The following is a 72,089-nucleotide window of genomic DNA, read 5'->3' as shown; positions in this document are numbered from 1 at the left end:
TCTCTTAAATGTTTCAAAAAAAATAATGATCTCTTAAAGCACATGCTCAAAAAATTAAGAATTTATCTTTCTTAAAATCAAAAAAAAAATTTCAAGTTCAATATTATTTGGTTCTTCGATATTACTATTCATTTCATGTTGTGGGGTGTATTATGAACATCTTCCATATTACTCCATTATTACTAATAATATGTAATTATAGGTCATAAATATCTTATTTTCATTTAAAAAAATGAATTAATGGTTCTTTTTTGTTCATGTTTTAATACTCTATGATTTTATCATTTACCCTAAGATTATAAGAAACTAATCATATTACATCATTTACAAATTATATTACGAAAGAAACTAACTACAAGTAAACTTAAGTGTGCAATAATTAATAAGAATTTAAATTTATTGTTATTGAAATTGATGTTTGTTATTTAAATTTATTTTCATTTGTGTTTGCCGATCAATATTATAAAAAAATTATGTTTGTGTGATTGCCAAAATTTTTCAAGCATTTGACAAATTAAACAATTGGACCATGGGGGTGGCAGATGGGCTAAATGATGAAAATCTATGGGTTTAAATGATGAAATTCAATGCTATGAAAAGTAACATTTTTTTTTGGATAATCAAATAAAAAATATTGGGGGAGGCAAAGCACCTGCTTGCCTCCCCACTGCCTCTGCCCTGTGACATTTAAACAAAACACACATAAGACAAACATGTATCGTGAGTTACATGGTGGTTCTGAATAAAAACATAATCATACATTTGATATAAATCTTTACTTTAATAAACTTCAACAAAACATTGACTATGTAATGCATGACCACACACAATGCATCTTATTATCGTTTTCTTTAGCTTACAATTACATAGTGAATCATGGTTCCAAGTAGGACCAAGTCGCCTTGCGCGGCCATTTACAATTTACGATATTAGGAGAAAAAATCATCTTATCATAGTGTCATGCTTATAGGCATTTATTTCGGATGGGATGTACCATCCCAGTAGAGTCTTGTTTTGAAATCGTGGGCTAGCCAATTATTCACTTAATTACATACAAATGTTATGCTCTAAATAGAATAAAAAATCAATTTGCTTACCATATCATAACATTAATAAGTTTAAAGTACTTAAACATAAGCTTATTTCATACTTTATATCTCTCTCTCTCTCTCTATATATATATATATATATATATATATATATATATATAATATTTACTTGTGTAAAGAGTCTATTTGATTAAAAGTGTTATTATCATTCAATGCAGTACAAATGGGGAAATTGCCATGTAATCATATTACTAGTTAGTGAAGACTAACTATTACTTTTTGTATTTCACTTGGTGCTTCTAGACCAATGTTTGTTCAACCATAATCAACAACATAATAAGCCCATAAGAATGTTTTCCATCCAATATAGCTTAATCCCATCCCATAATTCCATTTAAATATTAATATATCACATATGCTCATTACTTCACAATTTTAATGGATATAACTTGTTAAGCTTCATGGAAATTTATCTATGTGTCTTAATTCATCAAGATTCCTACTCAATTTCAAATATATAACAAGTTATCCAAACTAGGGTTATGGTCATCATCTTCAAGTTATGTCATGTTATGGATATAGAGAAGTAGTAAGAATAATTTTTTATACTCAAGAAGGTTACCATGATAGTTATTGAGTAATCAAAGAAGTTTACAAATATCCTTCGTTTCATAGTAGAATGAGTGTATGAGGGTTACCCACTATGCTAATGGACTTCCATGGGATTATGAACTGGAGGTAAAGTGTGTAATTAATCTGGATCAGGCAAACATAGCAGCACGAAATGTGGAAGATGTACATCAAAGGTGAGTATACGAAAGGAAAACTTTTATTGAAAACATAAGTTTAAAGGCATTATTGGTTCCAACAAAATGGGATGATTTTCATTTTCTCAAACACCATAGGTCAAGCAAAAAAGTGTTCCAAATTTTTCGGATGCGGGAAGAATCATGGGGGTATGTAAGGCGAGTGGTGTAGGTTGTTTCAAATGGGGAATGATGGACCATAAAGCTATAGATTTTTAATAGAAGCTAATTCGAGAAGTAGTATGCTTTCATTGTTACGAAAAGGGAATTTTAGTACCGATTACCCAAAGAAGAAGGATGATACTCTCATATCCACAACTAACAAGAAACAACTAGAACCATACAAAGTTAAGAGTCATGTGTTTCAGCTGACTTTATAAGAACTAAGAGAGAGAGAGAGAGAGAGAGAGATGAAGAGAGAGAGAGAGAGAGATGATGATGATGATGATGATGATGATGATGATGATGTAGTTTTAGGTACTCTAACACTCAATGTCATCGCTACGCGTATATTATTTGATTTTAGTGCAACTTACTCTTTTTATCAGGTACTCTAATCCTTAATGTCATCCTTGTTATCTGCTCCATCTCAACCGCACATTTATCACCTCGATGATATGGCTACCATATAAGTTAAAATGTTAAGGATGAGATAACCCCCCCTCTCCCAGCCAAAAGTAAACCTAATTGTCGAAAGAAAGTATTCACCATCCCCCTCCCCCACTCATTCGTCATTTGTTGCATTATACGAGTACCCAACTAGTATGTATGTGTGTGTATATATATATATATATATATATATATATATATATATATGTTAGCTTTCAGAATTTATATGTTATGTTAAGTTTGTACCGTACGCAACTATGTTTGCAGTTTGTTATGTCTAGTTATAAAGTCTTCACTTTCGTATGCGAGATTGTTTGTTTTTATTTCGCATATTTAGTTATGTTTAGGTTCGCAGATCTGCTATTGACTTAGGTGTATTCCTGTCTTTCTTTCCTACATGTAACATCCCAAAAATCACAATAAAACTTTCATTTTTCAATTTAGTAAAAATCATTGTTTTAATCAAAACCCAAGTCATAAGAACCAAATATCAAAATACAAATATCTGAAATTCAGAGTATCATAAAATCTCCAAAAACATATCATTGAAGGATGATACGAACATGCCTTCGCCTTGCTCTGATCATCAGAAGTACCTAAAACATAACACTTATACTGTAATCCAAAGCTTGGTGAGTTCCCCCAAAATACCACCACACAACATATCACATCATGCAAAATGGGTCCACATTCATCAGACCGGATTACCCCTGAGCCCACAACATGAGTCTAGTTTGCACATCTGGCCTATAGCTCATCTTTGGATTACTCCCGAGCCCACAACATAAGTTTGGCATGCCTTTCAATCCTACAACTTACGTCTGGCTTGCTCTCGGGTTTGTTGGCTTCCGTACATAGTAGTATTGCCTCGGCCTAACCGCACTATGTCGATATATGCAACAGATAAACATGAAGATCTTAACAGATCACTATAGCATAGCAATATCCTAAACCAGGTACATAATCTACTGGGTCGATGTTGGTGCCTTCGACCTACAACTATAATGAGGAAACTCACCTCATAATCTAAAATGATATTCGAACAAATCACTACTCAATATACTACTTCTACTAATCATCTATACAATAACAAGGACTCATTCTTCAATCTACTACACAAAATACCCAAAATGACCTAAAGCCAAACATGGTCAAAGTCAATAGTCAACGTCAAAATCAACTCAAGCTAGTCGTCACGCTGTGGCCATCCTTGGCCATGCCGTGGTCACTAAATGAAAAAATAGACAAGTCTTAGCCCAGTCACCATGCCATGGCAGCCTAGGCCACATCATGGGCACTGGGCTGTCAACAGCTTAATATATTAAGTTGTTTTCTTTGGTTTTATGGGATCCAAAGCTCAAATATGGTTCATTCTAAGGTCCAAGTGGATAAAGTTTCCAACTTTATCCCTTTAGACCCTCCAAGAGATAAATATCTCACTTCTAGGTCTAAAAATGGAAAACATAACTTGTCTTAACTCATTAAGCACTTAATTTTGAATACTTCTAGATTCATATTTCTAGAAATGTTTTTAGCATTATACAACAACATAAAAACCCTTACTTTCTAGACATGCATGTCCAATGCATCTCTTGGGCCCTTATTAGCTCAAAATGAGGGTTTTGACCTAAATATCCATGCATGATACCAAAACTCACCACTAACCCAGATCCAAAGCACCAATTACTCCCAAATGCATGGAGATTCATAAAGTTGCAAAGTTTATGATATCTCATCACTCAAACCCATCAAGACAAGCAGAAAAGAGATAGAATCCATAGATCTAGCAACTTAGCAAGGAAAAGGTTGGGTCTTTGACACTTACCAAGGTCCATAAGATGTGCTAGCTGAAGTAGAGGATGCTTGCAAGATAAATCACCACACCAAAGGCTTCCTTCTCCTTTAAAGATCACCAAAAACACCAAAATGAGTTCATAATTGCAATAGAGGCTAGGGTTAGGGTTTTTGAGCTTGAGAGGGAGATGGATGTTGACTGATCACAAAACCCTAGTCTTAATGTTCTTTAAATACGGCCAAAGCCCAAACATTAGGGTTTTTCTCTAAAAACACCTGCCATGCCATGGAGGGTCATTTAAATTCACGACCCAAATCAATACCATCACACCGTAGTTAAGCTCCACCATGTTGTGGCCACCTAAAGTAAAGATTTAATATTTAAAAAATGGCTCAAACCTGGAATGGATGTTCCAATTCTCCCCCCCCCCCCCCAACTTAAATTGGATTTCGTCCTTGAAATCTTGCCAGGTTAGAATTCCTGAAAAGTATAATAACACTATTTTACCTACTCCCTACCATCATTACAAGGCATTAATACATCCCACTTAGAAGCTCAGGGGACCATATAAAACCCAACAGATGCCATCAACAATCTAAAAACTTGAGAACAACCAAGTGTGACACTTATCTCTCTTTTTTCCCAACGATACAACCCCACTTCTAGTGAACTACTCAAACCAGTAAGATCTCAAAGTTGCGATTGCACCTACTTTTACTTTACAGAATCAAAAATCCACTACTCTAGAATTTTCAAAGACAACCACAATGGCTTCCGACCATTTATCCACCACACCTACCCCAACTTTCTAACCACAAATACTACTACACCGAGTGTAAGAATACTTAAAATATTCCTATCAAGAATTTCAACCCAAACTCAAAACTGCCAAAAAATCTCAGATATATGCTTGACTTTCTGCCAATCCTTACCATCCTACCACTTTCACGAGCGTATCAGTGGTCAAACCAGGAGAAAACTCGTGGGAAACATACATACTCCCATGCACTCATGGGTACCATTCAAATAACAATTCATCCAAGGTTCCTACAACTAACTCTACCACTGGAAATTCAACTTGCTTGAAATTGATCTTGCAATAATGAATAAGGATCCACTAAGAAACTCACGAGGAACTACCGGTAAACAATGGTGAATTTTCCAACAAGTTAAGATCCCACCAAAACCCTACCTATATCTACCGGCTACCGAGCTATCAACAGTATCCCCGTATAAGTGAAATATCAAATTATCAAAATACCTAATTATACCAAAAAAAACAAATTACATTATACGGATCTCCATAACATAACTACCATCCCAACATATAAGTGAAATCCACGAGGGTCCATGACCCATCATGACACCATCCAACGATTGGAATGAGAAGCTCATGGTTCCTCACCGTTCTTGACATCATCCAATCTCATCCATGAATATTCTCGATCAACGTCTGGTGGTCCTATAGACATACAGTCATCATCCCACCGACCTGTAGGAATTCAGTCAACGTCCCACCTACCAAAACCACATGATCCATACCATACTACAATATGCAACCCTTCCTCGATCTCATAAGCATTCCTGGAATGGCCTAACTCATCCTATAGAATGTTACGAGCCAATTCGTAGACTTGCCACACTTCCACCAATATTTACAAACCTAGTGAACGCTACAGCTACCCTGCAGTCTTAAAACACCTCCATAATTGCCATGGGCCTAGCCTATTGTCTTGCCAACCTCCCACAAGAATACTAAACCAAGTCAATATTAGTTGAACCCCTAGCGTGTTGAACCCTATCAGGAGTTTAGTTCGTGCTCTGAACCCCAAAGCCTTCATCGGATAAGAACAGGGAGAGAGGTTATAATACAACCCTTAACTTGAGCCTAGCCACGAAGCTAAAAGGCGCTCCTAACTCTGTTTCACATCCCCGATAGAGATAAACTGAATCCTTAACCTTTGAGTCCCTGATTACAACCAATAAACACTATTCCTTGTGTAATCCTTTTCTCATACCACAACCAGAAACCTGAAAGGTATTGTATGCACAAGAATCATATTAAAGTGATATTACTAATTAATATATGATACTAATGGGTCACACTAATAACAACTTGATATAACTAATTATTTATTAGAAATTGATTTTAATAAATGTTCAAAAAACTCTTATAATTAATTGGAAATTATTTATTTCATGAAAATATTAATTTTCATTAGCGAGTAACATAATATATATCATATGATATGATTTATTAAGTCATGTACACTATTTTGGACTAGAAAGACTCTTTTGTCTTTTAACTAAAAGTTAAAGTTTACATCTTTTGTTTTTAGGGTTTCGAAATGAGGTCAATAAGGAATGGAGGATGGAGTTAAGGAAGGGTACGGGGGCTATAATGATGCTGAATAGGGTCAAACCCTAAAAATTACGAAATTACAATAAGGGGCCAACTTTACAATACAATCACCAACCAAGGGTCAAAAAGAAAATACCTGGAAATAAAAATCTTACAGTGTATTTGTTGTAATCATCTTACACTTGTTGTAATATAAAGCTTTATGGTTGAATCCCAAAAGAATGGCATGCTCCAACATCTTTTGGTAAATTATTTATAAAGTTATATTTAATATGTTTAATTTTGATTATTTTAAAAATTTTAATTTTTTTTTGTAGACATTCTTTGATTTTCTAGTGATTTCAAATGATCATGCGGCTCCACTCTTATGATTGTCCCTAAATAATCAGATATGTACACATTATAAATGCCACAAATATAAAGCTCATGAACATTTTAAAGGTTTACAAGGGTATGCATGTGTGGAGAGAGCAAGCGTTCAAGCCCCCACAGGTATGGATACGTGGTATTGGAATGCTACTTTTGATTTTTTTTTTTTCTTAACATAGAAGCATCAAAATTGATCTAACGTAAATAAAAATTTCCAAAAGAAGCAAGTAATTAAGAATCATGGAGGGACGAGCACCTACAATAGTGCTTGTTTCAAGAAAGTAAGTTGCATATTTGTAATGTTTATTCAATTATCACATATTTTTAATGTTTATTCAAGTATAAAATATTTTGTAATGTTAAAAAAATTTGAACAGACATAAAGCATATCACTGAGCACATGTCAATAAAAAAGGGGGAATTTGATGATGTTTTATTCAAAGAGAAATATGTAAGATTTTATTACTTAAAGTGAAGTAAATTGTTGTTTTTTTTGCTTTAAATTTGAATTTATATTGATAATCTGTAAGAAATACAAAATGCTTTAGTTTGTGAAATTACTTTACAAACGCAACTCATAACCTATTTCGGTGGTGATGCAAGTTCGATTGATTGGAGAGGCATTCTTGAGAATGTGTTATGTGCCCGAAAAGGACACGTGAGAGGCATTGGACCTAAACCTTCTTCCCCAGCAGGTACTAATATTCCCTCTCAGTGTCACTCACAATCACAAGCACCACAACCAACTTGGATACTTATTAAACTCTTAAGGACTTTGGTGAACTTTGGTAACTTGGTGCTTTGAAACTTTGCTATATTGTTAAGGGCATAATGTTTTATTATTAAATTGGTACTTTGGAACATTGTTATATTGTTAAGGACTTGATGCATTTTATAGTGAATTTAGGTAGTTTGGAACTTTGTTATATTGTTAATGACTTAATGTATTTGTAACTTAATTGATTTGGTAGTTTGATAGTTTGTTAAATTGTTAATTTCTTATGTCACAACTAGCAATTTTGGGTTAGGAAATTTTGTCCAAGTGTAAGTAACTTTTAGCAAATCTCGTAACCTTAATATTGATACAGCACAAGTGGTTCATTCAAAATCGACAATTCGAATCAAAACTCATTTGTGTAAGCTCTAAATCTAATTTATTATGTTGCATTCACCCAACCTTGAGCTTGAAACCCTAACTTCCTGGTTCAAACCTCTTATTGGACCAGAAATTCTCTTATTGGGCCTAATGGGCCAGTAACCCATCAACTTGGTTCTTTTGGGCCAAAAACCCTTATTTGGCCCTAATTGGACCCTCATTCATTAACCAATAGTATTTTGGTCCATAAGACACTTCATATGCCTTATTGGGCCGAAAATCATTTATTAAATCTTATTGGGCCGAAAACCCATTCTTTTTGTCATTTTGGGCCGTAAACACATATGTAGGCCTAATGGGCCAAAAATTTACTTATTAGGCCATACATTTTCGAGTGCTATCCAATGTAAGCGTAATGTGTATATTATTAACTTAAGGCTTGACACATCACTATTATATAATGGTAATCCATGCAAAGTTTCCCATACATCTAGGATGAAGATCATTTAAACCACCATGTATTAACCAAACCTAATCACCCCTCTCTTCCTCTCTTCTTATTCTCGGCCTCCCCTCTCCATTCCAAACTTCATTCCACTACCAAAAATCCTCTCTAAACTCTCAAGAAGTCTCTCATTTTTTTCTCCAAGAAATCATGCGTTGGTGTGTGTGTGTGCGCGCGCGCACTCTCAAGAAGGTCCATCAAACTCACATACTAAGTAAGCTACTTCACACTTAAGTTGAATAAATCCATATCATGCTAATATTTTCTCTCAAAACGTCACCATTCTCGTGTTTATGCTCCTAGAATCAACTTGTTTTTTAAGATCTTCGCAAAGGATCTTGCTAGGCCGAAAACTCCTTCAAACTTCTTTTTAAAAACCAACTAGCTCTAAGCTGATTTCATACCCCCCCTTATTTTCAGTTTTTACTATGTTGTTGGGGGAGGATACAAGTTGCTTTTATGCTAGATCTATGTATTTATGTATGTATATGTGTGTTTTCATGTTATGTGTTGTGATTATGTTATGAAAACATGCTAAATCTTCATCAAATTCGAAATATCTACTAAACTTGGTGATGGTTGTAAACTAAACCATCTTATGTGACTTACTATGAAGTTGAAAGGATTAAATATGCTAAGGATGTTTGAAAACTAAATGAAAACCATATAAGGGGCCATTTTTGATAAATAAACAAAAAGTGAGGTTCTTATGTTAACTCACAGTTTTGGAGAGGACCAGAAGAGTCATTTTTATATGAAAATGGATCTTTAGGATATTCATGGTTTTAAAGGGGCCAAAAGTGTTAATTTTCACGAAATTGGCTTCTATTTGGGCCTTCATGGTTTTAATGGGCTAAATTTGTCAAGCTTCACAAAAATGGGTCTTAATTAGAAAAATCATGGTTTTCATGGGTCTAAAATGTAAATTTTGGCCCTTATGGACTTAAAATGCCATTTCCGTTGAATTTGGGCCGAAAATTGCATTCTCAATATATTTTGGCCGAAAATGTTGATTTTAACAATAGTGGGCTAAAAATGTCATTTTTATTCAAAATGGGTCCTTAAATGTATACTTTCGGCTTAATGGGCCAAGAATGTCATTTTTACTAAAAATGGGTCTTTTATGTTATTTTTGTAAATAATTGAGCCAAAACAAGCATTATAACAACAAACGAGCTAATTACGTCATTTTCACTTTAATTGAGCCTTGTATACACATTTTATGTTTATTAGGCCTTTTTGACCCATTTACACATTCGATGGGCCTTGTATATTCATTTCATGTTATTTGGGCCTTATAAGCCCATTGATTTTATTATTGGGCCTCACGACACATTTTATGTTAATTCGGGCCAATAATAAACAATACTTGACACTTGGATAAAAACAAATGGTATTTTTATCATCAATGTTTTGTAATCAAATACATACTCGAAACATTATTCTAAAAACGGTAAACAATGTGATACATTGTTCGCGTAAATTTAGTTAAGGTTCTTGTAAGACGTTCTTTCCTTCGTACCTACCTAGTGTACAACCTTAAGTCCTGTAGTTATAACCAGAGTCTCCTGGAGGGAGAGCGAGATTTTGTGTATAGATCTATACGGGGTTGACAACCCCACACCTGAGCTGTTCGCTACAGCTAGACTAGGCTAGTCTAGGGTGACAAATGTCTTACCTTAAACAAGTCGACGCCTGAAAAACGTCATGACAGGCAGACCAGTTATATCAAGCATGGTTACAACGACTCACATAGAAATTAACAAACACTGTAAATTTATGGAATACATATACTTCAATGCTAATACGAAACCATACAAACACCATTTTTCGGTCTTAGGGTTTTAAGACTACAACACTTTTACAAGCAGAAAATATCGGAGTTTCTGGGAAAATATATTATACATTACACCTTACTTACAATAGAAAATATATGATTTTCTGGAACTCTCCCTTTATACATTTCAAAATATGAACACACGTGCTATAATACAAGATTTGAGACAAAACTTTCAAACCATTTTTACGATAAATATCGAATTTTCTAGTGTTTACAAATGATACAAAACTTTTATTACAAACATGCTTATGAACTCACCAACATTATATATGTTGATGTTTTTAAAATAAATTGTATTCTTAGGGACCCGTTAAGCAGGTCGGTCGTCAAGAACATGTGGACTTTTGTTGTATTTTCTTTTATTTCCATCTTACACTTAATATTTTGGGATGTAATATGTGATACAATACTTGATGTAAACGAGTGATGGTTGTTATATTTTATGTACGATGATAATGTTGTCTTTGATTCATTTATATACACTATGATGATATTACAAGATGAAGTCACCCAACCCACGGACGTTTCCGCCGTCTGGTTCGGGGGTGTGAAACTTAATGTCTTTGTGTCTTAATTGATTCGATAGTTTGATAGTTTTAACTATATATATATATATATATATATATATATATATATATATACACACACACACACACATACTTTGTAGGGCATAGATGTTAATGTTTTTCTTCTAAACTCAGCATTTGTAACGGCAATTGGAGATATTATCCGCTCATTTAATAACCAAGTTAACATCGAGAAAAGCAATGCGAGCAACGACAACGGGGATGGAGACGATAGGGAAGACGAATAGTATTTTGTTATATGTTATGGATGATGTTATTATGTAAGATATTATGGATTTATTGTATCGTTTGTGGATTTAAACGTTAAAACCATACAATTATGGATTAGATTATTTATTTAATGTAGTATATTTTGTGACATCCTCAAATTTTTTGGCCAGAAACGACCAATCTAGTTTATGCTTTTAAAATAAAATCAGAGTAATCTTCCAAAAAGGTGTTGTAGAATTTGTTCCCAAAACAAAATATAATAAAAATTTATCAAAGCATTTCTTGAAGAAATGTATTTTCATTATATAACAAAACCTCGGGATGTCATGTTCCGATACAGACCAAGAGCATAAACAGTCTATTATAAGCCTTACAACAGTTATTTACAACTACTGACATATAATCCAAAAATCTCTCATTATCATCCAACTATGCTCTGAGTCCAATACCTGTACTATAAAAAGTTGAGTAGGTCAGGCTTGGTAGCCTGGTGAGCATATAGGGTTTTCAACCCACAAATAATAAATTTATTAATTTCATCAACCATAATAAATTTATTTATTATGTTTAAACATAAAACAATCAATCCAATTTCTCACCCCCATTATCTTCTTTACTTTTAAGGATCCACCATAAGAAATCAGATATTCCTCGTTAATTCGTTTCTTAAGGATTAACCTAAGAAATAAGCACGAAATCATCTTTGCCTAGGCGCAGCTGCCAATGTTATTTATTAGGCGCGACTGCCAACAACATCATTTATTCCCTAATTAGCACAGCTGCCAATGTTGTTTATTAGACGTATGTGCCAACAACGCCATTTATTCTTCATTAGGCACAGTTTTCAATATCATCTATTAGGTGCAACTGTCGATATTATCCTTTAGGCGTAGCTGCCAGGATTATGTTCTATCTATTAGGCACAGCTGCAAAAATTATCCATTAGGCGCAGCTGCCAAGATATTTAGATTGCAAGTGGTGAACACTTAAATCAAAAACACCTAAGGGTTATGGCACAGCTACCAATATTCATCTATATCATCTTTCATCCCTCATTCTTTATCTACTCATGTTTTACCCAACATATTTGTAGATATAAAACATATATATATATATATATATATATATATATATATATATATATATATATATATATATATATACGGTTTAAAACCTGTATAAAACATTCTTTTAACATCCATCTCAAATAAACAAAAAACATATTTACACATAGCACATATTTTATATAAAATACGTCATATCTATGTATAAGATGAAAGTGACTATACACTCACTTGTTAAGACGATAATCGGGCATCACCTCGTCTCTTAAAATAATCTTCTTCGATGAAATCAGGATGCTTTCCTAAAAATCGGGCTTCACGTGGGCAGAGTTTTGACTCGAAAACTATTTTTCTCGGGATCCTCGGGCTCTCCGGGGTTTGTTTATGATGCTAGGATAATATAATAGGATTAGGGGTGATTTTTGCAATATTGAAGAAAGTTTAAGGATGAGAGGATGAAAGTTGTAACCTAAAATCGGATGGCATCGTGATCTATTTATAGGGGCTGAATACTGGAGTTACGTTGGGCGTTACTCTTTGGTACGCAGGGCGTACTCCCTCTTCACACAGTACGCTGGGCGTACATAGAGTACGCTAGGCGTACTAAGGGATAACTCCTGATGCATCAAGACTATGACACGTTTCCATCATGCGAAAGAGTTGGGCTACGTGGCCAATCTCGGACCGTGAACACGAGTACGCTGCGCGAACTCCGAATTTTCAAACTTCAAAAATTCGTAACTTTCGCATACGAGCTCTGTTTTTGACGTTCTTTATATCCATGCGTAGGTGAGACTATGCTCTACAAATTGCGTTTAGACTCTGTCGGATAACTTTGACTTTATTTTTTAAGTAATATTTTTAACAGGTCGGGATAGGAAAACTCCGTTAAAAATTCATAACTTTTTCATCCGACGTCCGTTTTCGTCTGTCTTTTAACCGTTGAACTAATATCAACAAGATTTTCTATTCTCGTTTAGGTTGTTTCGGCTAAATATCACTTGATCTAAAATTCGAGTTTCGAGTTGCATACTGTTATGTCAAATCTTAGAAAATTCATAACTTCCTCATACGAAATCAGATTTGGAAATTCTTGTTATGCACGCTCTCAGTTTAACGAACACTACGACTTCCGTTTAGATCACTAATGCTAAAAAGCACTTTATCGTAAATTCACTTTTTACGTCGACGATATACATCGTCGTACCGGTTCTGTCGCGAAACTTCGACATGTCATAACTTCTTTCTTATAACTTGGATTTCGGTATTCTTTATATCTCCGGAATCCTTATTTCAACCACTACAACTTTCTCCATAGATATCGATTTTATCTAATATTTATTTTCAACGCTTATTTTTATCCTTAATTTATTAGATCGTAATAATTAAGCAATAAACACATAATTCATTCTTAATACTTCAAAACGAGTTCCAATGTTTGACCTATAATATTACACCATCATTAATGTTTAGCCCAGAAACACAGGCGTTACATATTTTATTTTATGTTATTCGATACTTTATGTAAAGAAGTTTTGTAGATTATAATTTCTACATTTTTATTTATACAAGATATAAATTTTATATTAAAAAATAGCATTAGTGGCGACATCATTGCGACGACAAGCCACATTTGCGACGCCTCATGACTCCGACAGCTTGGCCGGAAAAACTTTGATCGGTGTACCAGAAAACTAATAGCGATGTACTTTTTTGTGACGACAATTTCCTTTTAGCGACGACAAATATTTGCAACGACACAACTAGGATGCTTTTTGAGCAATTAGACATGAACTAATAGCGACGATGAATTTGCGACGATTTCTAGTACCAATTGCGATGCTTTTTGTCGTTGCTAAAGTGAGTTTATTTATTACTTTATTTCTTTTGTGAATGTTCTGGATTGAACATCACCTATACATGAGGCAGCCAATATTTTAATTAATTAATTTATTATGCAGAAAACTATGAAAACCAAGACTAATAAATTCGAAATGATTAGTAATTGCACAATCCAAGCTAAACAAAAGCAAATTATTAACATTCACTTTAAAATGTCAAACTCTTCTCCCTTGGCAGTAATTTGTACACGGCCTATTTCCGATGTTGTATGCTTTACCTCCAGACCCTTCACAGTAGCCATTTATGGTAGCGTTACAGGCTAGCCGGTTCCTTGTTCCCATATGGCTAGTTGGGTGTGGGGGTGCCACCATTTTTGGTGGATTGTGTGATACAGGCGGGTTTGCATTTCGATAATTGGGAGGTTGTTCCCCATCTGATTAAGAGAGAATGTTATACATTTTATTTGATAAATGAAACATTATATGTATGTATGTATGAATGTTTACTTACTTGTTGAGACCAATACGAAGAAAGAAATCAACATGAGAATCACCACACCTGTCTTGTTTCCCATATTTATGCAGGAGAATTTCCCAATTAATAACAATGAATAGTTATTTAATCTAGGAATCAAGAATTTTATAGCCTTAAGAGTTCAAGTCTATGCAGTCTTTGCAAAATAACTCAAGCGACGACCAAGTCGTGGAGTATGATATACTCCCAGAAGACTAGATGAGGTTCATATATATATATATATATATATATATATATATATATATATATATATATATATATATATATATATATATATATATATATATATATATATATATATATATATATATATATATATATATATATATATATATATATTCCAGTTCGTTAATTTTTATGGAAGGCAAAATGTAGTTAGGTTAACCACTAAAAGTAACAAATAAATATATCATATACCGTTCTTCACCATCCAAAAAAGTATGTCATCTTAGTTTGTTTTCAGTTTATCCACTACGTCTGTATAAAATTGTAATTATAAAAAATATGTTTGTTAATACACTTGTGAGTTTCTTTTATTTTTTTTAAAATGACTTAGAAACGCACAATTACAAGTCTAGAGCGTAAAACTATATGGTTAACAATTTCAATGAAACCGATAGAAAATTTTAAAAAAATAAATAAATCAAACAATACTAGTTGTAGTTTCGGATCGAGTCGTATAAACCAAAAAAGATTTAAAGATCTTACAATTGTATCCAACGAGATCTTATATTTTGATATATTTTTAAAATTGTATCATTAATAATGACGGAGATGGACGAGCGGCGACTGCTGACGGTGGCACTGACGCACCTGAGAGTGATGTGGATTCGCAATTAAGATGGTCGATGGGTTGATGAGTGATGCCTGATGGTGATCACTCGATAATTGTCAGGCTTTGATAGAAAATGTCATTTTGTTTTCGTACAATTGTTATTTTAATTTTCTTTTTTAATTTAAGTTGTATTGGGCTATTTATATTGGATTTGGTTGTTAAAATATAAAGTATGAGCTATAAAAATACATGTATTTTAGAATACTAAGATAGTTCAATAAAATTATTTAAGATGGGTCAATAATTTTAATTGGATATACATTTTTATAAAATTAAATAATAATCATAATAATAATAATAATAATAATAATAATAATAATAATAATAATAGATGGATGAAATGACCACCAAACTTCAACATAGTCTTGCAACTAGACACGCACCACTAATTTATATATTTCGATCCGAACGGCGCTTCAACCCTAAACTTTTAGTTGAGAGCTATCTCACTCATGGTAGTACTTTTGAGTTATTCACACAAAATGGGTCATATTGAAGTTATATATAACCATTTTTTTTTTTCGAAAGAGAAGAAAAAGACCATAAACTCCGTAATAAGATCTTGCCCAACTCACGGATTTGTTTTTCTTACAAAATGAAACCAATAGGTATACTCTGCCGAGGTTTTATTGTTTCCACTTTCCAATACAATTATTACAACGTCGTAAGCACACTCGTCATACACACAATCTTCATTTGATACGCATAAGATTTTTTTTAGTAGTTGGTTAGTGGTTGAAAGTTAGCATCAAAAAGTTACTAAAATCGTCAACGTCCGGATTAGACTCTGAGAACTCTAATCTAAGTGGCAAAACTTACTTTCTTCGCATGCAACCATTATAGAAGTTAATGATCTCATTAAAGACTTTCAATCTTCCTGACTAGTCGTAATTTGCGAACCAACCTCTACTTAAGTTCTATTAATGTTGTATTCGACTGGTTTATAATGAAAAAAGATAGTTAATACATTTCAAACCACTAGAAAATTTATTAAAAAGGCAGGGCCGGTCCAGACGGTGGGCAACCCGGGCGACCGCTCAGGGCCCACGACTCCAAGGGGCCCAAAATTTATGGGTTATTTAACTTATATATATATAAAAAATTATTACCTAAATGATTTTTAGCGCCTAAAGTTGGTTGAAACTCAAATTAGCTAAAAATATAAACAATTTAGTTTGCTTGTTATTGCTAATTGAACACGTCTATATTAAAGAATAAATTATGTTTTTTTGAATATTTATTATATTTGTCTTTGAGGGGTCATTTTTTTTCATTTCGCCCCGGGCATCATATATGTTTGGACCGGCCCTGTAAAAAGGTATAGATTGATGTTTTATCTTTCGTGTCCATACGCTTTCTTTGAGCGATAGTTTGAGCATAATTTCACTATGTCAAAGGGACCAAATCAGCAAACATCCTATACCACCGTGTTAGAACAAATTTGTTAGTTGCAAACTTACAACCATCTTCTTGTCTTATTTCAATTTAGATTGGATTATTTCTTAATGTTCCAAATTTCTAATTAGGGTTAGTTACATCAACAGTTCCTTGTGCACATGCTAGAAAATGTGTTTAGTCATTATTTTTTAAAATTAACTCAGACCGTCCATCGTTTGTTTAAAAGTTGCACGCTTCGTTCCTAATACGTGGTTTTGTTGCGAATTTAGTTCATACTAGATCTGAAATAACCATAATGCCCTTTATTTATCTATTTTCCAATTATTTTTTGTTTATTTAGTACTATTAATTATAAATTATATCTAAAAAAATGGTCATTCTCCTTATTTATTTGTTCTCTCATTAAACAACATCCTCGCACTCTAATATTCCGACGACACATCAAACCCTCAGCCTCCAATATTCCGGCGACATTTAGATCAATGATTTCAGACAAATATGGAGGTAGTTTTCGGCGTTCAAGTTAACGGAAAGGAGGAAGGTTTTGGTGTCTAGATCATCTTTTCCCACCTCTACACTCCATCTGATGAACACCCTTCCAGCAACACCACGAACAAACCATCACAAATTTATGTTTCCAATAAAAGGAGAAGAAGAGACCGGAGGAAACGGGTAAATGTTTATTCTCCAACAGCTGTCATTCCCAATTGTTTCACTGAGCAGCTTATCTCCATTCTCTCGTTCCCTTTTCTCCATCCTTCCTAAATCGATTTTGATTTTGAGTTTCAGGTTGGTTAGGTTTGATTTTGCTTCAATGGATTCTTCTGGAAACACACACTTGTATTAGTTCAACCTTTAAGCAGATATGAGTTTACCCTAAAAAAATTACCACCATGGATTTCCCTCTTCTGTTATAGAACTTTGATTGTTCATCACATCATATCGAGGATAAATTAGGGCTTGGTATAGATGAAATCTCGAAAGTCAATTTTCTATCATGCAATTTGGAAAATCAAATAGAGTTATGGTTAGTTGGGCATATTCTTTTGTTGAAGCTCGATGAAGAAAGCAACCCCAACAAGTATGACCTCGACAAATATGAAAAAATCACCACCATGGATGGCCCAATCGATTTTGATTTTGATTCGATAGATTCTTTGTGAGGTGGGTAATATGTGGAGAATATGGTGGCTATGGTTGAATCGTGTTGTAGGTTTTAAGGGTTAGAGATGACAGTAATGATGGTAGAGTTGGTGAAGGTGGCGGCGATGGAGTTTTCGTTGGCATCGGGATCAAGTGAGAAAGAAGGAAACAAATGCGGAAAGAGTTAGGTAATGGAAGGAGGAAGGGTGGGGGTATTTATTTTATTCTTATTTTTTAATAAAAAATTATATAAATAAAAAATGAAAAAAGAAATTATTAAGGTCAAAATAGTCATTTTATATCAATAAGGATGAAACGTGCAAGTTTAAAAGAAATGAGGGACGGTCCGAGTTAACTTTTAAAAACAAAGACTAAATACGCTTCCTGACATATATACACGAGGAACAATTAGTATAATTTACCCTTCTAATTATTTTTATCTGAGTAAATTACACGAATGGTCCCTATGGTTTAGGGTAATTTGTGCGTTTGATCTCTAACTTATTTTTTTAATTTGAAAGGTCTCTATTATTTGTTTTTGTTACGTGTTTGGTTCTTGTCTTACCTAAAAAACTATTTTATCATTGATCTTTTAATTTATTTAATTAAACACTCTTAACCTCACTTCTCTCACCTTACCTTACATACCCACTATTTTTCCTATTTAAATAATAATCTTTTTAGGTAAGACATGGAACAAACACGTAACAAAAACCAGTGATGAAGCTACATGGGGTGGTGGGGGTACTACAGTATCCCCAAAAAGTTATTATATATTTATATATATAAATTATTTATATACATGTTTTATGTTATTGTACCTTCAATTAAAAGGATTGTACCATATCTTTTTTAATGTAGTGGATAACTACATAAAATATATATATATATATATATATATATATATATATATATATATATATATATATATATATATATATTAACAATGTTTGCATCCTGATATCAAAATTCCTGTTTTCACCACTGACAAAAACAAACAGTATAGACCAAGTGTGTAACCAACACAAATACCAAGGACCTTCTGAAAGACCAGACACAAATTACCGCAAACGATAGAAACCATTCTTGTAATTTACTCTTTTTATCCGCACAACTCAACAAAAGAATATAAGGTTATCCGTTATACCCACCACATAACACATACGTGGTGGGTGCCACATCAGCACCATATTCATCTACCACTAACATGGGATACCTACCACTAACACACCATTCCACATCATTATTTTTATTTTTTTTAAATTTAAAAATACAATAAAATTCCATTTTTTATAATTAAAAAGCATTCATTTTTTTAAACTAGAAAAAAAAACATTACATTAATTTAAAAAAGAAAAAAAAAAAACATACATATAAACAATCTAATCGTCGTTCATACTACGTTGGTACAAATATTTCGTGATATCTTCTCGAAGATTGAAACACGTTTCACTATTATGAATTTTAACAATTCGCTCTAAAAACGCATTTGTTTCGGGTACGAACTTCTCAATTGGAAAGACAACGTCGTTTGGATCATACGTGCAAATCGTTCGATCTTCATCTTCAATAATCATATTATGCATTATAATACATGCTAGGACCATTCGTTTAATTCTTTCTTCATCCCAGAGTCATGTAGCGTATTTCACTACAAGTCATGTCTGCTTAAGGACTCCGAATGCCATCTCGATATCCTATCTCGCCGATTTCTGTTTTTTTGTAATTGTTTTTTCACTTCGAGGAACCGAGTATGCCTTCATCAATGTAGATAATCTGGGTATATCCCATCACCAAGGTAGTAACCGTATTTGTATGCGTGCCCGTTCACCGTGAACGTCATATCAGGTGCTTTGCCGGTGCAAATATCGTTGAAAAGTGGAGACTAGCCAACAACATTAAGGTCGTTGTTAGACACCGCTACTCCAAAAAAAGCATGTCATATCCACAAATCTTGAGATACAACAACTTCTAGGATGATAGTTGGTTCACCTATAACTCCTCGAGTGAACTGACCACGCCATGCATTTGGACATTTTTCCCAAGCCACATGCGTACATTCTAGACTGTCAAGTATACTCGGAAATTCATGCATTTCTTCATGAGCTAATTATAATCTCTCAATATCACGTTGAGTAGGTTTGCGCAAATATTTTTCGTGTAAAACCTCATAAACACATGCAAAAAAACCAATCTACACATTCAACTGCGGTCCTCTCGGATACTTTCACGTATTCGTCAGATGCATCAAATGTTATACCGTATCCCAAATACCTAAGAGCAGCCACACATTTTTGTATACTACTAAAACTCATTCTTCCTCTAGCGTTTTGGTTTTTGTTTGAAAAAATCATAACGAGATTCTAAAACATTACTAATACGTAAAAATATAGCCTTATTCAGACGGAAACGACGTTCTAACGAGTCGTCATTATAAAGATAATTATCGGCAAAGTAATCACGTATCAATAAGTCGTGTGCGGCTTGGCGATCACGATTGACGACCGCCCTTGTACGAGTAGCATTCGAACTTACTTCGTCGTGAATTTGTTGCACAACGTTGAAGAATATCTCAACGAATTCTACGTCGTCATCCGAGTCAAAAGTTTTTATAAATTTCATATGTTTTGTGGAATCTATGTATATGTGTTTTGTGTTTTGTGTTTTGTGGTTGAGTTTGAAAAAAAATAGCCAAAAAACCAACCACCAATCGCTTTCTTCGTTTGAATTCGTCGTCGGAAACACGAAGTATCACGACCACGCCCGACCACGGAATGTCGGGATGATCTGCACGAGTCTTTGTCGTGGCCAACTAGACCACGAATCATTATTGGTATGTATACCACAAGGTCTAAGGCCATCTGCTATACTCTCCACGACAACGGTTGTGGAGAGCTTCCAGATCGATCACCACCAATCAGTGCCACAAAGCCATGGAGTACACTCCACGACCACGAACAGAAAAACGAAGAGAGAGAGAGAGAGAGAGAGAGAGAGAGAGAAGAAGAAGAGCTGAGAGAAGAAGAAGCTCTGATTGGACGTTGTCGTTCGTCTTCCCCACCACGAAAATGCCCAACCACGGTATACGGGTGTAGTGTGCACGAACAACGCTCGTAACCACGTAGACCACAAGCTTCTTCGTCAATGGTATACCAAAAAGCCTAATAATTTTTGTTTTAGAGCACTTTATGGATCACACTGACATTCTATATAAAATGTAGGACCTACATCCTATAAATTGTCAGTCACTCAACGAATTCTAGCCGACAGATCATCTCATCATCTTAACGTCATTATGCGCTCCACGTGTCCCTTCCAGCTGCCTTTGGATTAACCCGTACACATTGTGGCTCAGCAAGCTTCCACGTTCAAGTTTCCTCCTCCGTCCGATCAATAATCATCCAACGATTCCTATCCCTTCTCTCTCTTACTTTCTCTCTCTAACACCAATATCCTCCCGCCCTCGTCATCTCCGCTTTCTGTGTCATCAATTTCACAAAGAAAAGTATAATCTTCTCTGGCGACTAGTGAAAATGCAGGAGCAAGCAGCAACGAGTTCCATGGCGCCGAGTTTACCTTCAAGTAGTGAGAGATCTTCAAGCTCTGCTCTACAAATTGAAATTAAAGAAGGTTGGTTTTCTTTTGAATCTCATCTGTTCTGTAATCTGTAGTACATCTGTTCAATCTCTTGTAAGTGGTTTATCGTCGTATACTGAATTAGGAACTGGATTTTTATTAAACAAAATGATTAAGCTCGAAAACAGTTATTAATTCAATATATTCGGTAAATGGAGATCCAATCGTGTCAGATTTTACATGATTTTTAAGATTGAAGATCGTGTGATCATTTACTTGTTGTTGGAGCTTGATTGGCGTGATTGTGTTTGTTCTATTTGTTGCGTAGTGATTTGAAAATCTTGAGGCAAAAAGTGAAAGGAATCTGAGTCTGGCATTTGAATCTATTGAGTGTGACAATTATGTTCAAAAATTAATTTTTCTTCAAATTCCTTAAACATTCTAAATAATCTGCGACATTTTATCTGGATTTACTTCAAACCTCATATTGCCGATCATCAAATATCAGTGTTTACACGATTTCACAAACGATAGTTCTAGATTGTAAAATCGATTGATTGATGAGGATGAAATCATGAAATGCAATCTTTACTTTTGTTTTTGCAAATTTGCATAATTTTTTGTATTTCTAAAACCCATTGCAATTAAACGCATTCTAATTTTATTTTCGAACAAAAGTAACAATTTTTATGCAAAGTGCATGTAGTTATCAATTAAATATTGATAACTATTAAAATATATGTTTTGTTTGGATAAGAACTTCTCAAGTTAATCTATTTTCTAATAAAATAAATTAAAATAATAGTTTGAGATGCTGACGTGTATTTCAATAAAACTTAAAAAATTAATATCTGTCTTATTCGTAATGATAGGAATGGAAAGTGATGACGAGATCAGAAGAGTGCCGGATATGGGCGGAGAAGCCGCCGGAGCATCAAGATCCGGCAGAGAAACCGGTTCAAATCCAAATAATCCAGACCGGGTTCAACACTCAGCTGAAGGAACAAAGAAAAGAGGGAAAACTCCTGCTGATAGAGAAAGCAAGCGATTAAAGAGGTAATATAAGATAATATAAAGTAAGATTTTGTTTTGTAGTAGTTTATCTTCAAGTGGCAAATTGGTAATTACGTTTTTTTATATGAGTAAAAAATAAAGATTGTTGAGGAATAGAGTATCGGCTCAACAAGCAAGAGAGAGAAAGAAGGCGTACATGAACGAGTTGGAGAGCCGAGTTAAAGAGTTGGAGAAGAAGAACTCGGAGCTTGAAGAACGTTTGTCCACAATGCAAAATGAAAACCAGATGCTTAGACACGTAATAAAATCATTTTGACATTTTATATATTTTTTAAGATTGAAGTTTAGATTATGTTTTTTTTTTAATGTGTTTTTGATTGAATTGTTGTGTATGCAGATCTTGAAGAACACGACGTCTGGTATGCAAGAAAGGAAATAAATAGGTTAATATAGATTTAGAAGCAAAAGTGTATACGAATGAGTGGTGTAGCGAGGAATTTCATAAGTTAAAAAGTTATTATTGTTTTTATTTAATGTGGTGATGATTGTTAATGGTGATAATTGTGTGATTATAGAAGATTTATTTTAAAATGAGATTGCATTTCAAAAGGTTAACTGCAGTTTGCAAATTTTTTGAACCTAAGTAATAATAATTGATGAAGATTTTTATTTTCTAAAACATGTGAAAGTAACATAATATTCATTTACTTAGGTTAAAGCATAATGAAAAGATGTAGATTGTATTATATTTTTACAATAATTGTTGATTGAAATTTTGATAATTTCTAATAATAAACCAATATTAACTTGAAACTTCAAACTTAAATATAATCTTAAAACATAAAAGATATGACAAATGTTAAATGAAATAGATAATTCCTAATAATAAATTTAATATTAACTTGAGACTTTAAACTTAACTTAATGTAATCTTAAAATATAAAATAAAAATCAAGTTTTCGGTTAACCACATGTGCCAAAAGACATGAACATTAACCGAACTAAAAAAAAAAAAAGATTTTACCATTTCAAAAAAAGTCAAAATAACAGGTTAAGTTAAGTTAATCTGAAAATCAATTTGGGTTGATGGTTTTTAGGTTTTGGGTATTTCGAACACCCCTAGTCATTCATGGTAGGGTTAGTTTTCTTTACAATTGGAGGATGTTTGGCTTATCTTTTTTAGAGATAAAAGTCTCTTTTGAAAAAGTTACAAAAAATCGGTTTTCCTGATTTTTATAAAAAAACAGTTTTCCTTATATCTAAAATCAAAAAGTAACTTTCAAAATGTTTTTACCAAACATCTTTTACCTTTTATTTTTTCATAAAAAGATTTTTAACCTCTTAAAAGATAAGTCAAACACTTATTTAATTTTCTACATGGTAGTGTTAGTTTTCTTTACATTTAATTTTCTGCAATGTATTGTTGGTATATTTGCTTGAGACAAAACTTTTGTTAGGCATCTTGTTGGTCATCAAGATGCCTTATGTGTCGAATCCATCGAATAATGAAATCTATTTGCACCTATATATATAAAAAAAAAATTAATTATAACATTGGCAAAGAGAGTTGATAATCTGTTTTAATTCGTGAATAAATCAAAATAATAATGTTCTTTTAAAACATATAAAAAAAGTGTGTGGGTTTAAAATAAATAAATTAAACTAAGATACGATAAAAGAAATATTAATTAAAATTTTGATTGATAGTAATTATTGTATTAAAATAAGAACCAAGGCATTATTATCCGATCCATGGAGTGATTATAGTTGTAATTATCTGTTTTGTCACATTTAGTTAAGAACAAACGAAATGATTTCATAGTACATCTATGATCTAGTTACATTTAGTTAAGAACAAACAAAACACAAAACAACAATCAATCCTCACATAAGTTTGAAGAGTTTGCATTGTACCAAATGATTTCATAGTACATCTATTATGATACAACATTGAGTATATTATTTGCTGATTTAAACCAATTTAAAGAAGGGTTGATGTCAAAAAGGTAACCAAAAACATCATTCGAAGGCAACGATCTATCGTTTTGTTTTTTAAAATACCATTGGTAGATTTAAAAAAAAAAAACAAAAAAACAAAACAAAACAATAGTTGGAATGGTATTTTATAAACCAAACTATGAGAATATAACCTCACACCCAACACAAGGCTACCACATGTAAAGACATGACAGGATCAAGGATCTGAAGACCATGTGGAGACGTATGAAGCCCACATGAAGTCACTAAAATCTGGTCTAAGTATTCTATGCACATTAAAACCATGTTATAGGGCTCTTCCCGTTTCTAGTTAAAGAGCCTGACATCGAAAAACATCTACAGCTAGGATCAATTATAATCCAACCAGTGCATGCTAAATGACTACCGCATACTACAGCAACATTAAAATATTTTTTTTTTCAAACGACAAAAGACATAAAAATGCATGTATTTTTGTCATCTTTTTTTGGAAGATAAAAAAATAACTTCTCTAACTTGGAAGGACATTTTCTAAGTTCTAATCCTATCTGATATTTCTTTTTCCACCACCACCACTTCCTCCGCCACCATTGCCAACAACGCCGCCGCAACAACCACCACCCCCACCTCTGCCACTACCACCACCCACCTACACCCCTACCACAGCCACCACACCTCTACCACCATTAACACCAACACCAACAACACCATTCTTTTTTTATAGAAAACTTTAAAAAACAAACAATTTTTTTACGAAAAAAAAAAAAAAAAAAAAAAATGTCCATATCTTATTCCGTAGACATGAAAAAAGACAGAAGACATTTTATCTCTTTCAAAAAATAAAAAACCACCTTCACGTTTTGCCCATTTGAATTGAATAATTGAATAATATAGTCATTTCTTTGTCATTACGGTTGGGATTGCTACCCCTATCCGGTACGAGTTTTAGGTGTTTGTTTCCATTAATATATGACATCCTTAAGGTGCACTTGGTTGGCACGAAAAGAATGGAATACTATGGAAAAAAATTTCAATTCCCTTCAATTCATACGTTTGGTTGGATTTAGAGGAGGGAAAAAGATTCCTAAATGAAATAAATTTTCCACAATATGGAGTTTAAAGTGAATTTCTTCCAAAGTTGGATGGAAAACTTTCCTTCTCATCAAGGAAAGAGGCAGATTACAAATATATCCCTTATATTTATCAGAAAACTCACCACCACCACCACCGCTACCGCTGCCACCACTGCCACTGCCGCCCCTGACCACCATCACCACCGTTGCCGCCACAACCACCACCATCGCCGCATTTGCCACCACCACCGCCACTGACTACCACTATCACCGTTGCCACCGCCACCACCCACCATCACCTGCGTCACCGTCACTGCCTTCGATGCCACCATTACTACTAACGTTGCCACCATCGCCTTTACTGCCACCACCATCACCATTATTGTCGTCATCGACGCCACTAGCTGCCACTGACACCATCACCACCACTTCCGCAACCACAATCAATGCCACCATCACTATCATCAACGTTCTCGCCACCACCATCACCGCCACCCATCATTGTCTTTACATATAAGTTAGAAAACAAGGTAAAATTAAGCAAAATAGGGAAAAGCGGTAATTCTATCATTTTACATGATTTCAAATTCCATTTCCCGCGAGTCAAACAGAATCTGGAATTAATTCCAATTCAATTTCCTAACAACCAAACAGAATATGGAATTGTATTCAAATTCTTAATAAATTCCTTTTTCAATTCCAATTCAAATTCTTTCAGTAGCATTCTACGAACCAAACAACACCTTATTGTTTGGAAGTGATGGACTAACTTATATTTACTCACCGAGAACGAAGATGTGGGGTGCACATTCGGAATGATAAATATAAACTCGAAAATATGAGGGTCCAAAGGCAAAGCCTCTGCGTACAGGGTACCAAGGGGCATCACCACAAGGTCTAGGGGAAACCCCACTATTGAGCCCTAGCAGTTCCAACCATTCAAATTTCCGCCAAAAATATGTTGTGACATCATGATGATGTCAGATTCGGTTATGTCTAAATAACCATATTTATAACCACATTTTATCGTCAAAATACATGTGACCACCATTAACCAACTTCCAATTATTTTCTTACATTTATATAAGGATGATAAGTGTTCCAAAATCGGGTTGATTACCTAAATACACAAAATTGATCATAAGTAATTCTCTATCTCATAAAGAACACAAAATAGCAATGTATTTTATGTGTTTCGGATTTAGAAGCGGTCTGACTTCTAAATTGCCATTCTTGGATTATCTCATATCTAATTTCGTGATACCCCAAGCTATGGATGAAAGTGGGTCCAAACCCAAACCGGATGGACCCGTACTCGGAAAACCCGAAACCAGTCAACATGATTTTGTAGAACTAGAAACCAGACCGGCATATAGGAACTTATTCCGGTTCGGTTACGAGTACGGTACCGGGTAAAGTGGATCTAGAACCGAAAAACCCATAAACATCAAAGTGGGTAGGTTGGAACCGAATAAAGTGGGTTTAGAATCGGAAAACCTTAAAAAATCATTATTTTTTGGTAATTAATTACTACTTAGTAGGTTGAACTTTAAAATTTTTCATATTGACATCCCAACTTCGGAGGATTGTAAGTCATTGGATATGAAACCAAAATTGACAAAATTATAGTCTAAAATAATGTACAAACTCTAAACTACACTCTGGAATAAACCATATGTCAATCCAACTTTAAACAAATGAGATATGCATGTGTTAACGTTTTCACATAATTCAAAATACAAAAACAAATAGTTTAAAAAGTTGAAATTTTCAGTTTTGATATTCCGACTTCGGGGGACTGTAAGTCATTGAATATTAAACCAAAAATGACAAAATTATAGTCTAAAATCATGTACAAACTCTAAATGACAAGTTGAAAAAAAAACTCGTTTATCAATCTGACTTCAAACGAATTAGATATGCATGTTTTAAAACTTTCACAAAATACAAAAAATTTGAAAAACTAAAAACTTTCAGCTTTGATATCTCGATTTTGGGGGACTATAAGTTAATGAACATAAAACTAAAAATGTCAAATTTATAGTCTAAATTCATGTACAAACTCTAAACTGCATGTTAGAAAAAACCATATGTCAATCCGACTTAGAACGAATAAGATCTACATAACCGATTCCGGCCCCTAAAAATAGTTTCGGTTCCTAACACCGGTTCCAGTTCTTAGACCCGGTTTGCCCGAACTCTATGGAACCAAACCTGGATTACCTAGAACCCGGATAAAGCTAGTTTTTAAACCAGGAACCGAAACCGGTTCTATATATTCCAATTTTGGCTCCGGTTTGATTCCGGTTCCGGTCAGGTTTAAATCTCATCCCGACCCCAGGCTAGGGATGAGCGTGGGATGGAACCGGTACCGACCGGTACCGTTCCCGATTTCCCAAAAACCGAATTCGATCAAAAGTTAATCTCGAGTACCGAACCGAATTAAAATCACCGGTACCGGTACCGGGAATGGTACCGGTTTTTGGTACTAGTACCGGTACCGGCGGTACCGAATCCTGAGTTTTGTGTATTTAGAGTACAAAGTATCGTCCCATATTTTTAAATTCGGTACGGTTCAGTACCGGTTCTAGGACGGGATCGGGATTTGGAAAAAATTGTTCATCCCTACCCCAGGCTGTAAGGTCAAAATAATAGATTTTAGAAAATAATTGCATTCACGATCCTAAAAATTATCCAAATATATTCATATTCTCAAGACCCTAAATCTAACTATAGTCGGTGTAAGTAGTAGAGGTGGAAGAGTTTTTTATATTTATATGACTATTTATAGATGGTTTATTAACTAATAGACTGATTATTGGGTTTCAAGGTTGGTTTGTTTTGTTTGGTCTATTGGGTGGTTAGGCAATATACATCCGGACATTATATTGCATGTCACTTAACTTATAACCCAACAATAAACCACTAAGAATGTATTCCTTAAAGAGGTGAGTCTACTCACAATTGCATCAAAGGACTCATGGTATTCTTTATTAGGCTATCATGTGTATTTTAAGGAGACTAGAATGAAACACTTTTCTTCGAGTATAATAACAACATTCCAACATTTTATTATTATTAACACATGGTTCCATATATAACACACCCAACAAAATGGAACCAAAATCATCATATTCCCAAAATAGATCAAACGTCATTTCGTCTGTCTAACCTAACCTACATTATCCAATCAATTATTGACTCTACTTCAAAGTACTCCACAAGAAATGTATCATATCAATTCTCACACACAACAAATTCACCTTTCAAGATTTATTTCTAAACTTGTAACATATTTGCAATGTTATTGTCTCCTTGAAAAAACGGATGATAAATCCTTACTCCTTCCTGGTAAAACGGCGTTTGCATTTCTATCATACGCGACACCTACACAACCACCATCATATCCTTAGCATCATCAAAATACATATGCATGTATCATGTATGTATGTATGTATGTATGTATGCATGTATGTAAAGAAAGAGAGAGACATACAGCCCGACGAAAAGCAAACATTTCCTCTTTTCCAGAAAGCATGGAAATGATGCCAGCTGGCGCACCTCCTGAACCAATATTTCCCTCTGCTAAAACATCACGTCTTAGCTTTGAACCTTCTGTCTCTGTTTCAAATTGGAAACTGCTTACAAAAATAAAACATTTCCAAATTTTCAATAAACACTAATGTTACACAATATATAAATTGTTTATATTTGTTATATTTGTTATTTTACACAAAAATAAAAAAAGACTCGCCTTTCTAAATCAAAAAGAGTTCCCTCTTCTGTTCCTTGAAATAGTTCATCAATGGAAGAAGCTGCTGAACAATACAAACAGCAATGATGGTTGTATAATTCATCAACCAAAATTATAAATCTCCGAGCCTGAAAATAATTAAATTACCAAAATACCCTATCAAAACATTATCCAAATAAAATAAAAAAAAAAAGTAATAATTTCTAATTTTAAAGTTTAACCTTGTCACGAATCTGCATACTCATCATAGGAATGTCGGAGATGAAAACCGTATGATAATTCTTCGCCACAGCTATATAATCTGCCGCCCCTACCTAATTTCATTTTTATTATTTAATATTTATAAAATCAAATTAGTAAATATTTTAATTAATTAAAAAAAATCATAAATTATACCGGACGACCACATAAATATTCAAATGTAAATTTGGCTACTCCATTACAGCTTTCCGGAACTTCAAGTCTTCTGTAATTCATATTTCACTCGTCAATAACAATATATAAAAAATAAAAATAAAAACTATTAGAATTTTAAACTTTTTTAATTAATATTTACCTCCCAAACATTACTGATATGGTTTCAGATTTGACTTGTTGACCATAACTTTGTATAATTTCATTCCACATATTCTCATATTTCTCGGTTGCGATACTGTTTAAAGGATAAAAGTAGGTCACCTACATAAAAATAAAATACTTTATTCTTTTTTTTTTTTTTTTACCATTATATGTTACTAAAAGATAAATATACATATATAAATATTAAATTCTCACCCGATTTATAGATCTTTGTGATATTAAACGACGATAATCAGTTTCACTTCCAATTAAAACAGTTTCACAATGTTCTTCCATTTTATCAAGAAGCTTCAAAAATATCTCCCATTGCATACCATCCTAAATAAAGATTAAAAAAAAAATGGGATTTAGTATTTTAAATATATAAAATAAATTAATAAATTATTAATTCTCACTTGATTCAAGTCACTAGGGGCTCTGTTACTAGTGGCAACAAGAACAGTTCCAGTGGTTAACAATCTACTTATGATTCCAGATAAAGCCACAATAGCAAACACATCAACGGTTTGGATTTCATCAAAACATAGAATGCATGATCCTTTTTGGTCAATGATTTGGTCAACGAGGAATTTATCTGCTACAGCTGGAAGAATGTTTTTCATTTGCATCTCTTCTTTGTAGCTTTCTTCTGAAGCTACCCATTCTTTAACTTTAGTGTCAAATGGAAGATTCATTATCCAATTAGCGATGGTTGACTGCATTGACTTTTCCTTTACTTGATTCTTCCATAATTTATGCATTCGCTCGTTTATATCTAACATAGCTTCATGAAAGTGAAATCTCCTTCTATGTGTCACAATTCCTTTGGTGGAATTATAAAACATGTCCATAAGCATTGTCTTCCCTATAAGAATACTAAAAGTAAGATTAAAATTGAAGTTGAAACTTGAAATATAGAAATATTAAGAAATTGAAAGATTAACAATATGAATATATACCACTTCCGACATTTCCATAGATGTATAATCCTTTAGGAGCTTGAGGAACAGTGGGACGCTTTCCAACTAATGAATCTAATTTTCTTTCTCGATTTAGATATGAAACCCATTTCCCAACTCCAGGTTCTACATTCACAGGTTTTTTCCTGAAATTTGGTTGAGAAAATGATTAAAGTTGGGATTTTTCAAACTTTGTAATGATGACTACATACCTATCGAGCCATTTGCCTAAAAATCTGTTGTGTGATTTGTCGAGAGATTCAGTTCTTTGTTGTTTGCTCTTGGCTTCTTTTAGTAAAAGCTTGCGCCTTTCATTCTCACGGTTTTCTTCCCAGTTGGATAGTTTGACCTAGATAAGGTATGAAATAGATCATTACAGGAATTATAAATTGAAACAGGGATATGGTCTTGGGATTTAGAATTACATGATATTCTTGCATTTCTTTCTCATACTGCTGTAATCTTTGGAGTAAGTTATCGAGTTCCAAAGCGACTTTTTCTTGATAAGGATCGAATTGTAGTTGTCCTTCCTTAACAAGATTTTTATACTGTGTAAGTGGACCTGAATTCAAACGAAATTGTATAAAGATTAGAAATTGCAATATGATCAGGTCCCTGGCATTACGATCTACCCCTAAAATCACACTAGTGTATGATTATATGATTATACTTCCCCAATTGAAACAAACACATGCCAATTTAATTACAATTAGATATACCTGGATTCATGGAAGTTGAGAATTGAAGATGATCGGAGTAGATGCGAAGAGCATTGATTCCGAAACAAGAGGTCCGGCGTCGAGCAGCAAACCCTAGAGAGCGAAATGATGAAATTAGGCGACTCATAATCGTTGGCGTCTTTGTGTGAAGAAATGGGGTTTTGTTCTTGGATCATTCGGAAGGAAAGGGCGATCGCCATTGATGGGTTGATTATATAGGTAGAGAAGAGGATGCCAGGTTCCACCGTCTCTGAAAGAAATTTGCAGGGGACGTGGCCAATGGTCCGACCATCCAGTTCTTCCAATATGTTACGTCGCGAGAGCTCATACTGCCTAACAACTACGATGGTACAAGTTTTAATGCACAAAATATACATCAATCACAGATGACATGCCATGGGATAATGATTTAAGAGGTAACTATTAACGTTGTTTACATATTACCAACTTGTTTTTTTTTTTTACCTAATAAACCAACTAACTTGTTTTAACCGTTCATATTATAACATTATTACCGGCTAACTTCTATTTTAACCGGTAAATGCAATTAATTCATTTAAATGAAAAGGAAAAGAAAATATGTGGCTTATGACGTGGCTATTTCACCCTTTGTCTGTATTCGATTTCATTTAAATAGGTTCTAGGTGTATCGATCTAATTTATTTAGGGTTCTTAATCTTAACAACTACTCTCAAATCATTCCCCAAATCGATCCCGGTTACTTAAGTTTTCTCATAATTCAGTCGATCGAAGCAGTAGGAACTGAAGTTGGGACTTGAAATCGTCTAACGATACGTATTTCACTACAATGGAAGCATCTAACGGTAAGTATCTCACTATAGATTTTCACTTCAACGACATGTTTGCACCAAACCCGTTAGTGTACTTAAACCCTATGAGAATGTCAGATCGTGATGTGGATTTTGGTGGCATGGACTATAGAGAATTTGTGTTGTGGGTTTCAAAGCTGACAAGACGAAGCTGTGAGAACTTGTACTATTGTAGTACTCATGAAAGATTAGCAGAGGGTATCAGAAGAATCGACAATGTTGCTGACTATTTTGAGTTTATTAAAGATGGTTACATGGATAAACAGGAGCTAAGGATGAACGTGTACATTGACCACGCCGATAAGGAGTTGTTAACAGGTGATGAGCTGTCTGATGTAATAGAAGATGATGATACAGAGTCATAAATTTCAGATATAAGGGAATGTGAGCATGAACCTGATGAAGAGGTGCATACATTTGACAAAACAGATGATGATGAATTCTTGAACAAGTTGTGTAGTAAACCCATTCTCAATAGTAATCAAGAAGAAGTAAATGATGTTGATGGTGATAAAGATAGTGATAAAGATGATGAGGTTGTGTTCCCTGTCTTTGATGAGAAGCAAGAATGGGATAAAATGGTCCCAGTTTTAGGTATGAAGTTTGCCAACCCTCTTGAATTGAAGCTTTGTCTAACCAATTATGTTGTCAGGAATGGGTATGACTTATGGTTTGAAAAAATGATCATCAAAAGCTGTTGGCAAAATGTTGTAAATATAAGAAGAACAAGAAGAGTAAGAGTTGTCCCTTTAGGTTGTGGGCAACCTGGATGAAGAATGAAAGGTCTTTTCAGATTAAGTCATTAATTGATAGGCATAATTGTGCAAGAGTTTTCAAATTTGGGTCCATTGTAAGCTACAAATGGATTGGAACTCATTTCATGAATGATATAATACAGAAACCAAAGATGAGCATTAGGAAATTGAAAGCTAAGGTCAGTAAAAGGTTTAACCTGATAGCTAGTGTTGGACAATGCAGAAATGCTAGGAAATATGCATTTCAGCAGATAGAAGGTACTTTAATAGAGCATTATGCTAAAACATGGAGTTATGGAGAAGAGCTAAAAAGGACAAATCCTGGATCAACAGTTAAGATGGAGGTGGATGTGATGTCTGATGGAGAAACATACTTCTCAAAGTTTTATGTGTGTTTAAAGGGTTTGAAGGATGGATGGATAGAGGGTTGTAGGAGGGTAATTAGATTAGATGGTTGTTTCTTAAAGGGCATATGCAGAGGTCAGTTGCTAGCAGCCATTAGGAGGGATGCAAACAACCACATATATCCTGTTGCATGGGTTGTGGTTGCAGTAGAAAATAAAGAATCATGGAAGTGGTTTCTTGATCTTCCAATTGATGACATTGGAATGTGAGTTGGGCATGGACTAACCATAATATCAGACCAACACAAAGTAATGTTCACACTTCAATTATTGTTATTTTCCATACTTAGTTTACATACTTATTTTACATACTTAATATGTTTTTGCATATGCTGTTTATGTTTTGATTATAAGAATTAGTTGAAGCTGTGAAGGAAAGGGTTCCAGCTGCAGAGCATAGGCAATGTGCTAGGCACATATGTGCTAATTTCCAAAAAAGATTTAAGGGGCAAATGTTTAAGAAACTGTTTTGGAGAGCTGCTGGATCTACAGTTCCACAAAAATTTGAATACCATATGAATGAAATCAAGAAGTTGGAGCCACTAGCTTATGAACATTTGATGGAAAGGGACCCTAAAACATGGTGTAAAGCATTTTTTTCAGGGTGATATGAGTTGTGATGCATATGAAAATGGTGTTTCTGAAAGGTTTAACTCTGTGATTGAAGCTGCTAGGAAGAAACCACTTATTACCATGTTAGAAGAAATCTGGATTTATGTAATGGAAAGGTTGTGTATATACAAGGCCAAGGGTTAATCTTGGGATTTAAGCATATGTCCATCCATAAGGTTGAAGTTGAATAAGCACAAGGAAACATAAAGGTAAATTCTTATTGCTTATATGTTTGTCATTTTTAATATTTTCTAATTTATATATGATTATGGATAGGTTTTGGCAAGTGGTACCTTCTGGGTATATGCAATTTGAGGTGAGGGTGGGGACTAAAGGGTAATGTTATAGACCTGAATACTATGCAATGTGGATGCAGGGCATGGCAGTTAGTAGGGTATCCCTATGTGCATGGATATGCTGCCATTTCAAGCCTCAATAGGGACCCTAAGGAGTATGTGTCAGAATGGTTTACTACATCAATGTATGCAAGTTGTTATAGGTATAACATTAGGCCACTAAACTGTAGTGCTATGTGGCCTGAAGTGGATTACACCAAACCATTGCCCCCTAAAAAAAGAAGACTACCTGGAAGACCAACAATGAAAAGGAAAAGGGATCAGGTTGAGAGAGAAGCTAAGGGAACAAGGCATACAATCTCAAAAAAGGGAATGATCATGAGATGTACCATTTGTAGGGAAAGAGGACATAACAGATCAACATGTCCTGAAAGACCAAATGATGTACCATCTACTTCAGGTTCTAACAAAAAGAAACCTAAGAAAAAGGTATGGTGTTAAATTATCTAATATATTATACTTGTGTGCCATTTCTAAATTTTTTCCCTTTTATAGGTAAAGTAGACCTTGAAGCTGAATTGGAAGTGGAACATGTTGTCATGTTTAAAAGTGAAAGTGATAGTGACTTTGAAAGTGAAAGTGATGTGGAAGCTAATGTTCCTGAAGTTGATGTTCCAGAACCTGATGTGTAAGGTAAAGTTAATGTTCCTGAAGTTTATGTGGTACCTGAAGTTGAAGTTGATGTTCCTTTAGTTCAAGATAACCCTGTAAGGGAGATTCAAGATGACATTCAAGTTGATGCTAACATAGAAGATGAGATTCAAGCTAACATTGAAGTGGAACATGAAATTGAAGTTCAAGATAATGTGGAACGGGAAATTCAACACAATGCAGAAAATCAAGTTAGGAAGAGGACAAGAAAAACTTCAGAAAGAATAACAAAGATTCAGTTAAGGAAGAACATAAAGAGGAAGGAAGGAAGCAGTATTGACCACCCACTAGAAATTTGAATTCAATGTGTTGTTTTATTTTGCATGTTTTGGAATCTTGGGTCTTGTAATATCGTTTGGCACAATAAGACAAACTTGGGACATCTTTTGGAATATTTTGATACTTTAACATCTTGGGTCCTGTATGTTTGGGAATATTTTGGTACTTTAAGTACATGTTAATTTAAGTACATGTTTACCCTCCCAAGTCATTATCCCCTAATTTAAGCACATGTTTATTTATATGTTTGTATACATTACATGTTTACTGTCTTAATACATCAAACTCCCAAGTTACATGTTTACTATCTTAATACATGTTTATTTATATGTTTGTATACATTACATGTTTACTGTCTTAATACATCAAGTATTAAACATCAAACCTTAGTCATAACTTTCATTGCATACAAAACTTCATGAAGTACATGATTTAGTCAGAACACATCAAAGAAGAATACATCAAACAAGAGTACATCAAACAGGATACAAAGAACACATCAAACTTTAAAAATACATGTTTAACATACAAGAAAAATAACACAAACAATGCAGCTTTATGAGTAAACAACTTCCACTTCACTTTGTCCAATTCTTGTCTGAAAACCAAATCAGAGTTCTTCTCTTCTTCCAACTTCTTCCTGCAATAACTAATTTCGTTTTCCAAATTTCCAAACTTGAATGTTAGGTTGTAGATATGTCCCAAATCACTGTTCTGTTGTTGGTACTCATCGTCTTCCAGCCATTCCGAGAAATTACATCTTGGAGTTCTTGCACTCTTAATGAAAGGATAAAAAAAATTAAATTGAAGAGAAGATGAAGAAGAAGATTCAGTTCCGGGTTGAATAAATAAAACATATTTACCAAAGAATTTTGACAAACTCGAAATTTTCTTCCTGGATTGTTGGGTGTTCTTGAAATCTTCACACGAGATGACATGTTGCACTTACATGGATGGTCAGCTTGGAGTTCGACATTTCGTTTGGAAGAAGCAGATGAAGCAGAAGAAGAAGAAGCCATTATCGATCTAGGGCTTCAACGACAAACACCATCTATATAATAAGTGAGGTGTAAATAGACACGTAACATGCCACGTATAATCTTCTAGAGCCACGTATTTTCTTTTCCTTTTCATTTAAATGAATTAATTGCATTTACCGGTTAAAATGGAGGTTAGCCGGTAATAATGTTATAATGTAAACGGTTAAAACAAGTTAGTTGGTTTATTAGGTAAAAAAAAACAAGTTGTCAATATGTGAACAACACTAATAGGTAGTTACCCTCCTAAGTCATTATCCCACATATTATGTGTGGTTTCTTATTATTATTATTTTTTTTTCACTTTTGTTACACTTTTTTGTTTGTTACATATGTCATGGTACAATTTTTATCAAGTAAGATTAAAAAATTTAAACAATAAAGACTTAAAAAATCAAAATTAGACAATAAATACAAGACGCAGTAGTATTATTTGTATGGTTTTTTGCTTAAATCTAAAAAATGAGCCAACAAAATCGCATATGAAGCCATGAATTCTACGATTTCGTTTTTCATTTTACCTTTTTTACTGCTAAGTTTTTTAGCATGCAAACAAAAGACTAGATGTCAGTGTAACTATATAAGCTAAATGTCATAAATTATGGAAATTACTTAGCCGTTTAAATGGTCCACGTTGTGAATTATTCGCAACGACTGCATTCGAACATTGGCTGAAAGTACTGGTATTGGTAGGTGATCCCACTTAATAACGAGTCAATAACTTTATATGTCGATTGGGCTAATGTTGATTATGTAAGTATATTTTCTTTTTTACAAACTTTAAACTAATTGTAATTTAGAATTTCTAGTATAATGTTCAAAAAATTATACGATCTTGTTTCCCATTAATTATAACAATAGTGAATGGGGTATCGGTTACCTTGACTTGAAGACATTGACATTGAATATTTATGTAGTGTGATTTCAATAGGTCGTAACGATAAAATCTTGGAAAACTTACAACATTTCGTAGATTATTTCAACGATTAGTTAAGGTCTATAGATAACCGAGTAGACTGGACAGGAGACAATCGATGTGCAGTTAAATGTTATTTTTCTCAAACATCTACTATAACAAGGTAATGATGTGGTGTCTCTGTTTGTATGTGTTTAGCGTCGTTGAGTAGTAGTAGAAGTGTGGCAATGAAATGAAATGAAAGAGATCATGTAAATGGCAGATGTTGGGATTATTGTATGCTAATGCCTAAGAGTTGTGGGTGACAATTTGGCCAATTGCGTCGTGTTTTATAGCTGACATGACATGAATCGACAATTTTTATATGACACGAACACGATACAACACGAAGTCGTGTTTTCTTTTACTAACATGAAAACGACCCAATTAAAACACAATAAAACGAACAACACAACAATACACGGTAAAGATAAAGTAAAATAAATCTTTAGTTTAATAATTCAAATTTAATCTTACAAAACATGACAGTCACATGTTAATATTTTATTAATTTCGTGTCGAATCTTGAACACGAACACAACACGACATCATGTTTTTTACAATTGATATGAACACGAATTTGAATATGAATTTCATTTTATGTTATGTATTTTTGTCGTGATGTGTCATAGATTGTCACTCATATTAAGAATATTTAGTCACATGGTGGACAATGAAGTTTACATATTTTCATTTTTTGATTTTTTAAAAGATAAAGTCATTTAAATATTGCAACATATGTTACATTATTTAACAACTAACTATACTTCGACCACATGTCCGTAGATTGTAGATTGTAACAAATACATTGTTCTTTCGTGTAAAACATTATCTAATTCTAATAACATCTTTAAGATGGTCTCCTTCAATTGTAAGTTTATCAACATCCTTAACGACACTATTAATCCATTTTCGATAACTTTTATTTCCTAATTCCTAGCATTTGTGACCCATTTGATTCTTTCTTTAATCTCTCCTAAGAGAGCCTCTACACTTTCATGAACTATCTAGTGGTTCTATTATATATGAGTCCATTTCTTGATCTTTTTTAGTGTTTTCATAGCTTCGAAAATATAATTGGCCATCTTAGGTGGAAATGGTTTACAAGATAAAATTTTGGATCATCTAGGTCAACATCAAGGAATGGAATAAGAATATAACAATGGCATTGTTCGTCTTCACAATGAAATAACTCAGAATCGATGAAGCCTTCAAATCATTTCCCTTATGTAGATTATTAATAGTAGTTTTAAAAGTAGATTATATTTATCGTTAAAAAAAATGGTATTTGGTTGATAGATATTCTTAAAATATGTTGATTTTAGTGAACTCCCCATAAACTATAACACCAAACTATGTTGGAAGTGTTGTACACCAAAATTGTTGGTAAATGACTTTATACCCTAATTCCTACACTCATCAAGGAGCCAAAAATGCCGCAATAATACAATCGTGTTAGACGAATGCATATATTATTGCATCAAGTACAACAAATCAATGCATAGTTGCATACAGCCAATAACCATTACATTCAGGGAGCTAATTGTAAAGTGTGAATAATGAATCAAAAAATGGACAGAAAAATAAAAAAGTATATCAACTTTCCATAGAAAATTAGAAATACATGAACAGATTTTCTACAGAGATGTATAACTTACGCAGTGAAAGTTGTACCTCAACTTCACTGCCTGTCCAACGTGCATACAAAAACAGCCAACCGCCGGACAGTGTATCCTACTTCCGGCCAACAATGCGCCTTCCGATCACCGGAGCACAATAAATTGTACAATACAAGTTCCCGATGAATTCAATTTCCGTTACTCTTGTCATCGCAAACTGTGTTTTTTTTTTCAAATTTCCCACTTCCAGAACCATATCTGCTGTCTTTGGGTGCTAAGTACAAGTCATTGATGCATCTGTCTGCAACAACGAACATGGCGCCGGAGAAACACCATTAACGAAACCAGATATGTGTTCACAGTTCCATTTCACCGTCGCCGGTAGACCCAACAAACTAACGTTTCTCATACATATTCCCCCAAAAGGAGCACCTTCGATCCCCAACAGCATAGGGGCTTTTCTCGAACCAAAACTCACCAAATTCGTTATAAGTATACGATTTATCCTCGGAAGAGCTTTCCGATCCCAGCCGTCGTCAGGGTGGTCATCGGCGCCACGGCTGAACCTTAACGGGACCTTAACATTCTCCATTACAACATTCGTAATCGTGATGTTTTCGATATACCCACCTCTACCTTTATCTGTCTTGATTCGAATCCCAGCTGCTGAATTCCGAATGTGGAGATTCTCCACTCTGATGTTCGAAATCCCGCCGGACATTTCACTTCCGATCCCGACTCCTGAACACGTCGGAGTGGTGCCGGAGACTCGCCGGATAATGATGTTGGAGCTTGGTCGAGCCATGGAAATGCCGTATTGATCCCACCCGCTTTTCACAGCGACAAGATCATCTCCACTTTCGATGTAACAATCTTCGATGCAGACGTTTGTAGATGAATCCGGATCTATTCCATCGGTGTTCGGAGCATTTAGTGGAGCTAATATCGTCATGTCTTTAATTACAACATTACTGCAAATAAAAGGAAAAATTTTAAAGATCGAAACTTGAAAGCTTTGATTTTGAAAAGTCAAAGAGGGTCAAACCTGCAGTAAACAGGATGAATGGTCCAAAAGGGTGAATTGCGAAGGGTAAGATTGGAAATTAAAATGTTTCTTGAATTCATGATTTCAAGAAGGTGGCCTCTAGTGTGTTCCAAAGTTCTATTCCACCATAGGTCCCACCACATTTTACCACGTCCATCGATAGTTCCATTTTGCCCTTCAAAAAAAAAAAAATCAACTTTTTGACTTTTTGTGGTCTATGAATCGAATTTAAGATTCAAATTTGATAAGGGTTTACTTTAATTTTGTATAAAAAGAAATTCTTGATGAACATGATGAAAATACAAATCATGCCAAATTTTGTTTCTAAAAAGATTCCTTTGATTGTAACCCTTTGATCTTGAACATGGGATTATTCTAGAACTGACATAATTTAAAAAATAAATAAATAAATAAATAGTAACCAAAGTAGACTGACTATCTGGGTTATTAGAAGAACTTATTCGTTAATAAAATAGTATTTAAAAGCATATTGAATTATAGGTATGATTCTCTTTGTAGTGTGAGAGATAGGTATGATATGAATATTTCGGCATAAAAAAAAAATAATAATCTTGTGGTTCTCTTAATAAAGTAATGCTAAAGGTCATGATTTTCCACCACATATTAGTATTTATATAATTAAAGAACCAAAGAAGTAATAATGACAATAGTTAATTAGTGGCTAGATTTGTCCATGGCAACGACAAGAAAAAGTTAACATAATCCTTAAAAATCAAATAATTCATCATGAAAACCAATAATACCCCCAAAAAAACATTATTAATTTAGTACACTCCATTTGTTCCACAAAGTATATCTGAAAGTAGAAATAAAACCATGCCAACTTTAGGTTAAAATATGAGAAATTTAACAAATAATAATAATAATAAATCAAATGCACCACAAATCATTGATAGAAAATAAAGATGTGCAAAAGGGAATATGTGTTACCTGTAATGACAACATTTGTGAGACCATTACCATGAATGAGGCTTATATGTCTCCCTCCCAATCTTTCTCTCCCTCTTCCATAAGAAGGTAATGGTTCAATAATTGGCCATTCCTTTGGATCCTAAAACTCAAACAAAACATCAAAATTAATAAATTTATAATAAGTAAAAATAAAAAGGTAGCTTTACCCTAGAACTTCGAACCCTAAAAAGGTTGATCAGATCAGATCACATATCATGTGATATGTAAAACAGATACACATACACGATTCGGTTTTGTTTGCGTAACGAAATGTGGTAAATATAATATGAGATACATGGGTAGTGGAATTGTTGAAGTACAATAACTATTTTCAAAAAAAAAAATTGCAAAATTGGTAGTCTATTTTGGGAATAATTTACAAGATAGCACTAGTAGAAGTGATCATGGGCCATGTGAGTACAAAAAGGCAACTTTGCTATTTTTAGGTGTACACATTTGACATTTCTAGCAAGACACTTTTAATAACTCTTAAATAATATTGAAATTAATCGTGCCTCTATCCCTAGCTAGTACAATTAATTTGGCAACCAAAAAGTATTAAGCATATTAAATTATCCAACCAAATTATATATAGAGAGTTACCCCTTTCTGATTTTTTGGACCAATTTGTAAGATTTGATGCATCTTTTTTTAAAAAGGTACCCATTAACCCACTATACTTGCATATATGGGCCCTACACAAAAGTCTTGTGAACTCCCTTCATGCCTTAAAATTTGTAATAAGTAGTTTTTACTTTTTAGATCAAAATTAGAAGAATTTATGTTCGATTAAATAAGTATTTCTTGATCAAAATGCCTTTTCCAACTTAAATCAAGTATTTTATAAGATAATCTTAAGAACTTCGACTTGAATCAACATTGAAATTGCAACCAAAGAAGTATGAATTAAGTCAATAACATTCGACACCCTATCATTGTTCTAATCAAATTGTTATATAAACAACATTAAGCAACTATTTATGACCCTTAAAAGTCAAAATTTTGACTATTTTGAAATGAAAATAATAAAGTTCTACCAAGCAGATTAATTTCATGATGCTACAAGTTCCATGAGAGGTTGGAAGTAAAGTAGAAAGTCAGTAGAATGATTAAATTATTAATTTATTGTATAAACAGATGGCATGTGAAATTACCTCTGAACCCATGATGACAGCACCTTCTTCAAGAAACAATGTGAAATTACTCGTTAAATTGAAACTTCCGGTAACCCACCTCCCTCTAGGAACGTTCAACTGGGCCCCACCTTTCGCTTCAAAACTCTTCATTTTCTTCATCGCCGCCGAGAAAGCCGCCGTGTTCGACGTCACACCGTCACCGACGCCACCGAATTCGACAATCGACATCTTCAACTCCCTCGCCGGCAACGACCCGTCACATGTATCCGACCCAGAAAAGTCAAGGGGGATACCGGGATCGGAAACGGGTCGTTCCGGGAATCCGGATTCGTTGGTGGTGATTTGAAGGCTGAGGATGACGACGAGGGTGAATAGAAGCAGCGGAAAAGCCCATGATGGTTTCTTCACGGCGGCGATTAGTTTATTGAGGATTGGGTATTCGCTCATGTCCATCATGATATTTGATGTGGATTGATTAATAAGAGTTGCATGCGATGATTATGGCCGATTTAGGTGGATTTGGGCGATGGATTCGGAGAAAAAGAAAGTGGGAATTTGGAGTTTTTGATTTGTTTTTGCTGTGTAATGAACGTGTGCGAATGGGGTTCATACAGAATAAGGACACAGAGAAGAGAGGCGGAAGGTGGGGATGGGTGATGAACGAATTTTGTTTCGGTGACTCCGAAAGAAGACGAAAACGGTGCGAATAGGCTTTTATGCACGGGAAAGAGACTACTAAGCTGCTCTACATTTTACTAAATTTATTGAACTTATTATTATATTATACGGGTTGTAAAAATAAAAAATTAAATATCAAATTTAAATAAAAATTTATTTAAATTTAAAATTTTAGATTTGAAATTTAATATTTAAAATTTGAATTTAAATGGAAACGCATTAAATATTATATGAGTTATAATATTTTAATTTATTGGTTATTTTCCATTAAGGAAATTATTAATTGAGGTGTAAATATGAAGTGTTAATTAAAAAAGATAAAAATAAATGAGAAAATGACAAATGGAAAAAACATTTATTCAAAAATACTAAAAAATGATATGTGTCTAAGTTAATGAGAGAGTGACATGTATTAAAATTATTTTTATTCATTAGAGAGGATAAGGATTAGAGTAAGTTACATAAATGGTCCTCTGACTTGGTGTGATTAGTTACTTTTGTATTTTATATTTATTTTTCTTGCTCAGCAAGTACTTATAATGTTTTTTATTATGATTAAATTACTAAAATCGTCCCTATGGTGTGGTCGAAATTACACGTTTGGTCCTTAACTTTTTTTTCACTCGGATCGTCCTCGTGGTTTGATTTTGTTGCGTTTTTCGTCCCTATGGTTTGGTCAAAATTGCATGTTTGGTCCCTAACTTTATGTGTGTAAGGGATGAAAAACGCAACAAAATCAAACCACAAGGACGATCCGAGTGAAAAAAAAAAGTTAAGGACCAAACGTGTAATTTTGACCAAACCATAGGGACGATTTCAGTAATTTATTCTAGAAAGAATGATTTATCCTTAATAGATTTTTTTTAACAATTAACTTAATACTTACAGGGACGGATTATTAATAGGGCAAGGAGGGGTCCCCCCCCCCTCTCTAAATTTTGGGTTAGAAATAGTCCAATAAGTTCAAATTTTCGAGATATACGCCCAAGTAAGTAAAATTGGGTTGTGGCCCCTCCTGCCCAATACGTGAACGAGTGAATTGAATGGAACCCTAAATCCCCAATCCTTATCTCCTGTTCTTTAGTTCTTCATTGGTCCTGGTAGTCGTCAGACTGAGGAGCATCACGCAGTCACACCACAATCACCATCGTCCACCGTGACATTGTCATCACTGACACCGTAGGTCACCCTTGACCCTCCAACTCCGGCCTCCTGCCTCCACCAGCAAACACAACAGCAGCAGTGCAGCACAGCAGGGCGCAGACGGCAGCAGTCAACAGACCTTCAGTCTTCTACTATTTTGTCTTCTCTTAATCTCTTCTGTTGTTCTTTCTTGTATTCTTGTTCACGGAAGAAAATTCAGAAAAATAAGTATGTAATTATGTATTTTGAAATTCCTTCTTTTTTCCATTTGTTTAATTCAGTTAATTGCTTGAATCATTCTGTGGTATATATTTTGGATTGCAACATGAAAAAAAAAAAAAGTTCATACATAACTATGATTTATTTGATGCACTGTGTATACTTTTAAGTTTTTAATTGCTTGTTCTAGGAATTTTACTTAGATAAATGATTTCACACATTGTTGAATGTTAATTGTTCACTGTGTTCCTCCAAAATAGTCTAATTGTTTGTTCTTTGTCTAAATGAGCTGAGATTGTTGATTAATATGAACTGTTCCTCCATTTTCTTGTTGTTGCAATTTGAGAATCAAGTAATTAGGATTTCAAACAATGGTATAGGTTTTCTTTTGCAAAAATTTAAGTTGGTGGTTGATTATGAATGAAGTGTTCATACATTTTGATATTTTTTTGATAGATACAATTATGGGCAAGATGAAAACCATTCATTTTTTTTCAAAAGAAGGGGTGATGATGAAGAAACACTTAATGAGAATCGTGAGAGTAAACGTAAAAAAAAAACTTCAACAAGCACAACCGCAACATGGAAATCAACAAGAGAATGACATTTCTGAAGCCACACAGTTAAATCCTAATGAGGTGGATCTTAAGCAATTAGAAAGGGATCCTGCTAAACGAAAACAAATGTGGGATTATCCACTTAATTTAAGAGAAGAATTAAGACGAGCTTATATGACTTTAGGACCTTTCCAAATACATCTTAAAGAATATCATGCTAAAGGTTCAAAGAAACACCTTCGTAGATTCCAATATTCTTGGTTCAACATTTTCCCTAATTGGTTAGAATACTCTACAACAACACACTCAACTTATTGTTTTATTTGTTATATATTTAACGATAAACCAAGTGTGTGTCATGGTTATGATGCATTTACTGTTAAAGGATTTGACAATTGGAAAAAAGTTAATGACGGGAAAACTTGTGCATTCTTGAAGCACATAGGTTGTTCACATCATGGAAATGCAGTTACATTTGCTGAAAACTTGATGAACCAAGAAGCACATATTGAAAATATCATAGTGAAGCAAAATGAAGCGCAAATATTGAAGAATCGTTTACGGTTAAAAGCTTCGATTGACACAGTTCGTTGGTTGACATTCCAAGCTTGTGCTTTATGAGGAAATGATGAAAGTCCTAATTCCAAAAATCATGGTAATTTTCTCCAACTACTAAAACTTCTAGCATTTTATAATGATGAAGTTGCAAATGTTATATTATAGAAAGCTCCTTATAATTCAAAGTATACTTCTGGAGAAATTCAAAAAGAAATTCTAAGTATTATTGCAAATAAAGTTCGAAAACATATATGTAGTGAAGTTGGGGATTCATACTTTTGTGTCATGGTTGATGAGTCACGGGATGAGTCTAAAAAAGAGCAAATGGCCATAGTTTTGAGATTTGTTGATGCAGGAGCGGTCATACGGGAAAGATTCTTGGATTTGGTTCATGTCAAGGATACCTTATCATTAACCTTGAAAACAAATATATGGAGACAACTTTTACACTATCAGTTTGATGTTAGTAAAATTTGTGGCCAAGGGTATAATGGTGCTAGTAATATGAGAGGGGAATGGAATGGATTACAGACACTTGTTCTTAAGGATTGTCCTTATGAGTATTATGTTCACTGCTTTGCTCACAAATTACAACTAGCATTGGTGGCTGCTTCAAGAGAAATTATTCCTGTGCACCAATTTTTTTTCAAACTTAATTTTTACAATTAATGTGGTTTGTGCTTTTAGTAAGCATCAGGATGAGTTACAAAAGGCAAAGGAAACTGAGATTGAGCATTTATTGGAACTTGGTGAAATTGAATCAGGAAAAGGATTGAATTAACTTGGGATATTAACCAGAGCTGGTGATACACGTTGGGGTTCTCATCTTCGTTCTATTTGTAGTTTGCTTAACATGTTTGATTGTACTCGTGTTGTGCTCCAAGGAATAATTGATGATGTATCTGCTACTTATTCTCAACGTAGAGATGCTGATGTAGCTTACTGTTACCTGAAATCATTTGAGTTTGTGTTTATTCTTCACTTGATGAAGGAACTAATGGGAAAAACTGATATACTTTCTCAAGCTCTACAAAAGAAATCCCAAGATATTCTTAATGCCATGGAGTTAGTTTCAGCAGCAAAGGAAAGTCTAAATGATTTCAGAAACAACATATGAGATTCTTTACTTGCACAGGTACAATTTTTTGGTGAGAAACATCAAATTGATATGCCAGATATGAATGCTCCATATACTTCTACTCGATATCGGCCTCGAAAAATAGGTAATCATGTCACTTTTGAACAATTTTATCGAGTAGATTTGTTTACATCCACATTGGACAAACAGTTACACGAGTTGAATAGTGGATTCAATGATCAGGCGATAAAGTTGTTACGTGTTAATTCTACTTTAGTTTCAAAAGAACATCCTAAAGTGATCAACTTTCTCAAGCTCTACATAAGAAATCACAAGATATTCTTAATGCCATGGAGTTAGTTTCAGCAACAAAGGAAAGTCTAAATGATTTCAGAAACAACAGATGAGATTCTTTACTTGCACAGGTACAGTTTTTTTGTGAGAAACATCAAATTGATATGCCAGATATGAATGCTCCATATACTTCTACTCGATATCGGCCTCGAAAAACAGATAATCATGTTACTTTTGAACAATTTTATCAAGTAGATTTGTTTACATCCACATTGGACAAACAGTTACACGAGTTGAATAGTGGATTCAATGATCAGGCGATAAATTTGTTACGTCTTAATTCTACTTTAGTTTCAAAAGAACATCCTAAAGTGATCAACATTGATCAGATTTGTCTTCTTGTTGAGAAGTATTATCCTGAAGATTTTACGGAGCAAGAGAGAATTCAATTATGATATCAATTGGAGATTTTTAATATTGATATGACAAAGAATCACAAGCTAAGTGGTGTATCAACTATTATTGACCTATGCAAGGGACTTGTGGAAACTCAGAAACGTGATACGTATTATTTGCTTGATAAAGTGGTTCAGTTAATCTTGACACTTCCAGTTTCTACCGCCACAACAGAGAGAGGATTTTCTGCAATGAAAATATTCAAGAACCGCCTTCGCAATAAGGTGTCAGACGACTTTCTCGCAAACAATTTGGTGGTTTACATAGAAAGTGAAATTGTTGAAAACATTGATTCAAAGTCGGTAATTGATGATTTTAAAGACCTTAAAGGTCGTCGGGCTGAGTTGTAATTCTTTTTTAGGTATTGTTTGTGTTTAATTGCTAAAAATTTGGTTTTTTATGTAGGGAAATCTCCAATAAAGTCCTAAAATTTTAGCCCGTTTTACGTTTTAGTCTTAAACTTTTTGTTTACGAAAAAGTCCTAAAAATCGGCAAAAGTATGCATTTTGACACATTTTGACCGGTTGGAACCGACAACAAATTAATTTGGGACTATTTCATAAACTAACCTAAAATATTTGGACTATTTCACAAAATGACCTAAAATATTGGGATTTTTTTCTGCACAAAAAATATTAAGACTTTTCTGCAAACAAAAATGTTATTATTATTATTATTATTATTATTATTATTATTATTATTATTATTACTACTACTACTATTATTATTATTATTATAAACAAGTATACTAATTTTTAAATTTATTATTATTAATATTTTTAATAATACATATAAATACACTTAAATAAAAATATATTAAAGAAATTATCTAAAGGTGAAGGTGGTGGTGATGGTAATGCTTTAAGCATTGAAATCACTGCTTGTATGTCCTCACTTTGTATATGATCATTTCACATTTCTTATTATTGTTTTCAATTCAAAATATTAACACTTAACAATTTAAAAGAAGTTGCCTATTTGTAAAATTATGTATAAATAGTTTAAGATAAAAGGATTTCTCACTTTGTATATAAAATTTTTTAATGTAGAATGGTTTCTTTTCAAATCCAACAGATCCACAATAAATATTTACATTGGTGGCCCATATCAAAATTCGAAAATATTAATTAAAATATCTTATTTAATAGAAAGTAATATGATTTATTTTGCTTTATCACACTATATCTGCTATGTTTCCAAAAAAACCACAAGGATAAAGTAATGAAAAAGAGCAACACACATGTTGGTAATTCAAAAATACTTACACACAAGACGTACACGCATATCACATGCTCACTATTTGTAAACAATTTGAAAAATCAGTAACTTCTTTTAAATTGTTAAATGTCAATATTCTGAATTAAAAACAATAATAACAAATGTGAAATGACCATATACAAAGTTAGAATATACAAACATTCATGATTTCAAAGCTTAAAGCATTACCATCCGCTTAACCTTCACGTTTATAAAATGTCTTTAATATTTTTTTAATTTAAATGTATTTATATGTATTATTAATAATATTAATAATAACAAATTTAAAAAATAGTATACTTATTGATATTTTTAATATAATAATAATAAGGTTTTTGTTTGCAGAAAAACCGTAATATTTTTTGTTTTTGTAGAAAAGTCCCAATATTTTGGATCAATTAATAAAATAGTCCTAAATTAATTTGTTACCGGTTCCAACCAATCAAAAAGGGTCAAAATGCAAACTTTTACCAGTTTTTGGAACTTTTTCGTAAACAAAAATTAGTCTATGACTAAAACATAAACCGGGTTAAAATTTTAGAACTTTATTGGAGATTTCCTTTTTATGTAAGAACGGTAACTTTAGGTATTTTGGTGTTTAAATGCAGAAAAAAAATTATCCGTCACTGAATACTTACATTATTTATAAAATAAGAGGTACACAAGTGCTTCTTCCCCTATACCATATTTCAGCATCTGTCATATTTATTCAATACCATTGTCATAACTAATGAAACTCCCCGCACAACCCATCAAACCATTATTTTTCAACAAATTTATATCAAAAACCAAAACAATTAGAATCAAACATAGTCATTTAAATCAAAATCCACCTCTAAAGAACTTTAAGAACCCACAACAACCAAACAATTTAAAGAAATTACATATATGAACCTACAATATCTTATCCCACATCTAAATACAAAATTAAATCAACAATCAGATATGGAATCAAAAAGCCACAAAGATATATGTGAAGAACATGATTCGAAAACGAAAAAAAAAAATGTTAAATGATAATAATGCTTAGACTCACAACTTATGTGTTCTAGATATAACATTGGATCAAAGGTAAACTGGTTGATATAAGTTTAAATATATTTCAAATCGTTATGATAAATGATAAATCATTATACTCGTTAGATTGAAAATAAAAAATTATGTTTCGTTACTATAGGCATACTTGCTTTCTTTAATTTTTGTTTGTTCATCTTTTTCTTTATACTATCACCATGCATCTTTTTAGAGTTAACCTACACATATTAGATCCCAAAATACAATAATCACCAAACAAATCAAAGGGAATCTGAATTCCCATTTGAAAACAAATAAAAAAAAATAAACAAATGTGAAAATGTTTTTGAAATCCCAATTGAAAACGAATGATTAAATTATCATGAGTTTTCAATTTATTTAAAAAGAAATTGTTCCTAGATCCATGTTGTAACACCTTGTTTCGAGTCGAATCATAATTCGGGATCGTGGCCCAACGATAATTATCATAAGGCTTGGATCATGGGGAAATAGAGGTGTAGACTAATTTTATGTGAGAAATTTAGATTATGTGATCCAAGAGTTTGGTTTGGGTTGTGAAACCCAAGGGTTTAATGGTAAAGTGGTGGTTTGGTCCTTTTGTGAATTTAGGATTTAAGTTCAAAAGGTTTTAAGGCTAAGCATAGTTGATAGGATTGTAGAGATTTTCATTACCTTTCCATGGATATAAGGATCCTTGAAATCAAACATAGAACGAATAAGTTATGGTCTTCGGAAGTTAGGTGGTTTTTGGGATAAGTCTAGTACGTTGGGCGTTTGTTAACATACTGCCGCGCATGTATTAAGCAAATAAATTTAACACTGTTGATTGCACTAAAAATATAGCACAGTGAAGCAGGATCGAATCCCCAGGGACACATCCTAAAAGTCAATGCCTTTTTGCATCAAGCACACTTAAGTCAAAACATAAATTATTAAGAAGGGCGGTTTAAATTAAACTAAAAACTAAAAAACATGCTGATATTACATTAAACGAAAATCAACGGTTTTAGCTCTGCTGCGACTTTCCTAATCATGCAACTAATTCAGTCCTGATTATTTGAGATGCTTTCTATCTAAGATGGTAATGAGAAAAACTAACAAGCTCTAGTATAATATTGTTTTTACCTAAATTAGTTAACAAAAAACAAGCTCTTTGAATTAACCCTAACTTTTTACTATTCAATTAAACAAGCTCTTAATTAAATCAGAAAAATTTCATCAAGTTCTTTGTAAAATTCTCAGCAATACCCAATACTTTTCACAAGCTTGGAAGCGTAGATGTACTACTTTTACAGTTTATATCAGAATTAAATCTTAAAACGGAACCAATATGATAATTGTTACTTTTTACCAGTTGACGAAAACAATTACGGATTCTATTAACGGATTAACTAGAATGATAAAACCCTAGCTAGGTGATGAGACTAACAAGAATTAAAACCAAACATTTATTAATCTCAAAACTGAAAAATATAAATAGAAACACAAAACAAAAAATAAGATCTGAAAACTAATCACATGAAAAGTACTAATCAAGGTTGTAAAAATCGTTCGGTGGTAGTTCGGCGGTCGACTGATGATAAGCAATTAATCGGACTAGGCGGGGATTAATCGAAGATTAATCGGGGACCCTTAATTATTAATAAAATTATTTAAAAAATTAATATTTCCTAAAAAATAAGTATTTGAAAATTTTATATTTTAAAATTTTAAAATTTTGAAAATTTCAATTTAATATTTTAAAATTTGAAATTTTTATTTTTAATATTTTAAAATTTGAAAGATTAAAATTTTCAAAATTTAAAATTTTGGTGTAATATTTGAAAATTAAAATTTTTTGAATTTAAAAAAAAAAATCCCACCTATGACCGCAAAGGACCGCTAAGCGATTAATCGGCCGCCAAAGCCGATTTCTGCAACACCGGTACTAATCTATACATAACTGAAAACTAAAATTTAGCTAGACATTGCCAAAAACGAAATCAAACTAGATAAAAGAAACATTTACTGATCAATCTTCTAAACTAAACGGATAAGATAATTCACAGTCTTCAGATCTTCAAAAGTCGCCAAAAGAATTAAAAAATTGCCTTATGAAGTGGTTTTCTTCGTCTGGAATTGTCCAACCCTTACAACTGATTATGAGGGTTGTATTTATACTCAAGGTGGAAGCTTCCAGAATAAGAATATGCAAACATGCGATTACATGTATTAGACTACGATCGCAGGTTCTGAAGATAACGCATCTCGGGCCTTTTTAATGAATTTGGATGCTTTTTTGTAGTTTTTGGCAAAGTTGTGATCACATATGGCAAAGTTGCAATCGTATGTTTTGAGTTTTACTCCTAGATGAATTTTTGGCACTAAAAAACTTTGAAGACAAGTTGCGAGCAAAGTTGTGATCGCATAAAGGCTCCATACAACATCTCGTCAATCGGAGTTACGATTCATGAGATATGGTCAAAATACTGACAGGGGGTCAAAGCTGCCAACAACATCCTCTAGCTTCAGATTGTAGAATCTTTCTTTGTGTGATCAATTCGATCGAATGTTTTTTGTCCAAAACAACATCCAAGCATCCCTCAAAATCCTTCATAAGTTCCAATCTCCATTTAGGCTCCAAACATGCATCCAACTGCTCTCCAAGTACTGCTTCACTCGAGCTATCTAAAATTGACATAAAAAATGCTAACTGTACGAAATTCTAATAAAATACATGAGCTGAACATTATTCAATTAAATGAAATGAAAATATACAAAATATGATGCTAAATTATAATAAAAACTACACTAAAAGATTCATAAAATGACATCTAACAGTGTACTAGGTTGGGTGATCTCGAATGGTCCATGGAATATTCTAGGCGTACTCCAGTCAAGTGCAAACCCTAATATTGAGCCTTTGGAACCTATTTAAGCATCATTAACCCTTGGAACCCTCCCCATATTCAACCTCCATTCCCCTCAACCTGTAATCTCGAATCCCTAGCCTTCCTTTGAGTATTCTTGATCCTTTTTAGTGATTTGGAGTGTTCTTGGTGCACATTGAAGATGAAGGAGCTCTTTTGAGAAGTGTTGGTTAGCTTGGAACTTGTAGATATAAACTTTGTTCATCTTGATCTATCTTCTAAAGGTATATATTTTTAATCCTGATGACTTTCTCTTATAGATCGAGTTTAGGTGGTAATTGTCATGTTTTGGTCCCGTGGTTGTAGTTCTTATGAGTAGAAGTTACTCCAAAACCTTTGAGCCTCATATTTGGTCATTGTTGAGGTTATTAAATCATAAAGTTTGGATCTTGAGGAGTATTATTCATTCATGAAAGAATTAGTGACCTTTTTTATGAAGTTATAAAGCTTGGATTGTGGGTTGAGTCCCATCAAGACATGCAACGGAGTAAAGTTGGCAACTTTATGGATTAAAACCTTATTTAGAGGTTTAGATATGAGTTTGGACGTTTTGGTCTTAAGCATTAAGCTCTTAATGTGAAGTTTTGGTCCCCTGGTGAGGATGTTGGGCGTACGTATGTGTACGCTTAGTGTAATACATAGATTCCCTGATATTTATGTTGTGACAAGTTGTACTTTTGGCATCATCAGGCAGTATACGGGGTGTACTAGTCTAGTACACGGGGCGTACTCACAAGATTTCCTTTATGGGCCTTTTGGGGCCTTGGGTCTTTTAGGAATTGGGCCATGAGATGTTAGGTAAGTTGTGGGAAGGGTAAAATGGTCCTTTACCCATTTGAAGGATATAATATCGATTGGACCTTGAATTGGGAAATTACCTTAATTATTGATTAGGGATAATTTAGTTTACGTTCAGTGTGAGGATTCTAGCGGCAGCAACGCGTGTGTTCGGTTATCCTGGATTGAGGCGAGTCTCCTCACTGTGTTTGGCGGGTCGAAGGCACCAATGGCGGCCCATGGATTATTGTTGTTAGTATGTTAGTTGTTTATGTGACTCTTGCATGGGTTGTGTGTTTGTATGTATACTGGGTGGGGCTCGATGCCAGGCGGGTTCTATCATATGTCATTGACAGATCTGTATTGAGCGGGCCTCGATGCCCGGGGGGTGTCGGGCGGGGCCTGATAGATGCCAGGAAAGGTCCCTTGTATGTATGTATGATATGTGGTATTTTTGGGAACTCACTAAACTTTGTGCTTACGGTTTATGTTTATGGTTTCAGGTGCTCTCGGTTCGAAAGGGAAGGATTCGACTTGATCGCAGCGCATCCACCCATCCCGCACTTTATGATTTTGGGATTGTACTCTGATAACTATTCTTAATTGTATGCTTCTGAATTGAAAATGATAATTATATTTATGGTTGAATTAAAAATGAAACTTTTACCTTATGATTTTAGGATGTTACACATGTGTTTATGTTTTGTTTCATAACACTTCTGTCACTTGGTGTGTTATCGTCAAAAATACAATGAAATAGTAGCAAATAATGTATTGGTGGTATGCTCGACAAGGGTTTAGGTTTATCAAAAAAAACATTTACTAAAAGACCACAAATACTCAAAAAACATTTTCTATGCTTCGCACCTCATCGAGTCGGGAGATCGAAGCTGAAAGGTTTTCAGATTTTCACCTACTGTTTCAACGACCTGTACCATACACAACTAATGATGTACCGGTTCGACAAGTGTAAGAACCGAAACCGACACCGATACTAATATGCCTCCAAAGTATGGTGCCAAAGCTATGGTGTACACTCCATATTTTCCCTTCAAATTGATCGGTCAAAATGTTCATCCTTCATGAGACAGTAGGGGGAGTGACAAAGAAGAGTAGGTGTAAATAAATAATTGAAAAATCAATAAAAAAAAAATATAATTTTATATGGATTAGAGACTAGATAGCAATAAAAAAATACAAAGGCGCCATCCAATTGAAATATTTTTTTTAAAATCAAAACTTAAACATTAAATCAAATTAGATGGACGATTTATGTAATTTACTCTAAAGACAATAATATTGAATTACTTTTGTAAATATTGTATTCAATTATTTTCCAATCCAAAAATAAAAACATTTAATCATGTAAATAGTTCAATTATAATATTTGATTATTAATAGCAATATTAAATATCTTTTACTAAAAACAAAATATTTCTTACCAAAAAGTTGCCGACATTCTATAAAGATTATTAACATATCACAGACCGAGATTGGGTTTTAAACTTTTAATTAACGATTTAACCGCAAACTGCAGATAAAAACAAAGCATACGAGGAGGAGTTTTACAGTACAAATAAATCTAATAAAACTAATAAAACTTACTAAAACTAATAGTAACTAGTATTTCTTTTGTAATCTACCATTTAATTATCATCCAGAAACAAAAAATAATAATTTATTTAAAAAGAACAAATTAACAAAGTCGTACTTTTATTTTAAAGCAAACAGAACATGCAATAGTAATGAAATAGAAAGGTGTGTGACAACTTTTTATACCATTAAAGTATAGTTTTTCCATAATCATGGTATTCATAGGTTAATTATGTATGTGACAATACACAGGGAATGGTCGATTTTTTTTATTAACAAAATAGAAAAGAGGCGCAAGTTAGCTGGTCACGGGGTTGAAAGGGAAAAAGGAACGGCAAAGAGGAGCTTATGATAGACTGAAAGCGATCCAATTTGTACGGTGCGCATAGCTCACGGGATTCTATGATGGATGTAATTGTACGCCACCACACTATATTAGGCAGTGGGGCTCATATAAGTGTTTCTGGTCAAATAATATATTTTTTTGAGTAAATTATAAATTTGGTCTCCTAATACTATTTAAAATAATAGTGTTTTAGTTCAAACTATTAAAGTCGTCTATATATTTTTCTTTTTTGCAATTTTCTTATAAATGATAATATGAGTTCATATAGTGGACAAGTAATATATTACTTTTTTAAAAAAAAAAAATCTTTGTAGTCTATAAAAGAGACGTTTTTAAACCTTTTCGTATGTAAATTAGAAGTCGATTTAATAGAAGGTGATAACTAGTAATAAAGTTACGATTTTATCCTATCTTTTTATTTTTTATTGTTATTTATATCATTGTTATATCACAAACTTTTGTAATGTATTGTTGAAATGATTATTCGGTGTGTCGTATAATAATCATTTAAAATAATGGCTCCTCCTTGGTATAGCGTAATGAGGCTTCCCAGGCACTTAGCTGTCAAGGTTGATGCCCATCTAAGCGACCAAGCCTATTGAAATTTAAGGCTCCTACGTATATATATTTTGTTAGCTAATAGTCAATTGAGAGGTTTGTATGGAAGAACTCAAAAACTTCAAACTTAAGTAAATTGTTTCTCAAACTTAGTAACCTGTTTTGATATCTTGTAATTCTATATATATAATAAAACCACATTAATATTAGATATAACTAATAACAACTTATATTTTATTATAAAAAAGATAGATCTTCGCTGCCGGAAAAAAGAAACCGTTTAATGAGACGGATCGATGGATGGTGTATTTTGTGTTGGCGACGCTCTGGTGTGCTTCGGTGGCATCAATCTTCGGCGGTTGCTATGCTCCGGCAGATGAGGCGACGTTGTTGCTCTTTCAGATGGGGACGATGTTGTTGCTCTTTCACAGCAAACTGCAAATGAAAGTGAAAATGTTCTAACGTTTTTAGGGTTTTAATTGGGTAAATGGGTTGTACACTTTTAAAATAAATTAGTTTTGTAAGTGGATATTTCAAGTTATGCGTCGGTTGCTGTTGGAAAAACTCAAATACATATTTATGTTTAATTATTGCCTTTTGGTTATTTTATATATATATATATATATATATATATATATATATATATATATATATATATATATATATATATATATATATATATATATATATATATAAACAGTTATTTTATATTATTTTACTTTTTTTAACAATTTTTTTGTTATATTCATAGTTTTACGAAAAAGATGTTGAATTTTTACGAGGAAAACTTAAATGAAGGCAATGAATTCTTTATGGGGATATTACCGTTTTTCACCAAACGGATATGATAGTTATCATGATATTGATTTTTTTTAATCATTGTAATGTTCACTAGTTATTAAGAGAGATTATTTGAATTTTAGATGTTCTATTCTCTAAATGAGTTGATGGGATGGGTCCAAAATAAAACATTTTCGCTTGGTTATGTCGTCGTGAGAAGAAGATCAAAGACAAATGAAAACGGTGTGGTGTCTTATGTCACACTTATTTGTGATCGTGGTGGTGAATACAAAATTAAAGCAACAAGTAAAAATTCCGGCACAAAAAAAAATCAATTGTCCATTTAAATTGGTAGGTTCGTATATAAAACAATTTGATGGTTGGACGTTGAGAGTGAAATGTGATCAACATAACCATCCATCTGCACAACATATGGAAGGACATGCTTATGCTAGACGGTTGAAAGAAAACGAAAAAAAGTTGGTGGCCGACTTGACAAGTCAGAATGTTGAACCACACAACATACTCTCGATACTAAAAGAGCATGATGAGAATAATGTTTCTATACTCAAAACCATATACAATGCACAATACAAGCTTCACTCGTCCCAGAACGATGGAAAAACTCCGATGCAGGTATAATATTTCAACAAGTATATTTTACATATAATTTATATATTGAATTTTTATTAATTAACGATATTTCAATGTAGGTTCTTATGAGAATTTTGAATGATAAAAAAATTGTTATCGAGTTTTCCGTAAATAATATTTCAAATGAATTGGAAAACCTGTTTTTCATTCATCCTCTGTCGTTAGATATATGGCAAACATTTCCACACGTTTTGATTATTGATGCAACATACAAAACAAACAAATATGCTATGCTTTTTGTTGATATTGTTGGAGTAACTTCAACCAACAAGACATTCAGCATTGCTTTTGCCTTTATCATTAACGAAAAGGAGGAAAGCTATAAGTGGGTGTTAACGTGTCTAAGGTTGACACTAGAAAAGTGCATGCAACCACGCGTTATAGTGACAGACAGAGAATTGGCATTGGTGAACGCATGCCAACAAGTTTTCCCTTATGTAACTCGCTTACTTTGTCGATGGCACATTACCGAAAATATTAGAAAGCATTGTAAGGCGCTAATCCCATTGAAAGCTGAGTGGAAATCCTTTCGTGCTATGTGGAGTATACTTGTTGAGTCTCCAACATGGACATCATACACTGAAAACTACAGAAAACTACAGTCAATGTTAAGAGAACATCAAGGTACAATGCTACTTACTTTTTAACTACTTGTTTATAAATTTAGAAGGTTTTTTATACATAAATAACATTTATTTGATTCCAGATGTTTTACAGTATTTGGATGATGTTTGGTTAAACAAGTATAAGGAAATGTTTGTCTCTGTTTGGATTGATCAACATTTGAACTTTGGACAACGAACCAGCCGCAGAGTTGAGGGCCAACATTCAGCGTTAAAGAAGTACTTACAAGAAAAAAATTATTCTTTAGCCAAGTTTGTTGGTGCTATTGATCGGTTTGTGAAGTCTCAACTTACAGCGATAAATGAGAGTTTTGAAAAGAGCAAGATCGTCTCCAAACACAAACACAAATTTTCGTGTTTCGATTTGTTGCGGGGTAATGTTTCACTTAAAGCTCTGGATATGCTTGTAGAGGAACTTCAACGGGTACATCAAGTTGACTCTTCAAACTGTGGTTGTAAACAACAAAATAGTTGTGACTTACTACGTGCTTGCATGCTATCAACATACTTGAACTCCGGTGGGTGCATTTGACAATTATTTTTTTAATTGTAGTTGTATATTGATTGTTTATATATTAATGATATTTCATTGCAGGTGAGTGCATTCCATTGGAATCAATAGATGTATTCTGGAGAAAACTTAAAATTTCACCGTCTATTCCTATGGAAAATGAGGATATATGTGGTGATGGTAAATTTGAAGTGTTTAAAGAAACCTACAATAAACAACCGGAAGCTGTGAAAAAAAGCATGATGAGAAAGCTACTAGATATATTCCAGCCTAGCAAAACACACATTAGAGAACCCGCAATTCAAAAAAATACGCGTGGACGACCAAGTTTGAAGAAACAAAAACAAAGACAAACTGATTCTATCAATCAAGCTCCTAGAAGATGCAGCTTTTCAACCGTGCCAAAATTTAATGAGTTGAACAATAGGGAACCAGCAAGACATAGTTCATACATAACCACAATTCCAGACTTGAATGAAATTCCAGACTTAAATGAAATTCCAGACTTGAAAGAAGAGCCAGACTTGAATGAAATTCCAGACTTGAAGGAAGAGCCTCAATCATGCTACAATCATCGACTAATAGATGAAATTCAAGTGATGTTTCATCCTTACATCACACGTATATAAGATGTAGAGGGGGATGGAAACTGTGGATTTCGAGCAATATCTGTTTGTCTTGGGTATGGCGAGAATGATTAGCTCTATGTTCGATTTCAACTACTAGACGAGTTATTGAGTTCGTATGATGCATATGCTAGAGTTTTCACTGATGAAATCGGTGAACTATATACTTCGTTGAATTTCTTACAATCACCGGCACCTACGAGATATTGGTTACTTATGCCTGAAACAAGTATCCTCATTGCCAACAGATTTGGTGTAGTCCTTACTTTTTTAACCAACAGATTTGGCTCACTCACTTTCTTTCCTCTTTGGAAAGGCACAGAAGAATTTTTGTACCATCGCGTTATTACGATTTCACTTGTATATGGTAATCATTATGTAATGGTACAATTAGAAGGAGATAGCCCACTGCCTACCATTTCAGCTTTTTGGATCCACCACAGAGCCCCATGTGCAGCTGGATGGGAAACTATGTTCATGTCACGTCTAGAACTGTATAGACAACTGAAACCTTACAATCCCGAAACACCTTTTATAACTATAGAGGATTGTTAGAGGGTATTAATTTTCTCTCGAATTATGCATTTATGTATTCATGAAGGATTGCTAGCTAATGCTATTGTTTTTTGCATCATATTTTTGTTTTTATGTATTCATTTATATTTAATTATTAAATAATATACAAATATATATATATATATATATATATATATATATATATATATATATATATATACACACACGTTATTAATCTATATTAATTAAAAATAAATAATTAATCATTTATATTTAATTTATATATATATATATATATATTAATTACTCCAAAAAATATATTAATATTCAAGCATAAAATGAAAAAGAAAATAAATAAAAAGTAAAGAAATTAAAGAAAAACAAAAAGTTGGGTATACAAACTTCAATGTAAAAAAACATTGTTGATTTTTTTTATTAGGGTGTTTTTTTAGTATAGGTTGTGTTTCTAGTAAATCTAAATGTTTATTTAGACATTCCCTTGTATAAAAAAACTATTCTTGGGAGATATAAACATTTAATTGTTTATGTGTTATCAGGTCTCTCTCTCTCTCTTAAATTATCTTGTAAAATATTATAAATTAAAGAGTAAATTACACGAATGGTCCTTATGGTTTGGGGTAATTTGCGCGTTTATCCCTAACTTATTTTTTTAACTCGGAAGGTTCCTACTGATTGTTTTATTATGTGTTTGCTCCATATTATTTGTTTTTGTTACGCGTTTGGTCCCTGTCATACATAAAAAGACTATTATTTAAATAGGAAAAAATGATGGGGTACGTAAGGTAAGGTGAAAATGGTGAGATTAGGGGTGTGTTTATTTAAATAAATTAAAAAATAAGGAAAAATAGACTTTTTATGTAAGACAGGGACCAGCACGTAACAAAAACAAACAGTAGAGATTTTCCGAGTTAAAAAAATAAGTTAGGAACTAAACGCGCAAATTACTCTAAACCATAGGGACCATTCGTGTAGTTTACTCTAAATTAAATTTGCCACCATTTGAAGCCTTGGAGCATTCTTTGGAATATATATGCACTTGTGATCTTGGTACCAACTCAAAACTGCCGTGTGAAAGAAAAACAATTGTTTTTGGTGGAGATTTTAAATAAATTCTACATGTTATTTCTAACAGAAGCAGGCAAAACATTGTCAATGCTTCTTTATATTCCTCTTACATTTAGTCAAATTGCAAAGTCTTAACATTAATAAAAAAAACATGAGGTTAAATGTTCTCACATCCGATATTCAACAAACGACAACTTTTGCAAAATGGATTTTGGATATATGAGAAAGAAAGGTTGGTGGTTTAAATGATGGTGAAACAATTATTGATATTCCTAATGATCTTCTCATTGTTGATTCGACTGATCCTATTGGTTCATTAATTCAATTTGTTTATCCTTTTATCATTGAAAATGTCAGGAATCCGATTTATTTTCAAGAGAGAGCAATCATTGCACCGAAGAATAAAAGTCGTTCAAGAGATTAACGAACGTTTATTAAAATTATTTTAGGAGCTTAACATGAGTATTTAAGTTCAGATAGTCTTTCACATGCAGATTTTTTCACGATGATTTTGATGAAACTTTATATTCCTATGATGTTCTAAATGGTCTTAGACCTTCAGATATGCGAATTCATAAGTTTGTATTAAAAGTTGGTGTTTCGGTTATGTTACTAAGAAATATTGATTAGAAATCCGGATTATGCAATGGAACACGGCTACGGGTTATTGCCTTGGGCAAACGTGTTATATAAGTTGAGATAATATCTGGAAGTAATATCAGAAACCATATGTTTATTACAAGAATGTCTTTGATGCCTATGAATAAACAGATTCCTTTCATATTTCAAAGACGACAACTCCTACTAATTGTATGTTTTACGATAATAATAAATAAAAGTCAATGCCAGTCACTATCGAAGGTATTGTTGTTTTTTAGACAACCAATATTCACTTATCGATAGTTGTATGTTGCATTGTCGACAATGAAGAGTAAAGATGGATTAAAGATGTTAATTTTAGATAAATATGGTAAACTTACCAATACGACATCTAATGTTGTATTCAAAGAAGTCTTTGGAAATTTGTAATTCATAAAAATAAGTCTTAATATTTCAATGAGTGTTTTTATTATTATACATTATCGTACCTACTTATTCATTATTTTGTTTTTATATATTTAGCAATTTTATTTAATTAATATTTAATGTTTACAACATTATTGTCATCATCATTTTATAAATAGGTACATTTTTATTTTATTTCTTTATATATCGAAATAGTTAATTTATTATATATATATATATATATATATATATATATATATATATATTTGTCTTTATGTAAAATTATTACTAAAAAACATGTAATGCTTAAAAAAATATTTTAATTTTTTTTTAAATTATATCTATTACATGAGTCTCACACCTACTCTACAATAATAAATAAGAATAATTTGCATGTTATCTTCTCAAAGCATTTGCCACATGTTATCTTCTTTGATATCATTCATATATTACTCCAATTTCAGATAATCTTATATAACAGTTCCAAATTTATACAATTTTTAATGAAAGAAATTCAATATAATGTGTTAAATCATTTCTGTAGTGTTACCCTTTCCCAGATATCATTCAAAATGATGTATATATACGATTTCATACTTATTGTAATGTTGTTCTCTGTATCCAAAATTATTTGGTTATTTTTCAAAAGCTATGTAATCATAATCGATCGCATCACCATCTACACAAGGTTACAAATTGATTTTGTGAAATAGGAAAGATTTTATTAAATGTTATTGTGTGTTATACATGCATCTTTTGTAAATCAGCTGACTATTTGAGTATGCAAAGTCTATGTATTTTTCTTCTCTTTTCATTAGCCCCTGTTGAGGTATACTATTTGAAGACTTTTGGATGTTGGAATGCATATATGATGTTCGATAGAACGTCTTAAAGAAAGAACTGTTGACACCGACTTTTGGATGTTGGAATGCATATATGATGTTCGATAGAATGACTTAAAGAAAGAACTGTTGACACCAAAGACTTTTGGATGTTGGAATGCATATGATGTTCGATAGAATGTCTTAAATAAAGAACTTTCTACACCAAAGACATTTTAATTATTTGATTTGGTTATCTTTTGGATGCATTTGTCCAAGTTGATAGAAAATTTTAAATTGACTCTTTTTGTTATAAATTAGGTGGATAAGTCACTCTCTTATTGGTATTCTGATCACTTTAGTCTTTTGGCTACGTTTAGTTACAATGTTCATAATATCTCTATAACAAATATTTTATAAATATGATAATATAATAAAACATGATAGATGTGTGGTTACCTTAAATCACCCCCAACATAATTGAAACTCGATTTTGAAAAAGAGAAAGTCACATTAAACATCAACATTTACATGTTCTTGTGAGTTAATTGTTTAATTTATGATGTAGGACTTATATGAATGAATAATTTTTAGCAAGTTATCCTTCCAATGAATAATGGTATGGGTACATTAATCATACTGATTATAGAGTACTACATGCATAAGGTATTGTGAGTTATCTTTCCTTCCAATCATAGTTTTATATAAAATTAAGAACTACAAAATTTGTTTCATCTTACTTCGACTTTTTTTTTTTTTATGTATATTAAATTATTTCTTTGCATATAGTAGACTAACGGTTTATTGATCAAATTAATTCATTAAAAAACCCAATTTGTAATGGTGTATTTGATAAGCTACCACTAGATTTGTTTCTCTATCAAGCACCAGTTCAAGGAGACTATAGGAGCTGTCCATGGATAACATTACAACGCACAAAAAGATGCTCCTCAACCTTCCCTCAATCCACAGTTATGAAAGTAACCTTACTTCTTTGTCGTATTCTTTTAAGTATTTATTTATTGATTCCCAAATATTAAAGTCCTTATTTTATATATAACTTGGATACCGGTTAATTTCACTCAACTTCTTCATATTTTTGTATAATTATACTTGTTAATTTTTTTTATTTCCATGGTTGGTGTAGAACGTAGGAAACAAGAAAGGGCCTATGACTAGCTCATATCAGAATTACCTAAAACACCTGACCCTAAAGGTGTTTTAATATTGATTATAACTTGTAAAAAATAATAAATAATTTAAATACTAAAAACATAAGAAACGAAATGTTTACCAAGGGGTAACAGGTAGACTTTGATCGTTTTTTTGTCCTACAAAAGCACTAGGTTGGACTTTCGCTTAAACCTGATGATTAAAGATAGAATAAAAGAAGAAAAGGGTAAAAATGACTTGGTTTTATTTATTAAGATCCTCATACTTAAGTAAATATGGTTAAAATTAGGATGATACTTCATCTTTTGTTGTAAAATGAGCTATTATTATTTTTTTTAATCAAAGTTTCTTGAAGCATGGTTTGAGTGTAAGGGCATTTATGTCTTTTTGACTCGCCCTTGATACCATTTTCTTTGTTCTTTAAACTTTCAGCATGCATAACAAAAGAATTTATTTGGAATCACGTGGTTTGATTGGAACAACTTCACGATAAATGATGGTCCTTAGCAACATAGTCTACTAAACATATGAACTTAATTCTTATTTTGTAGGTTGAATTGATGATTTTTTGGTTCTATAGACTTTGAATAATTGATATATATATATATATATATATATATATATATATATATATATATATATATATATATATATATATATATATATATATATATATATATATATATATATCCAACTTCATTTGAGACAATGCTAATTTTGTGAGACCGTGAGACTCAAATCTAAAAATAATTTTAAAATGCAAAATAAAAGGAAAAATCCAAAAATTCTTTTTATAATTATTATTTTCGGAACTTTAATTACCTAAAAAAAAAAAAAAAATTACCGTTTTTTTTTTTTTGAAAAATAAGTAAAACATTCTAATAGAATATTACACTGTAAATATTCTAATGTGATTTTTAGAATGTTAGAATATTATACTAGATTTCTCAGATATATAGAATATTCTATTTATTCTACTAGAATATGTAAAAAAGATATTTTTTTTAATTTTTTTGGTATTTTTTATTTTTATTGGAAAATATAACTTCCGAAAATAATATTTGAAATTTTTTTTCAAAAATTTTCAATTATTTTGCATTTTAAAAATGTTTTTTGTTTTATCTACCAAATGAATGACTAAGGTTGCGTTTCATGGTCTCACAAACTTATGTCGTCTCACATGAATCTAACTTTATATATATATATATATATATATATATATATATATATATATATATATATATATATATATATATATATATATATATATATATATATATATATATATATCTTACGGGCTATGGACCTTTAAATAGTGCTTCAATAGAACGTCTTGCTTTTTTTATGGTTTAGCTCGACAAACCGCATAACATTTACTTGCATAGTTAAAGATTTGGGTTTGATTAGAGGGCGTGTGATTGCATAATTTTTTAGATTATTAGAATTGCATATTTTAAACTATTTTGATTATTATTTCTACAAAGAAAAAACATGGTTAAGAAGAGGTGATATAGAAATATTCTATATAAAAAAGTTTCCAAGTGAAAAGTCCATAATATAAGTTTTGGAAATACCATTATATTTTCTAGAAATAGCATTATACTTTTTAGAAATTTATTTAATTCAATGGGTATTGGTTATGGAAATAACATTATATTTTTTTTCTTGTCATTGTTGGTTTTTGTGGCCTTTACCGTTAATACATAAAATCAAAATTACTATGTACGGTGGTAATTGTAAAATTGAAAATAACAATGTATTTTTTTTTGTCATTTATGGTTTTTGGGTTTTGGTCATGACTATTAGAGTGGTGAGTGTAGGCAATACTCCACACATGTTACTAGGAGAAAAAGAAGGAAATGACGTTAAGAGATGTTATGGTGGTAACGGGAAGCAACGATGATGCTTTTAATATGGAATAACATTGAAGGGGGACAATGTTCATTGATGTTATTAGGTGTTATTAGACATAATAACGCTCCAAATTGCCTTAAAACTTGGAAAGAATGATATATATATTTTTTTTTTCACTTTTATCTGTCCCAAACTATATAAATTTTCTGATCATACTTAAATCCTTAATGTTTATTTTCATTTTAAATATCATTGATTTATTACTTAAAGTACTTATTTATTGGTAATTCCAATCACAATACTTATTCTTTTTTACTAACTATTCAATAATTCTTTTATTTAACCCGTGTAAAGCATGAGTTTCATTTTTCATTTTTTATTTTTTATTTTTTATTTTTAATTTTTTTTAGCTTTATATTCATTCATGGGGAGATGTATATTCCACATTAATTTTTAGAAACATTATTTAAATATGTCAATATATTTTTATTATTATAGATTGAATTATTTACTTTATCATTATATCATTTGTATTTATGTAAAAATATTACTTTATAAAATGTTCAATGGTTACATCTTTATATTAAACTTTTATTTTTAATAAACTCATATGATACATAGATCTCATACCTAGTAAATCAGTCTAATAAAAATAAGCATTTAGCATGAGAGAGAAAGAAATTAAGGACATTTAAGGGTTGAGAAATTTAAAAAGACAAAATACTAACATGTATTCAAGGATTCAGATTGAAGGCTTACACGAGGAAAAAATGGCGAGCAACGATTAAACTCGATATCATGATTCAAGATAGTAAAACGATAACTTTTGGTGAGAGGGGCAAGCTTCAACGACAATCTAATGTCACCAGTATTAGGGTTTGATCTTTTTTATGAGCTTTGGTAAAAGCGAAAATGATTTCTAGAACTTATATTAAAAACATATGGGATATATACAGTAAAGCCCCGATATTTTCATCCAATTGACACGAAAGTCCCAAACTAATTTTTTATGACACAAAAGCCCGAATTACCGGTATTTATTGACCCGATTGACATTTTTTGCCGGTAACTCATTTAATAGCCGGTAATCGAGATGATGTGGCTACTAACGCTTACTTGGAAGATGACGAGGACATCATTAAATGAAGAAGGGTTAATCGAGCTGGAAAAACCTCTCTTTCTACTGCGACAATTCTAGGGTTTTTACTGTGAAGGAGATACGAATTCGAGTCCAAGGGAGATACGAGTTGGAGCCTTGAAGATGGAAGGTGTGTTGGACTTTGACACGATCGACGTGGAACTAGATGAAGACCTTCTAAAGAAACAGAGTAGGAGATGTAGAGATGAGTTCTTGAACTCACTGTCTCTTGACGATGAAGATAAAGACTTCATTATCCCATTATTCGAGAATGTTGAAGATGATGAAGCACCCATGGAAGAAGAACCTTTGGATGACGAACAGGAGGAGGAAGAAAATGTAGATGAAGTTGTGGATGAAGAGGAAAATGATAGTGAAGCTCAGTTTAAATATTCCACACATGATCCAAATGTGAAATGGAATAGAATGAAACCTCAAGAGGGAGAAAGGTATGAATCTCCACAGCAACTTAAACTCTGTTTAACAAATCATGCCATATCTAAAGGTTATCAGATTAGGTTTAGTAAATGTGATAGTGTTAGAATACACTGTGTGTGTGTGCTAGTGATCATGGGAAATTCGGTTGCCCTTATTATGTTAAAGCCTCTTGGATGAGCACTGAAAAGTCATTCCAAATAAAGAAAATGTATCCACATCATACATGTGTCAAGAATTTTAACAATGGAAAACTTATGGGACCAACATGGTTAGCTAGACAATTCCTTAAAGAACTTATTAGGACACCTAATTTGAAAGCTAAGGAAATCCAAGAAAAAGTTCAACACAAATTTCACACTAAGATTTCATGGGTAAGGAGTTATAGGGCTAGATGTAGGGCAATGTCCATGATTGAGGGAAAATTAGGTGATCACTATGCAAGGGTGTGGGATTATGGTGGTGAATTGCTAAGATCCAATCCAGACAGCACCATTAAAATTTGTGTCGAAGACAACAATGATGGTACAACTATTTTCAAAAGGATGTACATATGTTTCAAATCAATCAAAGAAGGGTGGAAGATGGGTTGTAGAAGGGTAGTAGGGATCGATGGATCTTTTCTGAAAGGGCAGTGTAAGGGACAATTATTAACAGCCATAGGTAGGGACCCAAACAATCACGTTTTTCCCATAGCTTGGGCTGTAGTTGAAATTGAGAATAAGTTTAACTGGAAGTGGTTCCTTCAGTTGTTAGAGGTTGACCTTGGAATGGATGCAGGAAGGGGCATGTGTGTAATTTCAGACCAACATAAGGTCTTCTTGAGGCAACAAAGGAGGTGTTACCATATGTTAAGCATAGACAGTGTGCACGACATATCTATGCCAACTTCAGAAAAGTATATAGTGGAATTCAGTTAAGGAACCTATTCTGGAAGGCTGCCAAATCAACTGTAGAGGGTGAATTCAAGAATCACATGGATGAGATATGTAACGCCCGGGTTTTCAGGGCTAAGCATTTTTGTCAATGTAATAGTCTAGGTCAACTATTGTAACTCTTTTTGAAGTAATAAATATGAAATATTTGAGTATTATGTGAATTATGTGTGTTTATGTGTTTATTATTTAATTATAAATGTATAATTAATAAAGAATAAAAATGAGCGTCAAAATTAAAGTGTGAGATAATCCCGATATCTCTACATAAAGTTGTAGAATATGTCTCAAGGTTTCCGTGCATATAAAGAATGCCGAAATCCGAGCTATAAAGAAGAAGTTATGGCCCGCCGAAGTTTTACGACAAAACCGGCACGACACCGGGAAACGTAAATAGTGAATTTACGATAGAAGACTTTTTAGCCTTATCAATCTAAACAAAAGTCGTAGAATATGTTAAACTAAGAACATCGATAAAAAGAACGCCCAAATCTGACTTCGTATGAAGAAGTTATGATTTTTCTAAGATTCGGCTTAGCAGTGCACGGCCTGAAACTCGAATTTTAGTTCGAGCGGTTTTTGGCTTACGCAACATAAATGAGAGTTGAAGATCTCATTAATAGGAAATCAACGGTAAAAAGACAGACAAAAACAGAGTCCGTATGTAGAAGTTATTAATTTTACGCAGACGTTTAACAGTATAATCTCCTTGTACTGTTAAATTTAAGATCGGTCGAGAATTAGCTGACGGTGTCAAAATGAAAGTTGTAGATCTTATTATTACCTACGCGTGGATATAAAGAACGTCAAAAACGGAGGTCGTATGTGAAAGTTACGGATTTTAGAAGTCGGAAGTGTGCTGTGCGAAAATGGGTGATGTGGCACAATCTTGACCATTGCTTTCTCCCCAAGGCTTGCCACCAGATGGTGACATGTGGCACCAAGTTCAGCCACATTTCACCCTATAAATACCACCTCTCCCACCCTCATTTTCTTCACACCTTTCCCATTCTTTCTTCTCTTTACTCTCTCTCTCTCTCTAGAACCTCTCTCTAGCCCCGAAATCCCCCGAAAAGCCTAGGGAACCTCCCTAGCACGAGGCGGAAGCCCCGGAGTGCTCGAAGGCTCTGAGAAGAAGAGCTTTTCGGCTCGGGAACGCTGCTCCAAGCAAAGCCCGGTTTTCTATAAAACCCGCTGTAAGTGAGCTACGCCTACGCTATTTTTAATATAACTTTTATTTAATTATAGTAACGTTATTAGGAACTTATAATAAATACTTGGGCTATTATTATGGGTTATATAAGTATTTTTTTGACGCTTATATAATAATAATAATAGCTAGACTATTAATTAGTCTCGACGAATAATAAACTAAACTCTAGTGGTAATAATACTAGGTTTCGTCGAAGAAAAATTCTTTTTAAGAAGCGAAGCGCTGTCTGAGTTCGGAATCACCACCTTTTCCGGTGAGTGCATAGTTACCTTCAACTTACACATAGATATGAAGTATTTTATATAAATTACGTGTTATGTGTGCATATTATCTGAATACTTGCTATCTATGCTAGATGAACGTTGTTATACATGTTTTCAATGATTTAAACTGTATATGTATTTTATATCTACGAAAATGTTGGGGTAAAACATGGGTAGATGTAATAGGTGATGTGTGATAAAATGATGAGAGGCCTCGATGTTGTTGTTGTTGATCCAGTCATCTAGCGGAGTATAGATGACGACCACGGACTCTTCTAGACAGTCCAATGGAACACTAGCAGGTTCGCAACCTGTAGGTGTTGTGAACGATGTGTTCACCGGTGTACTCCATCCCCCACATGGTTGCCTATTAGGACATTTATTGCTGAGGAATCCCCTTAGCAGTAGTGTTCGTCCTGATGATGATCCTTAGGCTAGGTCCCTTATGATAGGTGTTTAGGGACATAAAGTGAGGATAACGGGAACGGGTAATCGGGTTATTGTTGATTGATGAAATTAATAAACTTATTTATTGTGGGTTGAAAACCCTATGTGCTCACCAGGCTCCCAAGCCTGACCCACTCAGTTTTATGTATTACAGGTAGTGGCGCTTGAGCATATATATGATGTTTGGACGAGGGATTACGGATATAGGCCTGTAGATATGAAATAATGTAGTAAGTCTTGTATTGTACTGTTTATGCTTTTGATCTGTACGAACATGACATCCCGAGTCTTTTAATGAAATACATTTCTATGGAAATGCTTTTGATAAATCTTTATCATGTTATTGTTTTGGGACAAATTCCGCAACACTTTTATTTAAAATGTTACTCTGATTTTTAAACAAAGCATAAACAAACCGGTCTTTTCTGGCCGTGATTTTGGGGATGTCACAGTTGGTATCAGAGCATTAGTTTAAGCGAACTAGGAATTTGTAGGATTTCTAGACTTAAACTTAGAATGCTAAGCGATGATTGTGAGGTGTGAGCACTAGCTTATTTTAGGAATTGTGCCTAAAATGCTTTTATGTGCTAAATGTTTTATGCATGATATGCTGTTATTTTGTTCGGGATCTATGGTCTGTTGCCGACCGGATCTGGAACCTTATGTGTTTAGGATTCTAAACGTACGACTACGATATTAGAACTAGCATGTAAACGTGTCGGAGTGATAAGGACGATTTAAAACGTCTCTCCTAAATAAAGATCTAAATCCACCTTATTCGGTATATAGATCAAGATGGTAAGGACCCGTAGCGGAAACGTAAACGCAAATGGGAACGGACACCAACCCCCTGTGATCGAGCAAATACCAGTTGTGGAAGCCGCTGCCGGACCAATAACGATGGCCGGAGTGCAAGCGATGATCCAGGCAATGTTGGATCGTCAAATGGAGGAAACCAGGCGTTTGCTCCAGCAAAATCGAGAGGAAGCGACTATTCAGCTCGAACAGCCCGAGTTGAACGAAGGGCAGACTGAAGAAGGAAACTACAGTGGGACTATTGGTCAAGCCAACCCACCGATAGTTAGGAAAAACCACCAGGATGGAGGAAATGATGGACGTGGATGCAAATACAAGGATTTCATGGTATCCAAGCCACCGAGTCTATCCGGAAGCCCGACGCCGGTGGAAGTCATGAACTGGATCTCTGAGATGGAGACAATGTTTGAGAGTTGCGAGTGTAGCAATAGGCAGAAGACTGCTCTTGCAGTTCCTCTATTGAAATCTGGAGTACTAAGCTGGTGGAAGCTATTAGCTGATTCAATGCCCAAAGGTGAAGCAAGCAAAATGTCGTGGGAGGATTTTCTGGTACAGTTGAAGATGCAATACTGCTCTGAGCAGGATCTTCTGGAGATCAGCAACGAATTCCAGAATCTGAAGAAGGGAAGAATGAGCGTTACTGAATACGCTGCAAGCTTTACTGAGAAAATGAAGCTTGTTCCTCACCTCGTCCCAACTGAACTCTCCAAGGTTAACAAATTTGCCCTCGGATTACCAGCGGACTTCGGTCCAATGGTCAAGCAAACTACCACTCTAAAAGCTGCCATCTGGGCTGCTAAGAATGTGGAGACACAGATACGAGAAAAGGGTCTGGAGAGAGCGGAAGTGGGAGAGAAACGGAAATTTGACGGATCCTCGAGGTCCAGTAAGAAAGGTAGATTCTCGAAGTCTAGTTCGAGAGGAGGAGGATCAGAAGCAAAGTGGTGTGACAAGTGCAAGAAGAAGCACTCTGGGAAGTGTGATGGAGGGGTCACTTGTTACAAATGCGGAAAGCCTGGGCACTATGCCAACGAATGCACCCTTAACCAGAAGGCCTGTTATGGGTGTAATGAAGAAGGGCACATTTTGAAGGACTGCCCGAAGAAGAAGGAGGCAGGAAGACCCAACATACCACCAAAGCCGAAGGCGAGAGCCTTCCAGATGACGCTCGAGGCTGCAAAGGAGGCAGCAGACGTCGCTTCAGGTACCTTTCTTGTAAATGGTTTGCCTGCAAATATACTGTTTGATTCCGGAGCCAACTACTCCTTTGTGTCGCATAAATTTAGTGCGAAATTAGCATTACCTGTAGAAAAACTTGATAACGCCCTAATTGTAGAAGTTGCCAGTGGCAAATTCGTACCTGTTAGTAATCGTATTAGGAACATCGTCATTGACCTAAACGGAAACGAA

The 72,089-nt window shown here is 33.3% G+C and overlaps 7 protein-coding genes and 1 long non-coding RNA gene across 8 annotated transcripts; 5 read left to right on the top strand and 3 right to left on the bottom strand.

The window, feature by feature from the left end:
• Positions 1 to 14,225: 14,225 nt before the first annotated feature.
• LOC145002131 (uncharacterized) lies at positions 14,226 to 14,850 on the bottom strand. The gene is made up of 2 exons (XR_013661833.1): positions 14,645 to 14,850; positions 14,226 to 14,567 (listed from the first exon to the last, which is right to left on the bottom strand). It is a non-coding gene; the product is annotated as an uncharacterized LOC145002131 (long non-coding RNA).
• A 6,663-nt stretch (positions 14,851 to 21,513) lies between these two features.
• Positions 21,514 to 23,168, top strand: LOC145000415 (transcription factor HY5-like). The gene is made up of 4 exons (XM_078959639.1): positions 21,514 to 21,674; positions 22,493 to 22,676; positions 22,776 to 22,932; positions 23,032 to 23,168. Exons 1-4 carry the CDS (start codon positions 21,578 to 21,580, stop codon positions 23,071 to 23,073), a joined length of 480 nt encoding a protein of 159 aa, XP_078815765.1. The 5' UTR covers positions 21,514 to 21,577; the 3' UTR covers positions 23,074 to 23,168.
• Positions 23,169 to 28,732: 5,564 nt separating this feature from the next.
• Positions 28,733 to 32,015, bottom strand: LOC145000414 (AFG1-like ATPase family protein). The gene is made up of 12 exons (XM_078959638.1): positions 31,675 to 32,015; positions 31,381 to 31,517; positions 31,168 to 31,304; positions 30,956 to 31,101; positions 30,413 to 30,861; positions 30,213 to 30,335; positions 29,995 to 30,116; positions 29,835 to 29,904; positions 29,660 to 29,752; positions 29,439 to 29,566; positions 29,181 to 29,322; positions 28,733 to 29,071 (listed from the first exon to the last, which is right to left on the bottom strand). Exons 1-12 carry the CDS (start codon positions 31,799 to 31,801, stop codon positions 28,964 to 28,966), a joined length of 1,782 nt encoding a protein of 593 aa, XP_078815764.1. The 5' UTR covers positions 31,802 to 32,015; the 3' UTR covers positions 28,733 to 28,963.
• Positions 32,016 to 39,137: 7,122 nt separating this feature from the next.
• Positions 39,138 to 43,038, bottom strand: LOC145000203 (Pectin lyase-like superfamily protein). Its single transcript, XM_078959395.1, has 4 exons — positions 42,344 to 43,038; positions 41,169 to 41,289; positions 40,218 to 40,392; positions 39,138 to 40,143 (listed from the first exon to the last, which is right to left on the bottom strand). Exons 1-4 carry the CDS (start codon positions 42,779 to 42,781, stop codon positions 39,447 to 39,449), a joined length of 1,431 nt encoding a protein of 476 aa, XP_078815521.1. The 5' UTR covers positions 42,782 to 43,038; the 3' UTR covers positions 39,138 to 39,446.
• Positions 43,039 to 44,829: 1,791 nt separating this feature from the next.
• Positions 44,830 to 46,261, top strand: LOC145002376 (uncharacterized). Its single transcript, XM_078961663.1, has 3 exons — positions 44,830 to 45,507; positions 45,646 to 46,110; positions 46,178 to 46,261. The coding sequence occupies exons 1-3, from the start codon at positions 44,830 to 44,832 to the stop codon at positions 46,259 to 46,261; spliced, it is 1,227 nt and encodes a 408-aa protein (XP_078817789.1).
• Positions 46,262 to 46,333: 72 nt separating this feature from the next.
• On the top strand, positions 46,334 to 47,307 carry LOC145002375 (uncharacterized). The gene is made up of 3 exons (XM_078961662.1): positions 46,334 to 46,549; positions 46,616 to 46,855; positions 46,984 to 47,307. The coding sequence occupies exons 1-3, from the start codon at positions 46,334 to 46,336 to the stop codon at positions 47,305 to 47,307; spliced, it is 780 nt and encodes a 259-aa protein (XP_078817788.1).
• A 27-nt stretch (positions 47,308 to 47,334) lies between these two features.
• Positions 47,335 to 47,658, top strand: LOC145002374 (uncharacterized). The gene has a single exon (XM_078961661.1). It carries the CDS (start codon positions 47,335 to 47,337, stop codon positions 47,656 to 47,658), a length of 324 nt encoding a protein of 107 aa, XP_078817787.1.
• Positions 47,659 to 56,995: 9,337 nt separating this feature from the next.
• LOC145002373 (protein FAR-RED IMPAIRED RESPONSE 1-like) lies at positions 56,996 to 58,980 on the top strand. The gene is made up of 4 exons (XM_078961659.1): positions 56,996 to 57,199; positions 57,277 to 57,841; positions 57,924 to 58,295; positions 58,436 to 58,980. The coding sequence occupies exons 1-4, from the start codon at positions 56,996 to 56,998 to the stop codon at positions 58,978 to 58,980; spliced, it is 1,686 nt and encodes a 561-aa protein (XP_078817785.1).
• The last annotated feature ends 13,109 nt before the right edge of the window (positions 58,981 to 72,089 follow it).

The sequence above is a fragment of the Lactuca saligna genome, chromosome 6 (assembly GCF_052625555.1).
Source record: "Lactuca saligna cultivar CGN05327 chromosome 6, ASM5262555v1, whole genome shotgun sequence".
Taxonomy (NCBI): Eukaryota; Viridiplantae; Streptophyta; class Magnoliopsida; order Asterales; family Asteraceae; genus Lactuca; species Lactuca saligna.
This window is presented reverse-complemented; position numbering and strand designations above follow the sequence as displayed.

Coding starts and splice junctions, on each gene's coding strand:
- LOC145000415 (XM_078959639.1), top strand. CDS start 21,578: ATGCAGGAGCAAGCAGCAACGAGTTCCATGGCGCCGAGTTTACCTTCA. Junction 21,675..22,492: donor ACAAATTGAAATTAAAGAAG/GTTGGTTTTCTT, acceptor TCGTAATGATAG/GAATGGAAAGTGATGACGAG. Junction 22,933..23,031: donor AAAACCAGATGCTTAGACAC/GTAATAAAATCA, acceptor TTGTGTATGCAG/ATCTTGAAGAACACGACGTC.
- LOC145000414 (XM_078959638.1), bottom strand. CDS start 31,801: ATGAGTCGCCTAATTTCATCATTTCGCTCTCTAGGGTTTGCTGCTCGA. Junction 30,117..30,212: donor CACAAAGATCTATAAATCGG/GTGAGAATTTAA, acceptor ATTTTTATGTAG/GTGACCTACTTTTATCCTTT. Junction 29,753..29,834: donor AATATTTATGTGGTCGTCCG/GTATAATTTATG, acceptor AAATGAAATTAG/GTAGGGGCGGCAGATTATAT.
- LOC145000203 (XM_078959395.1), bottom strand. CDS start 42,781: ATGATGGACATGAGCGAATACCCAATCCTCAATAAACTAATCGCCGCC. Junction 41,290..42,343: donor CTGTCATCATGGGTTCAGAG/GTAATTTCACAT, acceptor TTTGAGTTTTAG/GATCCAAAGGAATGGCCAAT. Junction 40,393..41,168: donor CACAAATGTTGTCATTACAG/GTAACACATATT, acceptor TTTTTTTTGAAG/GGCAAAATGGAACTATCGAT.
- LOC145002376 (XM_078961663.1), top strand. CDS start 44,830: ATGGGCAAGATGAAAACCATTCATTTTTTTTCAAAAGAAGGGGTGATG. Junction 45,508..45,645: donor TAAAAGCTTCGATTGACACA/GTTCGTTGGTTG, acceptor GTTATATTATAG/AAAGCTCCTTATAATTCAAA. Junction 46,111..46,177: donor CTTCAAGAGAAATTATTCCT/GTGCACCAATTT, acceptor AGTAAGCATCAG/GATGAGTTACAAAAGGCAAA.
- LOC145002375 (XM_078961662.1), top strand. CDS start 46,334: ATGTTTGATTGTACTCGTGTTGTGCTCCAAGGAATAATTGATGATGTA. Junction 46,550..46,615: donor TTCTTAATGCCATGGAGTTA/GTTTCAGCAGCA, acceptor TTACTTGCACAG/GTACAATTTTTTGGTGAGAA. Junction 46,856..46,983: donor TTTCAAAAGAACATCCTAAA/GTGATCAACTTT, acceptor TTACTTGCACAG/GTACAGTTTTTTTGTGAGAA.
- LOC145002374 (XM_078961661.1), top strand. CDS start 47,335: ATGACAAAGAATCACAAGCTAAGTGGTGTATCAACTATTATTGACCTA.
- LOC145002373 (XM_078961659.1), top strand. CDS start 56,996: ATGGAAGGACATGCTTATGCTAGACGGTTGAAAGAAAACGAAAAAAAG. Junction 57,842..57,923: donor AATGTTAAGAGAACATCAAG/GTACAATGCTAC, acceptor ATTTGATTCCAG/ATGTTTTACAGTATTTGGAT. Junction 58,296..58,435: donor TGACTCTTCAAACTGTGGTT/GTAAACAACAAA, acceptor ATTTCATTGCAG/GTGAGTGCATTCCATTGGAA.